Source organism: Neoarius graeffei, chromosome 20 (assembly GCF_027579695.1).
Source record: "Neoarius graeffei isolate fNeoGra1 chromosome 20, fNeoGra1.pri, whole genome shotgun sequence".
Classification (NCBI taxonomy): domain Eukaryota; kingdom Metazoa; phylum Chordata; class Actinopteri; order Siluriformes; family Ariidae; genus Neoarius; species Neoarius graeffei.
In genome coordinates, this window is record NC_083588.1 from 65569004 (window position 1) to 65641092 (window position 72089).

Below are 72089 nucleotides of genomic sequence, written 5' to 3' on the forward strand. Positions count from 1 at the left end.
CTCCTGGGAGGTCCAACGATGCAACATTTTTTGTTTGTTTGCTGCAACACAAGCCCAGGCTGCTTGACTTGAGGTGATTCTCTCCAATCGTCAGTCAGTAGTTAGTGTTCTATGCTTAAGTTTAGCGCTAGTTAGCATTCTATGTTCAAATTGCCACGCTGAATGCCACAATGAAACTTCTTGTTTCACCCCAACACTTTAATGAGAAGAGCGGCACGGTGACGCAGTGGCTAGCACTCTTGCCTCACAGCAAGAAGGTTCTGGGTTTAAGCCCAGTGGCCGCCAGGGGCCTTTCTGTGTGCAGTTTGCATGTTCTCCCCGTGTCTGTGTGGGTTTCCTCCTGGTGCTCCGGTTTCCCCCACAGTCCAAAGACATGCAGTAGGTTAACTGGCTACACTAATTGTCCATGGCCAAAAGCAGTGCAGCAGAGGAGTGGCTAGCCGGCTGTACTTACTTAGCCAAGAAACCCTAGGAAAGGGACCCGACCCAGAACACACTGGAGGGGCAAAGAAGACTTTAATGAGAAGACTGTCTCCTCATTAACAAGTAGATATGTGATTCAGTCAGCAGTGTGGAATGTCATAAATAGCTCTGTTACAATCACAATATTTATTTGTATTTGTTACTTTTATTTACCCACCACAGTGACTGGCAAATTCACAGATAGCAGGTGCTAGTTTACAACACACACACAGACGAAAGACAAATGCATTGTCATGCAGATACACACACACACACACACACACACAATTTGCCATCGTTCACGCCTGGGGCGGCCCCACAACACCAGCAAAACTTGCCAGCTCTCAGAAAACTTGCACTTAGTCATTCTTAGACTTGTGGTTTTGCAATGTGCATTCACACCAATTTTTTTTTTTAGTTTTGCAGAGGTACGACGTACTGTAACGTGCTAACGCCAGATAGTTCACTGACGGCGGATGCCACAGAAATCACCTCAGACACATCGCACGCACGTCTTACCTCGCTTCAGTTCAACATCAGACTCACACTGGTGTGAAGATTTTGGTTTAATTTTATATTTTAAAAAAGAAAGAAAGTAGGAGCAGGAGTCTGGAAACAGAAATACTTTTCCATACTCTAGTTTCCTTTTTCCAAACTTATCTAGACTTGGAAATAACTAAAATCAAATTCCAGACTTTTCCATACCGTGTAGGAACCCTGATATATACATCACATATCCACACACATCTATATGGTCAGGAAAGTTGTGAGCATGATGCCGTATTATGGTCATATTACCCCGTGGTCTAGAAATACCGGGTTGGCATCCAGCAGGGGATAACCGTGTCCCATGGGTAAGAAGGGCTCTTTAGTCTTGGTTGACAATCTTTCTAGACACGGTGTCTTGAAAAAAATACTTTGGTTCCCCCAGTGTTCTGGTGGCGTGGCATTGGGAGTAGTCCACCTGCCATTGTGGAGGGGACTCCACAGGGACCATATAGCCTTATGAAAAGACGAAATGGACACAACCAACAGCTCTAGGGTTCAAGCCCCTAACTTATCCATATTAGGGCCATTGTCAAAAAATAATTAAAAAAAAAAAGGAAAGCTTCTTACATTTTCGTCTCGGGTGAGAACACTGCAATCGCACTCAGGTCCTAGAGCTTCTGGTGGCAGTGGTCATGATCCACCACCATGTGAACTCTCATGAAAAAGTGATTCAGCTCTGAATCAACTCGACTGCAGGAAGTGAATCAAATCAAATCAAATCAAACACGTTGTGTGTTTTTGCGTTGCTGTGAGTTTGTTGAAGGTTTGGACTAAAAGAGATACGATATGCAAACTTATAAATTAGTTATTGGGATAATCATCTAATGATCCTTTGTCTGCTCTCCTTGTTCTCAATGTTCTTTGTATTTGGGTGATTTCTGATTTCTACATGCACTTGAGGGGAAAAAATGAAAAGTGAAGAACCTTTTCCCATCACTCTCTCACTGACCAATGAAGAAGAGTTTTAATAAGGACGTTTTCAGCCCACCAACTCAGCACTTCAGCCAGTGCGTGTCTGCTTCATGGTTCAGTTACCGTAATTACGTTCCCTGTATTTACCAGAAGCAAACAAATCAATTTACCAAAAGAATCAATTCAAAGCTCTAATAGGTGTGAAAGTGCACTGAAGACGCCATAAAACTACGCAAACTGCAATAAAAGACTCAAACACATCCAGAACTGTGCACACAGGGAACTCGGACCGCCACAGCTCTCGCCCCGTCAGCAGGATTTTCTTGGCTGGAGGTGAATATTCAAGCGCTGTGTATCACCACTTCATCCCCATTTCCACTGGCACCGTTTCACACACTTTCATCATCTGGTTCCTCAGTGAGCGCGGCTCAGTGCTTACTGTCACAGTCAGGATTTAGTGCCTGAAGTGGAGGAGGGACAGAAAGAGGGAAAACACAGAGGAATCTCAAACCCATTACACACTCAGAGGAGGATGGAGGAGTGCAGAATTCCGTGGCTTGGTCTGATCCGGGGGGCGGCTCATAATGCCGGGGCTTTACAGGATTTTGTTTTAGACCTACAACTCCAGTCAGGATTATTGGCATCTCATGAGCAGAGGGGATAAGAGGGACTTATAAACAATGTCACAATGAAGCGCTTTACACAAAATATAAATAAAATAATATTAATTATTATAAACTGGTGTTGATAGTGACACGCCTGCATAACCATAGGGGTTTCCACACACCATACACACACTCACTGGGTCGTGTTCTCGCGCCAACACAGAATACTGCAGGTACCCAGAAAAGGTAAAAATAAAATAATTCAGGTGTCGCAAATGATGGATGAATCAGCCGCTAATAAACACAAGCTGAGAGTGAAAAAACAAATGTGTGTGTGTGTGTGTGTGTGTGTGAGAGAGTGTGTGTGTGCGTGCGTGCGTGCACATACACACAATACAGTGATAGCAGATGAAGTTACTCGTAACCAAATTTATTTTATTGGAAAAGTAGAATTAAAATGTTACTCTGGAGGATAAGGAAAAGAAATAATGAACTCAGGGGAATAAAGAATAAAGGCAAAGGAAAGGATAGAAAAAGAAAGGAAGAGGAAAACAAAAGAGGAAAGGAAACAACATAAAAAGAAAGTATGAAGAGGAATGAAACAAAATAAAGTAAAGGAAAGAATAAAGGAAATGAAAAAATGAAGGAAGAGAAGGAAACAAAAAGGAATTTAAAGGAAAGAAAAAAGGAAAACAAAAAAGGAACAAATGACAAATAAAAGGAAAGACTGAAAAGGAATGAATGAGTGACTAGAAAGGAAAAAAGAACAGGAAAGGACGAGAGGAAAAAACGAAAAAAGTAAAGGAATAAATTTAATTCCGCTTTCTATACAGCAATGTTGTTAACTTTGTATTGTTGTATTTTTTATTATATGTTTTTTAAATTTGTCTGGGATATAATTTAGTAAGAGTGGTGTGTGGTTAAAGGGGCCGGCTCACTCTTATCGGTAAGAGATCTCTCAAAAACAATCCACAACAAACTGACGACATCTGAGACCATGGATGCTGAACTGTAACATGAAATTGAAGATATCTTCTCAAAGTACTTATGTTTTGAATTCTTTCGACCGATCCATTCCGTCTTTGTTTGGTAATTTCTTTGTAATGGACCGGAACCAGCCTCAGCGGGCTCGCGTTCGGCCGCAATGGAAAGAAAAAACAAGGCATATTTTGTTCAAAGCTTCCACACATCAGATGTAGATGAGGAAAACGTTCAAGATGGTTTTCGAAGGGACCAGAACCAGTGAGCTGGCCGAGGTTTTGTTGCACAGAGAGAGAACAGGAGCAGCGGCCGCGTGCCTTCGAAACAAAACCAACAAACTGGATTCTGGGAAGAGTGAGCCCGCCCCTTTAAGGTCAGCTTGTGGTGTAATTTGCATATTTAAGAACCAGTGCATTAATAGTGCAATATATCCTGGAGCTATTGTTATTAATATTAATATTCTACAGAACAGAGAGTAGAATCTGTGCCATGATTCTGATTACTCACAGTACAGCAGTTTAAATTAATGATATTAATACATCACTGGTTAGGAAAAGCATCAGTCCAACACACACACACACACACACACACACACACTCCTCCTGCTGTCCTCGTTATGAAAAAAGCTGGCCCACTTCGCTTCATCATTAACCCTTTCCTCTCCTCTGAGAAACGAGGAAACTGGGTCAGGAAAGGAGAAGTGATGAAGAGATCAAGACCTAAAGAGATGAAGATTAAAAAAATAAATAAAATAATAATAATAATAATAAGACCCCAGATTAACATAAATCAGAAAAAGGACACAGACGAGCAAACCCAGGAGATCCCCAGAGCTACATACAGGTGGAGGAGAAAAAGAGAAAAATAGAACAGAGAGGAGGAAAGAAAGAAAATCATACACAGAAGCAGCACAACGCGAGGCGTACTGACAAAAATATAAATAAATAAGAACAATATCGAACAGGATAAAGCGGCTAGAGATAATGAGAGGAGATGAATATAATAAAGAACAATGCATTATGGATAAATAAAATTCACACAAGTTCCCCCCCCACACACCCCTACCAACCAGCAGGGGGAAGTCACGTACCGTGTATGAACGATCACTTCAGTCAGAGCTGTGTGTGGGCGTGGCTGAGCATGATGGAGGAGTCACTACACCGTCAGTGGGACACAGACATCCTGGTCGCGCAGATAAATCACCTACAACCCTGCTGGAGAAAATCACTAATACTACAGACAATCACAACATGGCAGACCACCGGCGCTGTCTCACACGTCACCGACACGTCTCTGAATTAGGACAAACAAATGAAAAGGGAGAGAAAGAACAAGACAAAGAAAGAATGAGGTAAAGAAAGATAAAGAAAGAAAACAAGATGAAAGAAAAAGACAGAAAAAAGAAAGAATGAGATAAAGAAAATAACTAGATAAAGAAAGAAAGAAAGAAAGAAAGAAAGAAAGAAAGAAAAGCAGGGTTCAACATTAACGGTAGTCCGACTGTCCGGGACGATCAAATGTTTGGTCAAATCCATATCTGCCTGTCCAACAGGACGAGTCGAATATTTGCTAAAAATCACCATTTTTATAGTAATTATTCCAGAGTTCCATCAATAAAGTTCCAACAAAACCAGTCTTATCCCCTCAGTGATCCGGCCGCGTTATTGTTTACGAGATTCCAGGGAAGCCGAGTACAGCAGGTGTGTGTGTAAAAATAACCACATCATAATCTCTAATTATAGATTATTAGACTTCAGTGAAATCAGAGAAATGGAGATTAAATACCTCAATAAAATAAATATCTGTGGTGAATCTTCATTTCATTCAGACATTCACTGTGGTTTTCTTTCGTACGGTTCACATTAACCATCACAAATGTGGTAAAATATTTCAGGGGAATTTTATGACTGTGCCAAACTCTGTTTTCATTCCCAGCGTGATTCTGTCCCCCTCATCACGTCCGACTCGTTTTCTTTAAATTAGTTTATACTTCAGGTTTTACTGGATTAATCAGGATTCAACTTTATTTCCTCCAGAAGCTTTGAATTTGGGTGAGTCTAATTCTTAAAACTGCAGATCACGTAATGGGTTAGAACACACACACAGACAATAACGGGGCTTTGGATCGTTTCTGTTTATTGTTACAGTTTAAGTTTGATAGAAAAATTATAAATCATTAAAGCAGAATGATCATAACTACAGTGGTGCTTGAAAGTTTGTGAACCCTTTAGAATGTTCTATATTTCTGCATAAATATGACCCAAAACAACATCAGATTTTCACACAAGTCCTAAAAGTAGATAAAGAGAACCCAGTTAAACAAATGAGACAAAAATATTATACTTGGTCATTTATTTATTGAGGAAAATGATCCAATATTACATATCTGTGAGTGGCAAAAGTATGTGACCCTTTGCTTTCAGTATCTGGTGTGACCCCCTTGTGCAGCAATAACTGCAACTAAACGTTTGCGGTAACTGTTGATCAGTCCTGCACACCGGCTTGGAGGAATTTTAGCCCGTTCCTCCGTACAGAACAGCTTCAACTCTGGGATGTTGGTGGGTTTCCTCACATGAACTGCTCGCTTCAGGTCCTTCCACAACATTTCCATTGGATTAAGGTCAGGACTTCGACTTGGCCATTCCAAAACATTAACTTTATTCTTCGTTAACCATTCTTTGGTAGAACGACTTGTGTGCTTAGGGTCGTTGTCTTGCTGCATGACCCACCTTCTCTTGAGATTCAGTTCATGGACAGATGTCCTGACATTTTCCTTTAGAATTCACTGGTATAATTCAGAATTCATTGTTCCATCAATGATGGCAAGCTGTCCTGGCCCAGATGCAGCAAAACAGGCCCAAAGCATGATACTACCACCACCATGTTTCACAGATGGGATAAGGTTCTTATGCTGGAATGCAGTGTTTTCCTTTCTCCAAACATAACACTTCTCATTTAAACCAAAAAGTTCTATTTTGGTCTCATCCATCCACAAAACATTTCTCCAATAGCCTTCTGGCTTGTCCACGTGATCTTTAGCAAACTGCAGACGAGCAGCAATGTTCTTTTTGGAGAGCAGTGGCTTTCTCCTTGCAGCCCTGCCATGCACACCATTGTTGTTCAGTGTTCTCCTGATGGTGGACTCATGAACATTAACATTAGCCAATGTGAGAGAGGCCTTCAGTTGCTTAGAAGTTACCCTGGGGTCCTTTGTGACCTCGCTGACTATTACACACCTTGCTCTTGGAGTGATCTTTGTTGGTCGACCACTCCTGGGGAGGGTAACAATGGTCTTGAATTTCTTCCATTTGTACACAATCTGTCTGACTGTGGATTGGTGGAGTCCAAACTCTTTAGAGATGGTTTTGTAACCTTTTCCAGTCTGATGAGCATCAACAACGCTTTTTCTGAGGTCCTCAGAAATCTCCTTTGTTTGTGCCATGATACACTTCCACAAACACATGTTGTGAAGATCAGACTTTGATAGATTCCTGTTCTTTAAATAAAACAGGGTGCCCACTCACACCTGATTGTCGTCCCATTGATTGAAAACACCTGACTCTAATTTCACCTTCAAATTAACTGCTAATCCTAGGGGTTCACATACTTTTGCCACTCACAGATATGTAATATTGGATCATTTTCCTCAATAAATAAATGACCAAGTATAATATTTTTGTCTCATTTGTTTAACTGGGTTCTCTTTATCTACTTTTAGGACTTGTGTGAAAATCTGATGATGTTTTTGGTCATATTTATGCAGAAATATAGACAATTCTAAAGGGTTCGCAAACTTTCAAGCACCACTGTATATCTGCTTTTAGATTAACAAAGTTTATTACTTTCCTTTTACTGAACGAGTAAATGCACAAGAATAAAAAGGTTCTAATGAGGACGAGTGGAATATCTCACTGCTGCGCCGACTGGACGAGTGGATTAAAGAGTTACTGTGGAGAAAAGAGAAATAGAAAAGGAAAGTAGAATTGAAGGTGAAAGAAAGAATTGAAGGTAAAGGAAAGAGAAAGAATAAAAGGAAAGAATGGAAGGAAGGTATGCAGGAAAGGAAAGGAAAGATGAAGAATAAATGGACTGTAATAAGATGAGCAGTTCCAGGGTTGGATCTTAAGGTTTTTCTGCACTAGCCAGCCGGGCTAGCGGCTTGCAAATTGCACTAGCCTGCAGAGTGTTGCACTAGCCCGCTATTTTAAGCCCAATTCCTGTGACAATTGAAAGAATTTTAAATACTAAACAATGAACAAGTTGAAACAACAGAAGCTCCCAATTCAGTGTAACAAAACCAGTACTTTATTCAATCCATTATGGTTCTCATATGTGACTTTGTGTTTCAAACCATAATTGTCACTTTGAAGTATAAAAGAGGTAGTCATTGCTTACAGTTAAGTAGACTAGTACATGTAGTAATCTCGCAAAATGGACTAGAACTGAAATCATTCAGTTGCCTTAGACTGGAAAAAAACAGCAAATTCTTATTTAGGCAAATTAGGCACTCATCATGGTACACAGTTACAACCTGTGTCAATGAACTGTGACAGTAATGTTCAGCAACAATGCATTACACCATGTACAATAAATAGAATGAGCTAAAAGATTTTGTATCAGATTTTGCGTGATTCAAGATGGCCACACCCATGTCAAGTTATTGCACTAGCCAACATGGGCTAGTAGCAGAGATTTTGCACTAGCCCGTGGCTATCTGCACTAGCCACGGGCTAGCGGGCTAGTGTTAAGATCTAACCCTGAGTTCGATGCATCTCAGACTCGGCTCTGCTGCTGCACTTCATTAAGAGTTTGTTCATTAGAAGTTGATTCAGATCTGAAGAGCAGAATTTCGGAGCGTTGCAGCTTTATGCGGTTTTAACTAAAACTTGTTCACGTCACTGTTTATTCAGCACTGAAACAATCCGGACGCTAAAAGAAACTCCACGCTGGTCTAAAGTCCTGTCCATATGCTGCTGACCAAATCTAACAACCAGCAAATCAGGAACGAGACGACCTTCTGCACTCAATTTACTGTTTCAAGTCTTTCGGTTTATTTTTGCGATAATAAAACTGTACAGAAATTATAGCCCTTCATATATTCATGAGTAAATTATATTAAAATCTTATCCCTATTTTTTAGATGGTTTTTACTGTTCAAAATTGTTTGTCATGAATTTTCACTTTTTCTAAATACACAAGAAAAAAAACTTAAATGTTCAGGTCTAAAATGTTTGTTGAATAAAAGTAAAGAGGAACTGATTGTTCGGCTGGATTTCAGCTTGACCAGTGACCGACCCATCAGTCTCAGATATCCGATTCTGCTGGTCTAATTTACACTCGCGCGCCACGCACACAGCAGCACAAATAAGGCGTTTAATTCGTCTCACAACCCGCGCAAGGAACAGCATCCACAAGTGGAAAGCCATCCTCACGAGAGAACATTTCTGCTCCACATGCACAACACTGACAACTGCACAACACTGACAACTGCACAACACTGACAACTGCACAACGCTCGCTCACGCGTCAAGCTGAATTCTGAGACTGTGGAGGCGGGGACAGTGGCTGACGTCTCCGCTGCTTTGACTAGTCACTTTGAACACTATAAGCAGAGTCACAAGGAACAGCAGGCGCGGACCTAGACTACAGAAAAAACGTCAGACGCACTGACAACATAAACGCGTCTTATTATATTTTTCTGTTTATTACCTGTTGCACCCGTTTTCATTTTTTTCAAAAGCACAAATACTTCATTTTCAGTTGGAGGTTTGTTTTAAAAGAAAAAGTTTGTCCTGTAACCGGGTGCACTTTTCTATTCGGAGACGTGAGTAAAGAAGGGTGACAAAAATGTTTGAGTATGTCGCCAATTATAGTTCTTAGAAAGAAAGAAACTGAAATCAGCCAAAATCAGAATCAACAGATCAGACTTTTAAAATAAATAAACTAGAGACGTGTGCAGGTCTGAGCTCAGCCTTTTACGTCGACGCCAGGATTCGAACCGACATTGCAAAATCTGTTCCTTTCCTGGACAGCGCTCCAGACCACGGAGTATTACATCACCAACTGAGGTCATGTAACGTGGCACTTACATAGCCAGTACCCAGTGGTGCCACACCGCGACTGTGGAATCACTACCCGAGACTGGCATGTCAATAACATTCTTAAAGCAGAAACGCAGAACCTTTGTTTTTAAATAAATCTGAGTGGATAGTATCTCCATCCTTGACTCTTGTATGCTGCATAAATGGAGATAAAAAATACATATATATTTTTGAGAGTTAAAATTGCCCGCAAAGTTGTGATTGGAGCCGCCCCGCTGAGCCAGCCAGCCCCGAGTGCGTGACATCACAGCAGGAACCGGTTTTAAGGCCGAGGCCTTTTACAGCTATAGACCAAAGTCATATAAATAAACATTTATGGTGAAAGTAAGAAATAGCGTTACCGACTCGCTCAACTAAGACTGATTTGAGTTCACTGATTGTGGGTTGACTCTCATTAAAACAGGATGGGTGTTATAACTTATGCAACAAACAGTTAGGTCCATATATATTTGGACACTGACAAATTTTGTTTTTTTACCTGTTTACTGAAACATATTCAAGTTATAGTTATATAATGGACATAAAGTCCAGACTTTCAGCTTTCATTTGAGGGGATCCACATTAAAATTGGATGAAGGGTTTAGGAGTTTCAGCTCCTTAACATGTGCCACCCTGTTTTTAAAGGGACCAAAAGTAATTGGACAATTGACTCAAAGGCTATTTCATGGGCAGGTGTGGGCAATTCCTTCGTTATGTCATTCTCAATTAAGCAGATAAAAGGCCTGGAGTTGATTTGAGGTGTGGTGCTTGCATTTGGAAGATTTTGCTGTGAAGAAAACATGCGGTCAAAGGAGCTCTCCATGCGGGTGAAACAAGCCATCCTTAAACTGCGAAAACAGAAAAAACCCATCCGAGAAGTTGCTACAATATTAGGAGTGGCAAAATCTACAGTTTGGTACATCCTGAGAAAGAAAGAAAGCACTGGTGAACTCATCAATGCAAAAAGACCTGGGCCCTGTACTACGAACGGAGGTTAACCTACCCAGCAGTAACCCAGGGTTCCCCCGCTAAACCGGGGTTGACAAAACCTGGTTATCTTGTTTGGGGTTAAACGGTACTACGACGCCAGTTATGAAGTTGATTTGTTGAACCTGGTTTAACCTAATCAGGGTTAATGCGCGTTCACGTTAAAGGGGAGGTTATCAGCGCAAATCCCCACTGTTCACAATGGCACGGTCGCCGTACTTCACGGAGGAAGAATGCGCTGTCATAATGCAAAGCTACGAGGAGTTCAAAACAACATTAAGAGCAAAATCTAACACAGCGGCTGCCAATAAGGAGCGGCAAGCATGTTGGCAACGAATTGCCGATCGGGTAAATGCGCAAGTACATTCTCCCTTCTACATGTTCCAGAACAGAAGTATAGGATGAGAGAAGCTTCATGATCAATCACAAGTCACAGAAAATGGTCCTTCGACGTGGCCCCAGTCATATATAGCTTGTTTAATGTCCGAAAAATCCTGAATAAAATTTGGTATGGTAAATTCATGGAGTAGCCTACTTAAGCTGATCTGTGCACAGAGTCACATGAATTAGGATGACTGACTGTTCAGCCCCTTTGACTAAGTTGGTGTCGGTCCTGTGAACATTTCAGAGGCAACAGCAGTGCCAAACGCACCTGGCAACAGGTGAAAATGAAATATAAAAACATCATTCATAATGGTGTGTGTGCACGTGTGTGTCGTTCTTTTTCTGTACTGTGTTTCAGATGAAAAAGCTTTTGCCCAAGGACAAGAAGTAGGCTAAACAGCATTTGCCTTTTATTTATTCAAGTTTTATCTGTTTGCCTAATAGTTCAAATTGTTTTGTATATAGTTTATAATGTAATTGTGTGATATTAATGATAATATTGTGGGAAAACTACTTTGCACGGACATTCATTTAATTTATTCTATCGTCATTTTGTTTGTTCTATTTTTGTGTATTTTATTTATTTATCTGTTTGTCTAGTTGTATCTATTTTTCTAATAATATTTTTTTGCATTAATAGTTTTTTCCTATTAAAATAATCTTGTGTTCTTGTTATAACTTTATTTATCTGACTGTTTAGTTGTATCTATTTTTGTTATAATTTCAATATTTTTAATATAAGTTTTTTTCTATTAAAATGTTCTTGTGTTATATTTATTGTAGTTGTATCTATTTTATATCTCAGACTTAAATATTTTTCTAAAACAAGTGTTTTTCTATAAAATATTCTTGCGTTCTTGGTAACTATGTTCTTGAGTGGGTTCTTTTTTTTTTTTTTTTACAGAAAAGCCGTTCTGCATGGACATTCATTGAAGCCCTCATTGTTTTTTAATGGTTATTTATGAGCGTTTAGGGGTTACAATAATGTAAGTCTAGGTTGCTTTATATAAAAGGTATGTCCAGAAATATTGATGTCACTGTCTAAGCAGAGGGATCTGGCTTCTTTAGACGCTGTCTTCTTTAAACTGAATAAATATTTAAAAAGAGCCAAATGAGCCAGTCTTTTGAACGGCTCTTTTCAAAGAACGGATCACAAAGATGCGGATCCCATCAAAGAGCCATAAATCCCATCTCTAATCTGCGCTCCGATATCGCACGGGTCATCCAGGTACGCTGGCATTGTCTCTAGAGGAAATGTCGGTGGAGAGGTGGTGTTTAAAAAGGGTGTGGTTAATCGGAAACCTCGGGTTAACCAAGAACATAACCTGAGACGAGCAGGTTTGAGATGCAGCGTAAGTTGCCATGGCAGCATACCTCGGTTTGAACATAGCCAACTTTCGTAGTATGGGTTAATCGGGAAGTTACGCTGCACGTGATCAAGATACTCTCGAAGTTACTCTGGTAACCCAGAAAACCCGCTTCGTAGTACAGGGCCCTGGACGTCCACAGAAGACAACAGTGGTGGATGATCGCGGAATAATTTCCATGGTGAAGAGAACCCCCTTCACAACAGCCAACCGAGTGAACAACACTCTCCAGGAGGTAGGCGTATCAATATCCAAATCTACCATAAAAAGAAGACTGCATGAACGTAAATACAGTGGGTTCACTGCACGGTGCAAACCACTCATAAGCCTCAAGAATAAAAAGGCTAGATTGGACTTTGCTAAAAAACATCTAAAAAAGCCAGCACAGTTCTGGAAGAACATTCTTTGGACAGATGAAACCAAGATCAACCTCCACCAGAATGATGGAAAGAAAAAAGTATGGCGAAGGCGTGGTACAGCTCATGATCCAAAGCATACCATATCATCTGTAAAACACAGCGGAGGCAGTGTGATGGCTTGGGCATGCATGGCTGCCAGTGGCACTGGGTCACTAGTGTTTACTGATGATGTGACACAGGACAGAAGCAGCCGGATGAATTCTGAGGTATTCAGAGACATACTGTGTGCTCAAATCCAGTCAAACTGATTGGTCGGCGTTTCATAATACAGATGGACAATGACCCAAAACATAAAGCCAAAGCAACCCAGGAGTTTATTAAAGCAAAGAAGTGGAATATTCTTGAATGGCCAAGTCAGTCACCTGATCTCAACCCAATTGAGCATGCATTTCACTTGTTAAAGACTAAACTTCAGACAGAAAGGCCCACAAACAAACAGCAACTGAAAACCGCTGCAGTAAAGGCCTGGCAGAGCATTAAAAAGGAGGAAACACAGCGTCTGGTGATGTCCATGAGTTCAAGACTTCAGGCAGTCATTGCCAACAAAGGGTTTTCAACCAACTATTAGAAATGAACATCTCATCTCATCTCATTATCTCTAGCCGCTTTATCCTTCTACAGGGTTGCAGGCAAGCTGGAGCCTATCCCAGCTGACTACGGGCGAAAGGCGGGGTTCACCCTGGACAAGTCGCCAGGTCATCACAGGGCTGACACATAGACACAGACAACCATTCACACTCACATTCACACCTACGCTCAATTTAGAGTCACCAGTTAACCTAACCTGCATGTCTTTGGACTGTGGGGGAAACCGGAGCACCCGGAGGAAACCCACGCGGACACGGGGAGAACATGCAAACTCCACACAGAAAGGCCCTCGCCGGCCCCGGGGCTCGAACCCAGGACCTTCTTGCTGTGAGGCGACAGCGCTAACCACTACACCACCGTGCCGCCCTAGAAATGAACATTTTATTTACAATTATTTAATTTGTCCAATTACTTTTGAGCCCCTGAAATGAAGGGATTGTGTTTAAAAAATGCTTTAGTTCCTCACATTTTTCTGCAATCATTTTGTTCAACCCACTGAATTAAAGCTGAAAGTCTGAACTTCAACTGCATCTGAATTGTTTTGTTCAAAATTAATTGTGGTAATGTACAGAACCAAAATTAGAAAAATGTTGTCTCTGTCCAAATATTTATGGACCTAACTGTACATGTACATGCATGCATTTTCACTGATAAAGTGTAAAAGGCTCATTAAATAATCAGATGAACTGAGACAATCACATTCTGAAGCAAATTAAATAATCTCATACCGCTACCTTAAACACAATACAAGTTACATGGATTAATCTAAACACAGGTAAACAAATGAGAATCGCTTCTTACCCGTCTGTGTTCTCGCTTCTTGAAGGCCGATCTTGTTGCCGATTGTTTTGAAACCATCTGGCTTTCAGTTGTTCGTTCAGTTCTCCATTCATTCACTTCTTCCACATAAGAGCAAGATATTGCTGCTGAGGCGAGCATATCCAGCGGAGAAATCAGACAACTGGTCCACTCATTCTCCATTTTCTCCATACTGAGTACTCCACCATTACTGCTCGGTTCAGGCAATTACTAAAACCTGGGACGGGACAGGATGTCACCGGTTTTAGCAACAACCGTGGGGAGGTCATGTCCTGGGTTTTAGCAACAACCCTCGGCTCATGCTCCGGGAGAACTGGTGCAACTGAACTTCTTTTCCTTTAATTGTTGGTACTGTACCCTCTTTCAGTACAGGCTTATAGCCAACGCTCCTTAACAGATCAGAGGTCTCGTACGAGTCTTCAGTAAAATGTGCAGAGCAGAGGAGAGACCACTTCATAGGTGCCCAATGTGCCCGTGAACTTCTCACAAAACGCATCCAAATCTTTGCAGTTTGAACATTCTCAGGCCATGAATGCAACGTAAATCCACCTTCTGTCGTGTTGCTGCACCGTCCAGCAACACATCTACGTGGCATGGCGATAAATTAGCTCAAAATGGAGGATCGGCGTTGCAGTCAGCTCTGTGTTTTAGTCTAGCGGAAATGGCAATGAGACCGATAGACTTCCTGCTGTGACGTCACAGATGTCAAGGTCATTCACTCAGACCGCTACCTGTATGAATCACTTTAATCATAAAAATTTCTATATTAGATTTATTGTTAACGCTTAAAACTATTCCTGTGCCATTCTTGAGGTCTCAAGGCATTTATAAACGAAAAGCGAGGCCATGGCTCTGCATGTCTCCTTTAAACACGCTTGAACTCGATTAAACACACACACACACACACACACACAGACCTCTGTAGGCTTCAGCCTAAGGCAAAAATCGGAAATTGGAATCAGTCAAGAAAATTACAAATTGGTGCATCTCTAAAAATTAGCTGAAGACTAAAATTATAGAAAATATTTTGAAACAAAAGACAGCAAACATACCAAATTTACAGAGTTTACAACTAGTGCATGATGCAGCTCATTTTGTTGGTGTAGGAAAGAAATTTTGTTTTTTAAATAATTTGGAATTTTGTGCAGAATGTTTATAAAGAGATTTTAAAGATGTGAAAGAGAAAAGTAAATGGTTAAAAAGCATGACAAGTTGTTGAGTAATAAATTTAACATTGCAAACATTGGCAAATTGCTGACGTATAAGCACAAGAACTCATAACAGACAACACCATTCTATGGATAATAACGATCTGGTCGGGAGGGTAATGGTGTACGTCTCCACGGCTTTATCGAATACTCAATTCTTATTGGTCAATCACAGTGTTAGATGGTGTTTCTGAACCACATCATTAGCAGAAGCAATAAAATCAATTTTAAAATCTCGTGTCAAATCACTGATTTCTTTAGTAAGTAAAAGGATAATGTACTTTATTATAAAATAAACCCCTTCAGGGTGATTCAAGACTCCTCCACTTCACATCGCAGAGCTCCACAGTAACTCTTTAATCCACTCGTCCAGTCGGCGCAGCAGTGAGATTCTCCACTCGTCCTCATTAGAACCTTTTTATTCTTGTGCATTTACTCGTTCAGTAAAAGGAAAGTAATAAACTTTGTGAATCTAAAAGCAGATATAATTATGATCATTCTGCTTTAATGATTTATAATTTTTCTATCAAATTTAAACTGTAACAATAAACAGAAATGATCCAAAGCCCCGTTATTGTCTGTGTGTCTGTGTGTGTGTGTGTTCTAACCCACTGCATGATCTGCAGTTTTAAGAATTAGACTCACCCAAATTCAAAGCTTCTGGAGGAAATAAAGTTGAATCCTGATTAATCCAGTAAAACCTGAACTATAAACTAATTTAAAGAAAACGAGTCAGACGTGATGAGGGGGACAGAATCACGCTGGGAATGAAAACAGAATTCGGCACAGTCATAAAATTCCCCTGAAATATTTTACCACATTTGTGATGGCTAATGCGAACTCTCATCTCATCTCTAGCCGCTTTATCCTGTTCTACAGGGTCGCAGGCGAGCTGGAGCCTATCCCAGCTGACTACGGGCGAAAGGCGGGGTTCACCCTGGACAAGTCGCCAGGTCATCACAGGGCTGACACATAGACACAGACAACCATTCACACTCACATTCACACCTACGCTCAATTTAGAGTCACCAGTTAACCTAACCTGCATGTCTTTGGACTGTGGAGGAAACCGGAGCACCCGGAGGAAACCCACGCGGACACGGGGAGAACATGCAAACTCCGCACAGAAAGGCCCTCGCCGGCCACGGGGCTCGAACCCAGAACCTTTTTGTTGTGAGGCGACAGCGCTAACCACTACACCACCGTGCCGCCCCGTTAACGTGAACTGTACAAAATAAATAAATAAATAAACAAACCCACAGTGAATGTCTGAATGAAATGAAGATTCACCACAGATATTTATTTTATTGAGGTATTTGATCTCTATTTCTCTGATTTCAATGAAGTCTAATAATCTATAATTACAGTCAAGCCAGAAAGTCTGCACACCCCTTTCACCTTCTCCATGTTTTATTACGTTACAGACTTATTCTACAATAGATCGAGTTCATTTGTCACAAAATTCTACACGAAATGGCCCATAATGACAAAGTGAAAGCAGGTTTTTAGAAAATATGCAATTTTACTTTACTGACAAAAATAGGTTATTTAGAGGTCACATATCTGTACACACCCTTAGCCTAATATTTGTTTGATGCACCTTTGGCAGCAATTACAGCTTCAAGGCGTCTTGGGAAAGAAGCTACAAGCTTGGCACACTTGTTTCTGGACATTTTTGCCCATTCCTCTTGGCATATCCTTGCAAGCTCCGTCAGGTTGGATGGGGAGCATCGGTACACAGCCATTTTCAGCTCCTTCCACAGACGTTCAATTGGATTCAGGTCTAGGCTCTGGCTGGGCCACTCAAGGACATTCACAGACTTTCTCCGAAGCCACTCCTTTGTTCTCTTGGCTGTGTGCTTCGGGTTGTCGTCATGTTGGAAGGGACTTCGCCCCAGTCTGAGGTCCAGAGTGCACTGGAACAGGTTTTCTTCAAGGATCTTTCCCTCTATCAGGACTAGTCGTCCCATTCCCGCTGCTGAAAAACATCCACGCATCATGATGCTGCCACCACCATGCTTCACTGTAATGAGCGGTGCCTGGTTTCCTCTAGATGTGACGCTTGCTATTCAAGTCAAAAAGTTCAATTTTGGTCTCATCAGACCAGAGAATCTTGTTTCTCATAGTTTGAGAGTCCTCTACGTGCCTTTCCGCAAACTCCAAGTGGGCTGTCATGTGCCTTTTACTAAGGAGTGGCTTCCATCTGGCCACTCCACCATAAAGGTCTGATTTGTGGAGTGCTGCCTGGATGGTTATCTTCTGAAAGGTTCTCCCATCTTCACAAGGATACGCTGGAGCTCTGTCAGAGTGACCCTCGGGTTCCTGCTCACCTCCCTGGCTAGGCCTGTCTTCCTCAATCGCTCAGTTTGGCCAGGCGGCCAGGTCTAGAAAGATTCTTGGTGGTTCCAAACTTCTTCCATTTATGAATGATGGTTGCCACTGTGCTCTTTGGGACCTGAAAAGCTGCAGCAATTTTTCTGTACCCTTCTCCAGATCTATGCCTTGAAACAATCCTGACTTCATGTTAAAACTGTTAATGTTATAGTCATGTTGTCGTCCAAGTGAGGATGGGTTCCCTTTTGGGTCTGGTTCCTCTTGAGGTTTCTTCCTCATGTCTTCTGGGGGGGGCGGGGCGGGGGGGTGTTCCCTTGCCACCGTCGCGCTCATTGGGGACAGATGAGGGATAAAATTGGGTCATTCAGATTCTGTAAAGCTGCTTTGAGACAATGTCCATTGTTAAAAGTGCTATGCAAACAAACTTGACAATCCTGTTTCTGAGGTCTGCACATAATTCCTTTGACCCCATGGCTTGGAGTTTGCTCAGATATGCACTGTCAACTGTGGGACCTTATATAGGCAGGTGTTGCCAATCCCCAATCATGTCCAATCAATTGAATTTACCACATGTGGACTCCAATTAAGTTGTAGAAACATCTCAAGCAGTATCAGTGGAAACAAAATGCACCTCAGCTCACTTTTGGGTGTCATATCAAAGGGTGTACACACTTGTATACATACATTTTTACATTTAGATTTTTAATAAATTAGCACAAATATCTAAAAACCTGCTTTCACCTTGTCATTATGGGCTATTTTGTTGAGAATTTTTTTTGTCACAAAATTCTACATCTATTGTAGAATAAGTCTGTAACGTAATAAAACATGAAGGCAAAAGGGGCGTGCAGACTTTCCGGTTTCACTGTAGATATTACAGCGTGGTTATTTTTACACACACACACCTGCTGTACTCAGCTTCCCCGGAACTTCGTAAACAATAACACGGCCGGATCACTGAGGGGATTAAACTGGTTTTGTTGGAACTTTGACGCAAGTCTGGAATAATTACTATAAAAATGGTGATTTTCAACAAATATTCGACTCTTCCTATTGAACAAGCAGATATGGATTTGAACTACCGTTAACGTTGAGCCCTGCATCATGGTCCTCTATCCGAACCCTGTCAGGGTTTATTGATTTCACCATAATGACCAGCTCGCTGTACATCATCCCTTACAACAGCACAGTCCAAGGCTCGCTATTCCTCAAGAAATGCTCCGAGAGTGATTTTTTAAAATCTATTTTCTCAAAAGATCTCATCTCATCATCTCTAGCCGCTTTATCCTGTTCTACAGGGTCGCAGGCGAGCTGGATCCTATCCCAGCTGACTACGGGCGAAAGGCGGGGTTCACCCTGGACAAGTCGCCAGGTCATCACAGGGCTGACACATAGACACAGACAACCATTCACACTCACATTCACACCTACGCTCAATTTAGAGTCAGATCTCTTAATATAATATCCAAAATTGTGTGGATAACTAAGAATCAGCAAAAATATAAAACACAAAAAAAAGACATCTCTTAGACTGAGCGTTTTAAAAGATTATGTGACAAACATTTTATTTATACCATTTTCATGTCTTTACAGTGGAATAGTAATTAAGACAATCTAACCTTGTTACTTACAAACTTCCTAAAAAGAAGATATTCAGTAGAGACATATAGGGCAGAGAGAGAGGAAAAAAAACAACAAAAAAAAACCAACACGTTTAAAATCATTGATGTCCTAGATATTTAGGAGGGGAAAACAAACAAACAAAAAAATACATTTTGTATACAGTACAATCGAAACATTAAGTTATATTAAAGCACCATGTGTGGAGCATATTGAAATAAATATAAATATCATATTGGCCTTTTTTTGTGCACTGAGGAAAAAAAAAAAAAAATTCTGAACACGACCACACAAACATCGGTTTCATGTCAAAATATGAAATGTGTAGAAAAATGTAACTTCACAAATATTTATGCCTTCCAGTCTCTAACACACAGGAGGTTAAATACCATACACAGCATGCAAAAGGAAGTTTAAAAAAAAATAAAAAAAAAATAAAAAGTAGTGTTGAGCGCCCTTGTTTAAAAACGGTCTGATCCCAGATCAGCGTTTTCAAAACATCCATGCAGACGTTTTCACCTTTTATGACTGTATAATCACGAGTGGTGATGTGTTATAAAGACATTTCCACGTTTCCGTCCATCTCTCACGAGGTACCATCAATATCGCAATTTAAAAAAAAAAAAATTTCAAGAATTTATCCAGCAGAAGGACTGTCCAAACTACCACTACAACAAAGGACAAAAGTATGAAGCACATTTGTTTTTGGATGGCGAGTAATTGACGAGCCTGCAGGATTTTTTTTTAGCATTTTTAAGTTTTTTTCAGAAATGAAGCGTAATACTTAACGACATGGAACACAGTTCGCAAGATGTTCCAACGTCACTAATTAAATCCCTCTTCCAAAGAAGTTTTGCCGATATACTTGTATTGTGCCAAAACCAAGAACATTTCTGGCCCAGGATTGTTTATTTTTTCCACTGAGCTTTTAGACCGGCTTGTTTGTAATTGAAATAGTTGGAGCAGGTTTTATTAATACATATATGAGCACATTTCGTTTACACTTGATTGTTTTACCCCAGTCAACCACCAGCGCAGGTTTTATATGTGATCCAACGCTTCTTGTCTACGCTCGGTGGTCACAGCAGCCCTTCAGGAGTTGAAAAACATTCAACTTTTCAGAAAAGCACCGAGTAGTGTCAAGTGTTTGTACCTCCTGACCAAAGTACTCATGAAAAAATTAGCTTTGTGGGTGAACACGCAACTACAAGGAATCATCAAAATTTACGTGATGTAACCCAAACGCTCTCGATTCTTGAAGACAAACCACCTCAACATAACCAGAGTTTTCAAATCGTTTGCATTACAAAGAAAAAGAAGAGGAAGAACAACAACAACAACTCAATTAGGTTAGTCTAGTCAGTTAGCTGACCAGTAAGAATGTTATAAAGGTTTACAGTGTGTGCTCCAGATTGGGGTGGGGTTTGACAACAAGTGTCAAAGCAGCATTGGGGGGGAGAGAGACAGCCACAGGGCTCCTTTTGTAGTAAACGTGAGCAGCTGGTGGAGATCAGGTTGCCTCAGAGTTACCATCAAGTACTGCTTATAAGCCTGGCAGGAAAATGAGAACTAAAAAAAAATTAAACAAAAACACAGCGCATGCTCCCTGTCTTGGTCCTCGATGAACAGAGCCACTCCAACATACATCTCGTGCACCGTTACCATGAAAATGTGGTTATCCTGTAGACCCTACTTCTCAGTTTAAAACACGAGTATGAAAAAATTCGATCCACAAGACAGAATAATACCTCCATCATGTGGCCAATTGGAACTATGTGAAAACTGCTACAGTTTATACATAAATACACTACACAATTAATTCATCATGGGTGACAATGAAGTAAGTTTTAAATATATGTTTTTTTAAACACAAAAAAAAGCTTATCGTAAATCATAAATGCTAAGCACAACTTTAAAAGTACGTCTTTTCTTTTTACATATAAACATATTTGCATTGTCGTTAATAAATATCGATTTAGCAACCATTAGTCTGTGTACTGAAGGTCCAGATCTACTGTACCATCAGTAACTACCAGCCGGAGTCTCTTGGGCTTGCGGTCCGTCAGGGAGGTGTTCTGCGAGTGAGATGACGGGAAGTGATGGGAAATGACCGGATGGCATCCGGACTGCCCATGCTGCTGAGAGTCCTTGCTCGTCTCCGCCAGGCCTTTAGGGCCTGCAAAGCTGCCCACAGAAGGAGAATGCGTGATGGTGGAAGGGCCGCACGGTTCTACAATAAGCCTTCCCTGGGTTCCGGAAGGCTCCATGAGGCAATGGTATGTGTAATTCGTGGGCACCGACGAAGAGTAATTCAAACATTCCCCGCCGTCGTTGTAGTTCAGGGTGACCGAGTGATCACCGGTGAAGTTCACAACGTAAGACGGGTGAGCAGACTGATTGCACACGAAGGAGGACGGCTGAGGTTTGGTCGCTGGAGCCTCCTGACCGACGGAATCTCTGTAGCTCACTTGTGGACTGCTGTGCTGGGAAACGGCAGGGGACAGCGAAGAGCTGAAGTTGACGTCTAGGGGATCACAGTGTGAGAAACAGAGCTGATTTCTGTCAAGTGGAACCGAGATTTGAGAGCTCTGACTTGGGGCTACCACGGCATGGGGTTTATCCTGTCTTATATTTTTGCTGTTGAGTATGCTGTGACTCTGAGTGGCATGAAAAAATGTAGAAGGAATGTCAGGATTGACAAGATTGCCAACCCTTGTGTTTTGAGGCTTTTCAACAGGCATGTTCTTGATGGCATTTGTTGTGGTTTTGCTGGAACTGAGAAAGTAAACTGGGTAAACCCGATCGCTTTGCGGGTGTGCTTTTGATAGTCCTTTGTTTGATGGAACAGTCTTTGTATCTTTTCTTGAGGTTTCAGAGTATCTCATATATGCGCTTTGAGAACACTCCGGGGATAAATCCTTGTGATTACGTAAACTTGACGGCCCCGGAACAGGGTCGGTAAGTTCAGACTTGCTGCCGTGGCATTTCAGAGAAAGTTTAGTCTCACCTACTGAAGAACCTTTGCAAACATTCTGACCATATCCACCTCCTTCGATTTTCACCAAACTATTGTAGTTCTGAAAAATCGCAGGCTTCTTTTCGTAGCCACGGAAAACCGTATTGCCAAGGTTGAGAGGCCCCAACTCTGAGCATGAGGTGGTTTTGCTTCCTGTATGAACAGAGTGGAAAGGTTTAACAGGGTTGCTTTGTAGTCCAGCATTGTATAAACCTGGCACAGACTGACTCAAGACGGTAGGCTGGGATTTAGTAGTCGAGCTAACAAAGTTGTGCGGCTGGTTATTTTTGTCCTTAGTTTGAATTTTACCAAAGTCCGACTGGTTCGACAAATTCCTTGAGCTGTCAAGGAAATGTATTTTATCCTGAGACTGTGAGCAAGCCGCAGGGGGAATGGTCTGCTTAGCATTTGAGGATGTGTTAAATATTATTAAGTCCCTCTGGTTGCCTAATGTTTTATCTGCCACACAAATCAGTGGTGTTGCAGAATCTTCCTTGGACTGAAAAATCACATTTCGCTTTGTTGATGTACCCTCAGAAAAGAATGCATTCCTCTCCGAATCTCTGACAGCAGCTGAACCCATTGCTGCTGGACAAAATGTTTTATCTTTGGAAGAGAACTCACTGTTCAATGATGGCGTGTCGTATCGTGCAAGCCCAAGATCAGGAAAACTCAGGTCTTCTGGAGTACTAAAGTTACTCCCCGGACTTGGGGAACCAAGGTAAGGGGTCTCTGGGTTCCATCCGTCTGCTGGGCTTTGAGAAAAGGGGCTACTAAAAGATCCATTGTTATGTGGTTCACCAGAGCAGTAGTCAGTCAGTGTATTTTGGAGGCTGCTTTGTGCTTGTGTTTGATCATAGCCGTCAAGATTCAAGCAGTGAAAATCTAAAATGTCTTCTGAATAGTTTGAAAAGGTGCATTCAGTGGTGAAAGGAGAGGTGGGAGGAGACAAAGGTTTTGACTGAATCTGACAGGAGGTAGTTGCACAGATGTTAGCAGGTGCACATGATGGCTGCTGTTGGCTCATGGCTTGAAGTTTAGAGAGGCTTTTGTTGATCTGAAGCAAGTTGTGACTTAAGCAAACTTCTCCCAATTCTGTGCTCTCGAGATTCTCGACTCTTTCTGGTGCTAGTGTTTCTTTAACTTTTGTGAGATGGGATATTTCCGTTAGTCCTTCATGATATGGAGAGTTCAGAGACAAAGGAGAAAGGGACAAGAGGGAAGGCTCTGAAGTGACCACACCTTTAGAGAGCTCTCTAATCCTGTCACACTTGCTAGCTGCTGTCCGGTGCTGGCAAGGAGAGAAGTTTTCCTCTTTGACTTTGCTGAAAGCCATCTCTCCTATCGGCATCCTGTCAGGAAAGACGCATGGCAGAATTCGGGAGTCCCTCAGTACAGAAGTTCCCGGTCCTGGGTTTCCATCTTGTATCTGAGCTTCCTCACCATCCACCTCCCATCTGCCCTCGGCCCGGCGGCGCAACCGAAGCAGAGGTAAAGGTTTGATGTCCGTGTTATCTGCTTCAATTTTGAGATGCTTTACAAGCTGTTGTTCTAGCACCTCAGGAAAGTCCGTTTTACCTTGAACAGAGGCTTCTTGTCCATTAGCATGCTTTTCATTGTTGATGCTAGCACCAGATATCTTTTTATGCCTTTTCCTGGATTTGAAAGTACTTTCTTTTTGGCAATGTTCCAAAACGTCTTGTACAGCTTTAGTGGCTTGCTCCAGGCCAACGCTCTTGTCTGCTTCTCCGTGGCCCCGAATCCGCTCCATTTCCAAGTTTAAGATTGCGACAGAATCCAAAATAGCTTTAAAGGGGTCAATGGCATCAGCCCGTGGTTCTGAATTCTGCGATTCAATGACAGCCCTTTCCCCCTTGAATTCACTCTCCATTTCCCATTCCTTCCCCCTTTTCCTTTTGAGACGTATTCTAAAATTAAGGTTCTGCTCATCTTCACTCACCTTAGATTCCAAAGTGGACAAGGCATCGGCCTGGGATTTTGCTTCTTCCTGCGTCTGCTCTGCTAAATTTTGGGTGACCTCTCTTACATCCTCATCTCTTTCTTTCCCTGCATCGATGCACTCCACTCTGGTTCCTAGCTCAGGTTTCATTTTGCATTTTCTATTCGTATTTACTCCAATTTCAGGTGTCTTTGCTGCCGACTGGCTACCTGTACTACCTCTTTCTTTGAATATCTTATTAGGAGCTTGTGCTGGTCTAACCTGCACAGTTCGAAAACATTTTCTTTGTTGTAGCTTTTTGGCCACTAAGGATTTACACAGCCTGCCCTTTTTTGAGCCTAGCCCTTCATCCTTGAAAAACGAGCCTGATTGTAAAGTCAGGTTCTGAGCTCCACTATCAATGGTCTTGCTCCCTTGAGACGCAGGCAGCAGACTTTCTGGCTTGGTCTCCAGACTTTTACTGGGACACGGAGACTCTGCTGTAGTTGTAGTTATGCTTGCATCTTGATCTGGATCGGTTTCGAGGGATTCTCGAAAAACCCGTTTCTTTAACGGGATGCTGCTCTGGGAACTGTGATCCAGACCGCCTTTTAGAGGAGACAGAGACTCGAAGGAGGGTGGAATAATTTCTGGAACTTTTTTTTTTGCCACTTTTCCACCTTGATAGTCTTCTGAAATTTGTGCACAATGCTGGGCTGCAGGATTCTTTTCCTGTGGCTCAAAATTCAATTTTGGGGTTTTAGTAAGGGATATCAACCGTTTAACTGATTCAGACTCACCTTGTCGCAGAGAATTCCTGACTACAGCATGGTACACTTTACTGTCCAGTCCTTGATTAACCAAGTCACTGTTCAAGCTTTTTAAAATGTCAGACAGAAGGACTCTTGCCTCCTTCATGACAACAGTTTTGCTTCCAAAATGCAACAAATCTGATTTCTTTTCTACAGTATCTTCTTTATGCTCAGCTACCTCACCTTGCTTACCTTCACGCTTTTCCTCATCCTTTTCTTCAGCTGTACCTGTTTCACTCTGCTTTGTTTGACCTTTCGTCACTTGTCCTCTTTTCCTTAAATTACTCACCTCTTCATTATCCTCTACCAAAGATTTCTCAACACATACAGAATCAGACACCATACTGTTAACCTTAGCATTACTACTGGTTTCTTTCTTATCCTGTTTTTCATCGTTATTTTTCTTGCTACCCTTGGGCGTCACCTGTGCATGAGGTTGTTCTATGGTATTCCCACTACTTTCTATATCACACGTCACCTTTAAAAAGCTGTCTGCACTTGAAGTAAAATACATCTCCCTTACCCCTTTCTTAACACCAATTTTTGAGATACCTTTGCTTCGTTTGCACTTTGAGATCTGCTTCTCTACAGCTGCAGGAGGTGTCGGATCTGCATTTTCTTGGCTGTCTGCTCTTTCCTGATCTGCCTGAACAGCTGCTTGCTCTCCTGGGATCGACACTCTGACCAGACTGACTTGTATGTAGCGCGTCAACCCTGAAGGGAGAGAAGAAGATGATGATGATGACGACGATGAAGCTGTTGGAGGTGGTGGTGGTAGGTGAGCAGAGAAAAAAGGAGTCAAGGAAGTAGTAACATTGATCATGCCAGAAACAACAGAAGGGATGTGTTTTTTCTGCAGCTCCCCAGAGATCTCAGAAGCAATCGGGGAGCTCGAATCCCCTTCCTTAGCAGCACCGGAGACAGCGATGCGCTTCTCGCCATCAGCCATGGTCTTGTGAGAATTCCCAATGCTATGCTGCTTCTCCTCTGTGATCACCAGCACTGACTTGCTGTTTGTTTCTCGTCGGGTTTTGTTTAAGAGTGCCTTATGCGGACCAGCTTTTCTGACAGCGCCTCTTCGACACTGACCGTGACGTCTAGCACCTGCACCCAGCTTCGGTGTCCGGCGTATCATTTTGACAGCCTTTTTATTCAAGCGGCAGAGTTTACCTCGATCAAAGGCTCCAGAGCATCTGAATCGGGTGCGAAGCATATTCCTGGTCCGTGAAGAAATGGCCATCTGATGAACACCTCTAACGGCGGTGGTTTCCGCCTCCTGTCCTTTAGCGTTTTCAGGGTCCTTATCGCCAACCGAGGTTAACGTGAAGGGTTTTAAGTTCAATCCATCAGTGTTACTCGATACATCGTTAGAGACATTTTGTCCTTCCTCACCTCTGATCAGTTTGACACCGGTGGGAGATGGAGGCCTGAGCACATCAGAGTCTCGACTCTCAAATTTTGGTCTCACGCTCTCGATTTTTCGCAAAAGGGCTCTTTCCTTGCTAGCAGGATCCTTGCAGCTTAAAAGGAAGTCCACACTGTGACTGTACAGGCAAATGCTCAAGTTCTTTACGGTGAAATGAGACCGGGACCATACGAAATGGTTGTGTTGAGTCTTCTCAGCCTGTTTGACTCGCTCCTCCCTTTTCCACCTCTTGGTCTTTGTCGTCCTGCTGCTCACTGAAGGGGCGTTTCTCTTTGTCTGCTGGGAATTCTTCACAGAGAAAGCTAAGAGTCGGGAGACAGAGAAAGAGAATGGGAAGAGGGCGGGGATTAAAAATAAAACAATACTTAAAAGGATGACAGGAGACTGAAAAGGTTTGTTGTAGGGAAGTGTCAAAAATGCTAAGAGACCAAAAAATTTTCACTTTTAAAATCACCAGCACTGTGCAAAAATCATACAAGTTGGGATGAGTTACCCGGGTTAGATACTGGGAGGAACGGACTCGGAGTACTGTTCCCTTTCTCTCGGTTAAGCCGCAGGTCTGTCTCTCTGAACCTGTACTTCTGGCCGAGCGGATCGTTCGGGCCTTCCCACTCCTGTAGTGCAGCCAGCCTGTGCCGGAAGAACCCTTTTCCTCTCCTGAAAAAGGAAGAGATCAAAGGATTTAATCTCCCAAAAAAAAAAAAAAAGACCTTCACAATCTCACTGTATATATATATACTGAACCGTCAGAATAAATAAATCCAAGCACACAGACGGCTCTTGAATCGACGCCCATCTGGGACTCCCTCACCTCTCACAGGTGCAACATTCACACATCTCATTGTCTTCCCCAAAAAAGCTGTCGCCATAGTAACACGTGATCTCCTCCCCAGGTGAGATGGGACGGACAACCTTCACACACGCACCGTTCTTATCCCCAGGTACAAACTGGCACAGAAACAGAAGGTATTTACTGTTAGGTTTAACTGGACTGCGATATTTAAATATTATAAAGAAAAAAAAACTAAGCTATATTATAATAACAATTAAAAAAAAAAAATCAATAGTGTCATCCCCAGGCACAAACTAGGATGAGAAACGGGGCCAGGCAAAAATCAAACAATGTGTTTATTTTGTCCAAATGCATCCAAAATAAATAAAATGAATGAATATTAATAGTACAATTATTTTTCTACAGCAAATGCAAGCTCAAAGACTTAACCAGGCACACAAAGGAATCATCTTTTGGTCTCTTACCTTACAATTCGGCCTGCAGTCTACAAGCAAGAGATGGAGAATTAAGACACATTAACACACAATTTACATTATAATTTATATTAATAAGAAGCAGCTCATTTTAAAAGCTGTGTTTCGTTTCTTTGGTAACAGCTCATTCACAGGGATTTGTACACTGGCCGCTCCACATAATAAACAAACCAAACTCTCTGATATGGTGGAGTTTTCTTTAAGGACAATAAATGCGTATAGTTGCTCACCGTGGTTAATGAAGGCAGCCGGGCCGAGCCAGAGCTGAGCACACTGCTTACGCGTCGAGTACATCACACTGAAATCGTTCACACCGGTCCTGAGCACAGCGCTGTCAGCGGGACTCAGCTCAGCAATACAGCCCTGCAGCACCTCCACCCGCTCTCCCACCAACCTATACACACACACACACGGATCAGTAAACATTCCTTGTGAGTCAGCGTGTGTGTTTGTTTTTATTACTGAGTCTCTCACCAGTTTCTGGTTGCTGTGATTTTGGCTCCATTGATCTCTGAAGAATATCGGTCACATGACTCGATCTGGACTCCACTGTCCAATAGGAAGGCAGTGAGATAGCGGTACATCTAAAGAGGACGGAGACATTAAATATATATATCAATTTGAAAAGAATCCAACATCTCATCACCACTGGGTGCCAATAATTTTGAATAACTGCTTTTTATTTTGGATAATTCAGAAGGCTTACGTCACGTTGTGACAAAAAACTTAAAATATATATTAAAAATTAAAAAGCAAACAACTTTGTGAATGCAAGCTGATAATTTTTTTTTCTTTTCATTTTTAATTTTTCCAGTCGAAAAACTAAGTGTCGTATTTAACTGAACGTTTTTAGAGGCATAAATTTCATTGCATCGCCCTGGGAAAAAATTTAATTAATTAACCTCCACAAAAATAAAATATTTAACATTTGGGAAAAAAAAAAAAAAACATTTTATATTATGAAGTAGATTTTTTTTTGCAATTTTGTATTAACGATGATGGTTTACCACATTCTGCATTTTATGCTTTTGAAAAAATGTATTTTCTCAACCATTAAAAATAATAAATGTATATATTATTGATAAATTTAGCAACTGATAAACAAAAGTGCTACACTTTGACGAAATAAAACTGATTTGATGTGTTTGCTTAATATCCAGAAATGTAAAAATTAGAAAAAAAAATATTTTACACTGAAAAGGAGGAAAACTGTAGAGACAGTAATAATACCCACGAGATAACGCAGCACTGAGGTGTGCAGCATGACTCACACTGCTCAGAATTCCCCACAGCCTCGTCGACACAGACATCGCTTTTATTTAGTCAACAACAATTTAAAAAACACCCTGGATGACAATTCACGGACAAAAGCCGCAAATCTTAAGCCATCACCACTGAGTCAACAAACCAAAACAAACAAGGCACAGGAACAGGGTTTTATACTCACATGTTGCCTCAGCAACTCCTGCCGGTGCGAGCCGAGGTCTCGGAAGTACTCGCTCGTCCATTCGCCTTCCAGCAGGGCATCGAACGTGGCCTGGAAGTCCCGAGTGCGCTTAAAACGCAGCAGCGTCTCCCTCAGGTAGCTCCACCGCCGGATCTCTGGAAGAGGACTAATATACACACAAAAAACCATCACTGTTCAGCTCAACACCAAGAAAAATATCTGTATCTATAATCGGATTTAGACCCTCTGTGGGCATGGCCTAAACGGACCTTTTTTTTTTTTTGGTAAACTATGCCCCCCCCCCACCAATTTTAACACCCCAGAAAAGAAATTAACTGACAAAATACAAACAAATTAGTACGCTAGAGATGACTAGGCAAATCGAAATGTGTTTAATTAAAAAAAAAAAGACTTGATACAAGATACTCATTATATAGTCACTATGTAAAAAATTTTAATACTGGTGTTAGAGCTGTGCAATACGTCAATGTAATATCAATACCGTGATAAATTGTTACAATACACATTTCTAAGGTATTGTGATGTCTTTTTTAATCATAAAATATTTTACCATTATCTTTTGCCTGATTTTTACTTACAATTTTCCCTATTTTTGGTGGGTTTTTTTCCCTTTTTAAACATAACAAATAAACATTAAATTATTTTTGAATAACATTTTAAAAAATATGTTATATAAACCTTTTTTTTTATATAACTTTGATATATCATACATTGTAGAAATGTCTAAGAATCATGAGATATTTTTGTCATAATACCCCACCCCGACTCACTGCATGGCGCAGCACAAAGAATCAAGTTTTTGGTTAAGTTTTTAGTATTTAAATTAACATCTCACTCGATAATAGGGTATCTGCACATTTTTCAAGTACAAATTTAAAGACTTTTAAGACCTTTTCAAGACCTTTAAATGGAAAAATTAAGACTGTACCATGACAAAGAAAATGATAAATACAACAACTTTAAACTTTTCTGCAATAGTTTTTTTTACTAACTTTAAGAAGAATGCACACAATTGATGAACAACAGGGTGCATCAACGGCAACTGTTAGACATGCAAACAGCTGAAGCAAAGTCATGTGTTTTGGGCCTGCAGAACTACTGTAGCAGCAAGGAGAAGACTGGGGTTTACTGGAGAAAACACCATGAATCATTTCAAAAATGAAAACAAATGGCAAGTAGAACCAGCTGAACAACCTTCACCGGCATTATTTCAATCCCCAAAGATTATCTTTGATGTGTGATTTTGTGTCCGACAGCAAAATCAGTGTGAGTGTGGTACAGTATACAGCTGGCTGAGGAAGTTCTCGAGCATCTTCTGCATTGTAGCAGGGAACAACATAAACCTCTTTATGCAGTCATACAATCATCAGAGCGTTACATTAAACACAGAAAAACAACTGTCACCTTTCATAACCATTATCAATATTAATCAATCAATGTGTTGTAATAAACTAATTATCATCAGTGCAATTGTTATATCAATTCCATCATTCAGTATTCAAGGTATTCCTCAATTAACTTGTTTTTGATCATCATACATCCTTATTTTATTTTTTCCTTTCTTACTTTTTGAATAAAAACCCTTTTTGTATCACTACCCTTCTAATGCACAACATGGGTCAAAAACAATCTGCATTCATTTTCCAGGTTATTTCATGTATGGCTGAGTGTTTCTATGATATACTTTTGAAATAAATTCATTTTGTCATTTACTTTTCCAAATATGCAGTAAATATCTTGTTTTTGTTTAGCGCAAATCATCATTTTTATTTTTCCTTTCTTAAGTTATGAACAAGCACAGCTTTTGTAATTCTACATCACGTTTACACACATGGGTCAGAACCGACCCGCATGCATTTACTCCAGCGTTTGGTGGGAACTGTGAATTGTGCTTGTGTCAGACATTTCACAGCTCAGCACGGCGCCCTTTGCCCATCTAATACATGCAAGTAATGTTTTTCAATTGTTCTAACATTACCTTAGGAAAAAATTGATGTTTAGGTTCCCTTGAGAGTGAGGAGATTACTTGTCAGAAAGTTACAGTAATTACTATTAGCTACCGAGCTGTCGACATATTCTACTTTAGTTAGCTAATTTTATTGTAGTTGGCTTAGCTAACGACATAGTTAATAAATAAATAAATAAATAAATAACTGGCCCCATTCACTGCTAAAGTAATTACTTGAAACAAATTATTATTATAGTATTAAGACATTTAATTTTAAATCACACTTGGATGACCCATGTGTAGTAATATAAAAAGTATTTTTGTTCATAAAGTAGGAAAGGAAAAATTAAATTAATGATTTGTGGTAATTAAAAACAAGATATTTAAAGAATACTTGGAATATTCAATCATAAAATAAATTGATTTTAAAAGATAGAGCAAAGAAAAACTCAGTCAGCATGAAATAACCTGGAAAATGAATGCGGGTCATTTTTGACCCATGTTGTGCATTAGAAGGGGTGTGCATATGTTTTGCTTAATAATGAATAGCGTAGCAATTATTATAATTCAGTATTATTACTACTTAATAAGCAGTGATTATCAAAATTTAATTTAATAATAAGTAGTAATTATCATCAACTACTAAATTATACTAATAAATAAGTAGTGATTATGAAAATGCTATAAAATTGAGTTAAGATTAGTTAAAATTACTATTAAAAAAAGTAGTTATTATTGTTAGTAGTAGTAGTGATACAAACAATTATTCATGGATTATAGATAATTTATTTTTAATAGTGAATATTGATAACTGAACTGATAACATTAACAACAATTATTACTAGTAGTATTATTGTTTATTAGTAGTAGTAGTAGTAGTATAGTTATTTTATATCAATGTCCACTATTTAAAAAAAAAATTATCTATAATCCATGAGTATTTGTTTGTATTCTACCAATTACTACTTTTTAATAATTCATCTCATTATCTGTAGCCGCTTTATCCTGTTCTACAGGGTCGCAGGCGAGCTGGAGCCTATCCCAGCTGACTACGGGTGAAAGGCGGGGTTCACCCTGGACAAGTCGCCAGGTCATCACAGGGCTGACACATAGACACAGACAACCATTCACACTCACATTCACACCTACGCTCAATTTAGAGTCACCAGTTAACCTAACCTGCATGTCTTTGGACTGTGGGGGAAACCGGAGCACCCGGAGGAAACCCACGCGGACACGGGGAGAACATGCAAACTCCACACAGAAAGGCCCTCGCCGGCCACGGGGCTCGAACCCGGACCTTCTTGCTGTGAGGCGACAGCGCTAACCACTACACCACCGTGCCGCCCTCCTTTTTAATAATTATTTGTAATAATTTTTAATAACTTAATTTTATAACATTTAATAATCCCTAGTACTTATTACTCACTAATTCATAAATAGTAATGATTAATAATCAATAATTACTATTACTACTAATTATTAGTGGTTGTTAATATTATTCTTATATTAAAAACACTGTTGTAGACGATAAGTAATAACTAAAAAACTTTTTGTGCAAATAATTTATATTGTACTATATTTAGAATTATTGTATTTTCTGGAGTTCTTTTTAATTGAGTTTTGAAATAAAGGTTGTTTATATATTTATATTAAACTTAGTACAATAAACAATGTTAATTATGTAAAAAAATGATGCTAATAATTTATTAGTAGTAGTAGTAGTATTTCCTATAAGTCCCATTTTCCACCTGACTCTTGTGCGCATGCGCGAACCCCCCTGCGTTTCACTCCGGAGTGCTTGACCTCTAACACACACGCACGCCTCGTGTCCGTGAAAAGCCAGTTTCCCAGTCCGTTGTGTCCCCAGCGCTGCGGTACCGTCTTTACACACATTTGTGCGATCCAGCGCTTTTTATCGCAAACGATTCTTCTCCTTATTTTGGGGGTATTTGTCATCCCCCAACCACTTGTCGTTAAACAGACATCTTCCCATAATTATCAACACTTTCTAGCGCCCACGTAAGCTACCCGCGCATCTCTCACTCTTCACAACCACCGCACCACACTGAACCACACCACACTTCCTCCAGTACCCTCCTAACATTAGTTCTTGATCTACGGAATGCACAGAAGACGCACAGAGCCAATGCTGCCCCCAAAAGGTCCGCTGGTCACTTTTAAAATTACGGTTAAAAAAAAAAAAATACCCATACCGGATGGAGACATTTCACTCGTTCGGTCCAATATTAAATTTAATACCTCCCTTTCGAAAATTCCAGTCATTCCAAACAATTTAAGACATTTTTAGGCCTTGAAAACCGAAAGTTGTATTTAAGACTTTTTAAGGACCCGCGGGAACCCTGGATAACCTGCACACATCTGGGCTCACGTGATGTTACAACCATAATGCTGATTTAGACAGACAGACAGATAGATCAAGGAAGCACGCACACAGTACTTTTTAAAATATCTGTTTTCTAGACAGGCAGTCTGTCTCGTTAAAGCTAATCTGGCAGACAAATTAACGAGTTCAAATGTCATGTCTATATTTATTTTGCCTGTATGTGAAGATATGTTTAAAAACAAGCTGGTTATGTATGTAACACACACACACACAAATAAATAAAAAAAATTAAGTTTATTTAAAAATAAAAACAGCCCCAGAAGCTCAACACAAAGGAATTTTTTTCCCAGACCTATAAAAACACAGTTCACCGTGTGAGTTTAAAATGGTGGAAATACCCAAGAGTCCTTAAACAAAGCTCTTAAACTGTGAAGCATTCTCAAGGCCGTGACCCCCGACTCATTACTCTGAACACCTCGTTAAACACAGGTGAACTCAGAGAATAACTCAGGGACACACACAGCCATCTACTTTACCTTTAGTAAACATTTTATATAAGGGGTGCCAATAATTCTGACATTTTTCTCACATTTTTGAATTATTGGAGTGTTTTTTTTTTTATTTAGGCTGATTACGTGTCACAAAGGGTGCCAATACTTCTGGAACTGACTAGAGAAAAGGCCTGTAACATCATGATTAATTAAAGAGCAAGACAAATACATGGCATGTCTAACTGTCTAATTGGAGTAAATACAAACCAAATAATTAAATTACTTTAATTAAATCACATTTTAAAATTTAATTTATAATAATTTCAAGGCGATTCAAATGACCATGAAATGTCAGAAAAGATTCGTAAAAAATAAATAAATCAATAAAAAGGTGTTAAAACCTTAACTGGCACAATGGAATATAGAACTGAAAGCAACATTTTATAATAAAAAAAAAAAACATTAAATATTTTAAAAATTAATATTTAACATTAATTTTCAGAAACAGGCAAAACATTACTTTATTATTGTGATAAATTATGCCATGATATTTTTTTGCAGCATAACATCGATATCAGTTTTACAAAACCAACTAACAGCATAGATATCGCTCGTTGTTTAAAAGGTTTAAATTCGATTCATTTTTATTTTTCCATCTCAGCATCATGATTATTTTGTATAACATGCCCTTTTTCCACCATTTTACGAATTCCTAATCGTAGCCCAGTTAAACAGTGTGTGTGTTTTGCGAATCCTACCTTATGTTCATCTTATGGGTGCTGAACCCGAGTAACGGGTCCAGCACCAGACTCGTAGCCAAATCATCCGTCTCGCACAGCTCCCTCACACTCATTCTATACGATCCTTCCATGTTCGCCCACCATCCACATGCTGAAGGGAGAAGAACAAGAAGGGGGGAAAAAAAGCAGGAAAATTAGAACAATACACAGTGAGTGAAAACATGGGTTCCCAAATCGCGTGATGAACAATGTCCTCTGTACTAGCGTAGGAGATAAAGCGAATAAAAACAAACAGATGACCCTCCATCTCCGTCTGGTAGTCTCTCAACATCAGGTGACTTCAGTGTTAGGGCTGCGCGATAGGATGATATAATATCATTACCATGATAATCACAATATGCTTTACTGAAATAGAGAATACTGTTGTATTTTTTATATTTATGAGAAATTGTATTTTTCTTTGCTTAATTATTATAAAACTTAAGCATATTTGCAAAGCGTACTGCTGAAACGTCTTCGAAAATGGGGATATATTTTTGTCATGCATATCGCCCAGCCCGACTCTGTAGAACAACAGAAGTCAAGAAAATGAAGATAAAAACATGGAAAAACTTTTAATGATTGTGGATCAACAAGCCGAGACAAAGAGAAACCAAAAGTTTGGTCAGTTTCACTGCCAGTCAGTGTGTTTTATTCCACAGCAATTTACCAACGAGTGTGATGTTTGATTTATTAACAAATGACATCACAAATTTTAACAGTTTATAGTCAGATTTAATGTCATGGGTGGTCCGAGAGGGTTACTTCCTGTTCTCATTTTCTTTATCGCTGCAATAAATCGTCCTTCTTTCATCAGTCTCTCTCTCACACAAAAAAATGCAGCTTATAAATTTACCAAGAAACCCAAAAGTGTAAACTCCTCCGTGTTGAAGAATTTAAATTTAATTAAGCAGAATTTAATTTATTTTTGATAACACGTTTTCTGAGGTTTATTAATCTCTCTTAGATGACATTCACCGTATGTGTCCTGGTACGTACCGTATTTGAATGATAACAGAAACCTGTCTTTCTGACCAATCAGATTCGAGCATTCGCACACTGCAGGACGGATTATTTTCCAATAAGAACACAATTTATGATGATTTGTTCCTGACACATCGTTCGGAGCTCAGGTGCAGAAATGACACAAACCTCCTGTATTTTTTTTTTTAAAGCTGCTTCAAGAAGAAGTGTTTAGATTTTTGTCCACTGTGTTGCTCATCTTTTGCCGACATCCTAAATTATACATTTGAAGAAAAAAAAAGCCTTTTTTTTTTTAAATAAAGTGTTCGGTGGTCAAGGGTCGGGTTGCAAAAAATGCCTGAAGACTCTTGTAAACCTCTCTCTCTCTCTCTCACACACACACACACACGTCCTTCTTCAAACCAACTCTGAGACATGAAGCGCCTTGGGGGAGAAAAAAAAAAACTTTCCTTTTTAAATTTTTTTTCTGCATTTTGAACAGAATAGGAAGGTAAACGTGTTAAACTGCACATCAGTAAAATTGTAAACTGCTAAGTGGAGAAGTTTTACAAGCTTCTGGTTAATAATTATTAATAATAATCTTGAGCATATTATAAACTAATAATTTCAGGAAATGTACCAATTTTTGTTGAAGTAAATAATTTTCCAAATATACAAAAGATTTACATTTATATAAATCTCATTACTGATTAATGTAAATGTCCAAATAAAACCACATCGATTGGACTTTCCAGATTGTTCCCGTCAGTTCTGGTTAATTAGCTTCTCTTCTCTTCTTTTCTCTTTTAACATTCCCTCCATTCTGAGGCAAATAATTCTCGGAGATAAACAGTTAGCCGCTCAGCTAGTAGCTGGTGCAATTATGCTGCTTCACTGAAGCTAAATAAAAAAGCTAGCAGGTTTTGGTGCAGATCCTGCAGCCTGTAAACGACAAACACAAATAGCATGAATTTTACACATCCTTACATTTTAAACATTTTATTCGCCATAACATTTGTACAAATTAAAAGCTTTTGTTTAAAAAAAAAAAAAGTTGTTTTACCTGACGGGCTTTTCGTCCAAATTCCTAATCGGCTCGTCCGTAGTGAATTATTAGCGCGCTAGCAAAGCTAACACTAGCTTATGCTAAGCTAAACTAAGCTATGCTAGCCGACTAGCAATTGTTTCTCTCCAAAATCTCCATATTGCACACTTAGTTCCTCCTTAGATGACCCTACGACAACAAAACATCGCAAAATTAAACAAGATTCACCAACAATCTTCATAAATCATTCATAACAACTAATATTTATCCTGAAAAAAATCAGTTATATGTATATATTTTTTTCCGAACCTGGAAGTTGGATAGTGTTTGAGCAGATATGGCTTAAGAACCAAGGAATTGCCTTAACCAATCCCCGCCATTCGTCTCTTCGCTGTGATTCGTCAATCTCCTTGATGGACAGGCGACTGTACCAATCGTGTCCTTCCATGAACCGTTACTTAACATTCATAAAAGATTCTATTGGTCAAACGTGTCCGCGAGCTCAAATTTGGTCAACCCTGCTAGCTAATAGTCAAGCTTGTATGACCTACAAGGACACAACAGGAGGGGGGGAAAACGGTCGAGTTGCAAATTGGAAGGTGTTGGAAATGTAGGCGCACTTGGTAGCTCGTGTCAGACATTGTGTCACAGGCTGTGAAGGGCACGCGGGAACAGAAAGGCGTTTAGGACACAGCCGAAATGGAGCCGCTATCCTAACTGTACAGGAGGCGCCTACAGTTATGCAAGAAACGCTAGTTGCTGTTTTTGAATCAGGAATTTTTCTTTTTTGTCATTCTGCAGAAATGACTCGCAGTTATTTTCCAACAGAAAAGGATTCCTGCTTTTTAACTGCAAATAATGAATATAAAATTCGCATTATTGTGTAAAAACCTAAAAACAAAATTTACACAAACAGCTCAGGCGGGGCGTTGCCTTCCAAGCGTCACAGAAAACACAATAAAATAAGAACAAAATCAAACAAATCATTTCTTTAGACACAACATATAGCCTAAATATTACTATAAATATAATATATTGATTTTACTGTACGCTTCTTGATCAGAATTTATAATATATAACAATATTTATTTATTATAAATACAATATTATGCTAATTATTGTTGTAATTAATTATAATAAATAACAATAATCGTTATTATAGTCCATATCATAGGTTCTTGTTTCATGTAGTAGGCATGTAGCAGGGTGCATTTTAGTTTTTTCTCTAAAATATATACATTTTTAATGTTTCTAAGCAAGATATCTCATTTTGTAAACATATAACGCCACTATTTATACAGTACTGTGCAAAAGTATTAGCCCCCCTTTTCATACAAACTTTGTTATAGATTTCTATTTTATGACTTCTACATTATTGAGTCAAAACATTACAAAATTATTTTACATTTCCAAGCGTATGTTTTTCCCAGCACAAAATTAAATGTTACAGGGAAAAAAAGTTTGTATCTGAGCAGCGTATTCCGTAAGAGACACTTTTCAGATGAAAAAAGAAAGCATAATGAAGGCTGCTGGGTTTTGGTGTAAAATGAAGAAGCGAGTGTGAAGAACTGTGGCTGGTTCTGTAAGATGCTCAGTAAAACCTACAGATAATTTCCACATAAAACTGACCTCACTGGACCTGAGACTATAATTGATTTATTTTTTAAGAAAAGGGTCGTCTCACACCAAATACTGACTTTGTTTCATTTATTATGGCTCACTGATTACTGTTTGTAGTATTTTTTTTAATGTTGAAACATTTCATTTCATTATTTTTAAGCCATTTTTGGTCAACAGCATTTGTTTACATGTGTCTAAGACTTTTGCACAGAACTGTAAATATCTGTCTACGCTTCATTCAGTAGGTATATATAATTACACTTTTTGAAGTTCATTTTTAAATTTGTGGAAATGGAAAAGAAAATAAATAAGTATTAAATATGCTCCTTACATTTATAAACTTGTTTCTAATTGTCACGATTAAAAATGTCACCTCATTTTGCTTTATCGATACTTATCCTACTTATAGAGTATACAGTTATTTATAATGTATAGCATGCTAGAACACAAATAGCTAAAAAAAAATTAAAATCTAAATTTACCAATCTTATTAAACATAAACTTACCCAAGAGCTACATATCCAGGAAAATCAGGTTTTATCAGGTAGGAAATGGTGCAAAGGGAAAATCTGTTAAACACTGACTGGGCATAAGTGTGTGTGGCCATTTTGTTATGGCATCAGGTTTGTGTGTAAGGGGGATTTTGCCCGAGTTTCTGACTTCTGAGTTGAATGACTTCCCTGTTGCACTTTTCTGTGTCAGAGGTCAGGATTTTTTCTGAGTTCCAAGTACAACAGATTGCAGCACCAAAGTAGAGCGTAAACATTCCAGGGAGCATTTAATTGGACGAGCACAATACTATACAGGATGAGAAAACATCAGTCAGAATAAATGTGTTATTTTAGCATATTTATGGCTTTGCTCTAATTTGTGTCACACTATAATACACACTGATCAGCCATAACAATAAACCCACTGACAGGTGAGAAAGTGAATAACACTGATTACCTCATTACAGTGGCACCTGTCGAGGGGTGGAGTTTATTCGGTAGCAAGAAAGAGAACAGTCAGTTCTTGAGGTTGATGTGTTGGAAGCAGGAAAAATGGGCGAGTGTAAGGATCTGAGCGACTTTGACAAATTGTGATGGTGAGATGACTGGGTCTGAGCATCTCCAAAATGGCCCATCTTATGGGGTGTTCCCGGTATGCAGTGGTTAGTACCGAACAAAAGTGGTCCAAGGATCCAAAGGACAACCGGTGAACTGGTGACAGGGTCATGGGTGTCAAAGTCTCATTGATTCGCATGTGGTGAGTGAAGACAAAGGCTAGCCCATATGGTTCAATTCCACAGAAGATCTCCTGTAGCACAAACTGCTGTAAAAGTGAATGCTGGCTCTGATAGAAAGGAGTCCGAACACACAGTGTATCACAGCTTTCTATGTCTGGAGCTGCAGATCCATCAGAGTGACCATACTGACCCCCTGCACACCACTGAAATACCTACAGTGGGTGTGTACACAAGCATCAGAAGAAGAAGGAAGAGATGGAGGAGGCCTGGTCTGATGAATCATGTTTTCTTTTCCATCATGTGAACAGCCAGGTGTGTGTGTGTGAGTCTCTTACCTGGGGAAGACATGGCACCAGGATGCACTATGTGAAGAAGGCAAGCAGGTGGAGTCAGTGTGACGTGATGCTCTGGACAATGTTCTTCTGGGAAACCTTGGGTTCTGGTGTCCATCTGGATGTCACTTTGACACACATCACCTACCTAAACATTGTTGCAGACCAAGTTCACCTCTTCATGGCCTCAGTATTCCCTCTTTCAGCAGGATGATGTTCCCTGACACACTGCAGAAACTGTTCAGGAACATGATGAAGAGTTGAAGGTGGTGACTCGGCCTTCAGATCCGATCGAGTATCTGTGGGATGAGCTGGATAAACAAGTCCAGTCCGTGGAGGCTCCAACTTGGATCTTACAGAACTTAAAGGATCCACTGCGAACATCTTGCTGCCAGAGACCACAGAACACCTTCAGAGGTCTTGTAGAGTCCAGGCCTCGACGTGTCAGAGCTGTTTTAGAGGCGCGAGTGGACCTACACAGGATTAGGCAGGAGGTTTTAATGTTATTTCTGATTGAGGGAAACACAGCATAGGGAAAAGAAATGGGTCAGTCCATATCTAATCAACCAAATGTAGAATACTGGTCAATAATACCTGGTGGCATGGTGGTGTAGTGGTTAGCACTGCCGCCTCACAGCAAAAAGGTTCCGGGTTCGCGGCCGGCGAGGGCCTTTCTGTGTGGAGTTTGCATGTTCTCCCCGTGTCTGTGTGGGTTTCCTCCGGGTGCTCCGGTTTCCCCCACAGTCCAAAAACATGCAGTTAGGTTGACGTGGGGCGGCCTTGGGCTGAGGTGCCCTTGAGCGAGGTACTGAACCCCTGACTGCTCCCCGGGCGCTCTGGTGTGGCTGCCCACTGCTCTGGGTGTGTGTGCGTGTGTTCACTGCTTCAGATGGGTTAAATGCAGAGGATGAATTTCACTGTGCTTGAAGTGTGCATGTGATGAATAAAGGTTTCTTCTTCTTCTAATTCAATTTTGCTTCTCATTTTGGAGTTTTGAAAATGACGCTAAGGATCCACATTCCTTATTTTGGTTTTGTGGAAAGATGTCATTTGAAAAATTTTATCTTTCAGTAATTGCCGAAAATTTCTGGAAAAAGAGTTTTACAAGTTGCCAGTGAATGTATTTTTTTACTCTTACAGTTTCAATTCTAAAAGTATAAAATATAAAGGATTTAATTTGCGCTAGCACCAGGAGCGCAAATTGTTACTCTCACTCAGGATCTTTCTACTTTCTTCTTCTTAATAATAATATCCATCCATTATCTGGCTGTGTCATCGGTGAACTTCTGAATGTGACACAGCTCCGAGTTGTAGCAGAAGTCCGCGGTGTACAGGGTGAAGAGAAGAGGGGCCAGCACCGTGCCCTGGGGTGCTCCAGTGCTGCTAATCACAGTGTCAGATGTGATGTCCTTCAGCCTGATGTACTGCGGCCTGTCGGTAAGGTAGCTGGAGATCCAGGTGACCAGGCAGGGCTCCACTTGCATCCTGTTCAGTTTGTCCTGAAGCATAAGGGGCTGGATGGTATTGAAGGCACCTTGGTATTGCACATTGGTCCTTGGTGCTGATTGAATCATTGATCTGGAACGATCCATGAAAAATGGGCTTTTTCCCCAATTGCTTATAACTCTGTCAATTTTCATGATTTTTTTCAATCAGTTTTTCTATTTAGTTCAACAAAATGACTTTCACCTTGACCTTCAATTGACAATGAAGTGCAAATTATTGTGACTTTAGTCACAGTCTCTATCTAGTTTTGTTTGATAGGATTGAACATGTCTTGGTCTCCAGGCTTTTACCTCTTCCTCATGATTACACTCCCAAAATAAACCAACTACCCAAACAGTTCCAGGATTAAACTGTTAAATTTATTTTCCAGAGAGGAAAATCCAAATGTAGGGCACAAGGTGTAAATCTGGTTTTCTGCATCCTGGAAGACCAGAGCGTCAGCGATGCAGTAGCTCACACGGCCATACCATGAGAAACCAGACTCAATTATAAATAGCTAAGTTGCTCTTCATGAGAACAATTAGAATAATTAGATCTTCCAAACAAAACAATCAGAATCAAAATCCAGTGAAAACTCAGTGAGGAGGAGTGATTTTTGTGAATTGTGGACAGATGGACAACAGACGCCACGTGATGGCAATCGCTCATCGCCTACGGCCAGTGAGCTGCTAAAAAATAAATAAATAAATAAATAAATCTCATTATCTCATCATCTGTAGCCACTTTATCCTGTTCTACAGGGTCGCAGGCAAGCTGGAGCCTATCCCAGCTGACTACGGGTGAAAGGCGGGGTTCACCCTGGACAAGTCGCCAGGTCATCACAGGGCTGACACATAGACACAGACAACCATTCACACTCACATTCACACCTACGCTCAATTTAGAGTCACCAGTTAACCTAACCTGCATGTCTTTGGACTGTGGGGGAAACCGGAGCACCCGGAGGAAACCCACGCGGACACGGGGAGAACATGCAAACTCCGCACAGAAAGGCCCTCGCCGGCCCCGGGGCTCGAACCCAGGACCTTCTTGCTGTGAGGCGACAGCGCTAACCACTACACCACCGTGCCGCCCAATAAATAAATAAATAAATAAGCAAGCAAGCAATTAATCAATAGCTATGGTCGGTGAGCTAGTAAAAAGATTATGTAGATTAATTAATATGAAAATTGGAAATGTATCTTTTTCCCCCACAAAAAAAAGAATACAACAAAATGTATTTTTCATGGGTAAAAACTGCATCATGTTTGTGGCTGTTTTGCAAAAAGCTGTAAGAAGGATTAATTGTTCAAAATGTCACTTTATTCCGTTTTCACTAAATGTACAACAGTTTTGAAGACAGATTTATTCATCAGCTTTTTAAAACTATTAACCTGAATCTTTTAACAAAAAACTGGTATTGTGTTTCAGAACATTGTCAGAAATGCACATTTGCAAAAATCTGAAACATGTCACTGATCTTCTCAATGTCCTTTTCGTTAAAAGTGTCTGTCGGCCAGTTAATCTGACCACAGGGAGGAAAGAAAACACAGCCTGTGATCATCAGGGACCCTGCACTCATCTCCCCGTCTCGGCCCGAGTCTGAACTCTGATCACTCGAAACTCTTCAGCGATTTCTGTGTTGTATCACTGCGCAGGGGAATCAGAGCTGCATCATAAAAGGTGGTTTGAGGGATTTATTGCTGATATCCGATATCTGATCTTGCACAAGGAGTTTCATTGCTTCACAAACCCACAGCACTGCAAAAAATGGCCTTTCAAAAATAAGAAATAAAAGATTAAAACAAAGCATATTTGCTTGAATCAGGTGAAAAAAATCTGCCAATGGAACAAATTTGACTCGGTAAGATTTCTTAAAGTAAGATGAAAAATCTAACCTGTTTTTAGATGAAATAATTCCAAAATAAGATTGGGGAACTTATTATGCGAGATCTGATTAACTCAAAATAATCCTTATAACAAGTTCATACTTCTTACATTCAGCCATTCTTTTTCAGGCCTTTTCTACCTTTATTGGATAGGACAGTGTAGAGACAGGAAATGAGCAGGAGGTAAACAGGGAGAGATTGGGAAATGACCTCAGGTCGGAATCGAACCCAGGTCCCCGGATTTATGGTATGGCGCCTTATCCACCTGAGCCACAACAATGTGTTTTGGGGGCACTAGATTCAAAGGTTTCAGTAAAGTTCATTTATTCCCAAAACAAGCATATGGTACTTCGTTTTTTTTTCTTGAAACAAGATGAACCGCATTTGACAAATGTCCAAAATGTACTTACTTGTTCTAAAAAAAACTTGTTTTATTTTCAAAGGTGCTCCAAATAAGACTTTTTCAAGACATTTTGTCTATACAAGATTTTCAAGCTGGACTGTCTAAAAACTAGCCTTTCTAGCTAAATGAGGTTTTGCTTGTTGGGCAATTATGTCTTATAATAAGGATGGCTAGATGTTTTGACTTGAAAATAGACAAATAAACTTCCTAAGATTTTTATTTTTTGCAGTGAGGATTGAGCTGCTGGTGGCTCTAAAGAGCTCAGTCTCAGGATGTCATGTACAACAGAGCTTTCGTCTTTTTAGTTTACAACCCCGATTCCAAAAAAGTTGGGACAAAGTACAAATTGTAAATAAAAACAGAATGCAATGATGTGGAAGTTTCAAAATTGCATATTTTGTTCAGAATAGGACATAGATGACATATCAAATGTTTAAACTGAGAAAATGTATCATTTAAAGAGAAAAATTAGGTGATTTTAAATTTCATGACAACAACACATCTCAAAAAAAGTTGGGACAAGGCCATGTTTCCCACTGTGAGACATCCCCTTTTCTCTTTACAACAGTCTGTAAACGTCTGGGGACTGAGGAGACAAGTTGCTCAAGTTTAGGGATAGGAATGTTAACCCATTCTTGTCTAATGTAGGATTCTAGTTGCTCAACTGTCTTAGGTCTTTTTTGTCGTATCTTCCGTTTTATGATGCGCCAAATGTTTTCTATGGGTGAAAGATCTGGACTGCAGGCTGGCCAGTTCAGTACCCGGACCCTTCTTCTACGCAGCCATGATGCTGTAATTGATGCAGTGTGTGGTTTGGCATTGTCATGTTGGAAAATGCAAGATCTTCCCTGAAAGAGACATCGTCTGGATGGGAGCATATGTTGCTCTAGAACCTGGATATACCTTTCAGCATTGATGGTGTCTTTCCAGATGTGTAAGCTGCCCATGCCACACGCACTAATGCAACCCCATACCATCAGAGATGCAGGCTTCTGAACTGAGCGCTGATAACGACTCGGGTCGTCCTTCTCCTCTTTAGTCCGAATGACACGGCGTCCCTGATTTCCATAAAGAACTTCACATTTTGATTCGTCTGACCACAGAACAGTTTTCCACTTTGCCACAGTCCATTTTAAATGAGCCTTGGCCCAGAGAAGACGTCTGCGCTTCTGGATCATGTTTAGATACGGCTTCTTCTTTGAACTATAGAGTTTTAGCTGGCAACGGCGGATGGCACGGTGAATTGTGTTCACAGATAATGTTCTCTAGAAATATTCCTGAGCCCATTTTGTGATTTCCAATACAGAAGCATGCCTGTATGTGATGCAGTGCCGTCTAAGGGCCCGAAGATCACGGGCACCCAGTATGGTTTTCCGGCCTTGACCCTTACGCACAGAGATTCTTCCAGATTCTCTGAATCTTTTGATGATATTATGCACTGTAGATGATGATATGTTCAAACTCTTTGCAATTTTACACTGTCGAACTCCTTTCTGATATTGCTCCACTATTTGTCGGCGCAGAATTAGGGGGATTGGTGATCCTCTTCCCATCTTTACTTCTGAAAGCCGCTGCCACTCCAAAATGCTCTTTTTATACCCAGTCATGTTAATGACCTATTGCCAATTGACCTAATAAGTTGCAATTTGGTCCTCCAGCTGTTCCTTTTTTGTACCTTTAACTTTTCCAGCCTCTTATTGCCCCTGTCCCAACTTTTTTGAGATGTGTTGCTGTCATGAAATTTCAAATGAGCCAATATTTGGCATGAAATTTCAAAATGTCTCACTTTCGACATTTGATATGTTGTCTATGTTCTATTGTGAATACAATATCAGTTTTTGAGATTTGTAAATTATTGCATTCCGTTTTTATTTACAATTTGTACTTTGTCCCAACTTTTTTGGAATTGGGGCTGTATCTCGAGTGTCGTCAGTCGGCCACTTTTTCAGTGTATTGATCTTTAAAAGTGGATTAATTAAATCTCATCTCATTATCTCTAGCCGCTTTATCCTTCTACAGGGTCGCAGGCAAGCTGGAGCCTATCCCAGCTGACTACGGGCGAAAGGCGGGGTACACCCTGGACAAGTCGCCAGGTCATCGCAGGGCTGACACATAGACACAGACAACCATTCACACTCACATTCACACCTACGGTCAATTTAGAGTCACCAGTTAACCTAACCTGCATGTCTTTGGACTGTGGGGGAAACCGGAGCACCCGGAGGAAACCCACGCGGACACGGGGAGAACATGCAAACTCCACACAGAAAGGCCCTCGCCGGCCACGGGGCTCGAACCCAGGACCTTCTTGCTGTGAGGCGACAGCGCTAACCACTACACCACCGTGCCGCCCGGATTAATTAAATATAATAAATAAACCAAAGGAAAAAATATAAGTTTACACTGCAAAAAGTGATATCTTGTTAAAAGAAAATATCTTTACAATGGGTGAATTTATCTAATATTTCTTATTAGAAGATTATTAGAACTCAAATATACCATAAGATTATTTATCTTACTTTTAGACGCTTTTACCCATTTCAAGCTTTAAATTTTCTTATTCTATTGGCAGATGATAATTTTGCTTCTTTGTAGAATTAACTGCATAAAATTAACAAAATTATCTGCCAATAGAAGAAGAAAATTTAAAGGTTGAAATGAGGAAAAGCGTCTAAAAGTCAGATAAATAATCTTATATTTGAGTTCTAATAATCTTCTAATAAGAACTAATTGATAAATTCATCCACATTAAAGATATTTTCTCCACAATTTTTTCTTCCAGGACACAGAAAACCAGATTTATGCCATGTGTCCTACATTTGGATTTTCCTCTGAAAAAATGCTAAATTTACAGTTTTTTTCAACTGCTTACACACATTTTCAAAGCTCTGTGTCTTTTTCTCAAAACTTTATACACAAATCCAACTATTGCTCACACGAAATGCAAAAAGCGCCCTGTCTCCTGCGAAATGAAACACAGTATTCAGAATATTCTAAACACACCTCAAAAGCAAGCATTTGTCTCACATCATAAACACATTTCCCACAGTATCACATACGTGTGTATATCATTTACACACTGTTGCTCTAAATCTAAAGCTCTTTTGTTTTTATTTTTTTATATATTGCCATACAAGAATGAAAATACAGTATTATGCAAATAGAAGTCAACACAAGCAATATTGGAACCAAAAATATTTAATTTTCTGAATAAATCAGTTGCTGTTGTGAATGCAGTATTGTACAGCATATAAGAAAAAAAGAAAGCAAAGTACACCAACCACCACATATGGTGATACAGCAACCAAAAAATAGACGTATGAAAAAGTGTGTGTGTTTGTGTGTTTGTTGATGGTGAGAGCAAGTTGGGTGTGTATTTAGGATCAATCTCTCCTCCGGGCTGGGTCTGGCCGCAATATTTCATCAACATCGCATGCTATATTTTCTCTTGCTAAAAATCGAGGAAAGAATCGTCTTGTGTGGCGTATCCAACCTTGGATAGAAGCAGCATCAATGTCACCACATGCTTCCTCCATTGCCTGGAGAAGCGTAAAGCGGGCATAGGGACGATGATCATACACTTTCCAACGCCATGTTGAGAAGAATTCTTTGATCAGGTTAAGAAATGGTGAATATGGAGGCAGGTTGACAACAGAAAAATGGGGATGGTTGACAAACCAATTTTGGACCAGCTGGGAGTGATGAAAACTGACATTATCCCATATAACCACAAATCTTGCCTGTTCTGGATTCTCTTCCTTTGGAGCAAGAATACCATGAATATTGTCCAGAAATGTTAGGATATGACCAGTGTTATAGGGGCCAAGTGTTGCATGGTGGTGCAGGACACCATTCTGCATTAAGGCAGCACACATGGTGACATTTCCTCCACGTTGGCCTGGGACATTGACAATTGCCCTCTGTCCAATGATGTTTCTCCCCCTCCATCTTGACTTTGTGAGGTTGAATCCCACCTCATCCACATAAATGTATTCATGGAGGATGGGGTGGGCATCCATCTCCAAAATTCTCTGTATTGGACAAAAGAATAGATTAGGATATGCACAATACAATAGTCTGTCTCAGCAGGTGAAAGTCTGATGTACTGGCAGTGCTATGTACATACCTCCACATAGTCACGCCGCAGGTTCTTGACTGTCACAGTTCCTTTCAAATGGGACCCTGTACAGCTGCTTCATCCGTAGCTGATTCCTCTGGAGGACCCGATGTATCGTAGATAGACTAACAGCATCAATATTGTTGAATATGGTGATGTCTTCCAAAATATGATTTTGAACCTCACAGATTCTAATGGCATTATTTGCCAAAACCATATTCACAATTGCGGTCTCCTGCTCTTGTGAAAATATACAACCTCGTCCTCCATGATGCTGTTGTCTTTCCACTCTAGAAAATTCAGAAATACAGTAGTACTGTAAGAGTGCTGTATAAAGTCAAGGTTGTGCTGCCCTGTGACCATTCATACAGTGTAGTGCAGTAAAATGGATGCTTGGAGCTACAATAGTATACATGTTTTACAGCTATGCAGGAATGGCTATTACATGTACATTACAGTACTGTTGATTGTTGCATACCTGTTCTCAATCGACTCAAGTTGGGCTGGACTCTGAGTCCAGCCTCTCTCATGGTCAACCCATGATTGATCACGTGATCAATCAGAGTAGCCCTAATCTCATCAGAGACTATTCTTCTTGGTTCTTCATCCCTTCCTCCTTCAACTCGTCCTCGTCCTCTTCCTCTTCCTGCTCCCCTTCCAAAGTGTCCTGCACGAACCCGAACTCCTCGTCGTCCTCTGTGCCTTCCTCTGACTCCCCTGGCTCTCTCTGCATTGTTATCCATTGTTTAAGACTGATAACTTGACCTTTACCCTGTTTATAGGCCTATGACAGGCAGTGATTGGTTGGTGTTCATTAAAGCAATTATTGTTTGCACATATGAGGACGGGCGTCACGGTGGTGTAGAGGTTAGCGCTGTCGCCTCACAGCAAGAAGGTCCTGGGTTCGAGCCCCGTGGCCGGCGAGGGCCTTTCTGTGTGGAGTTTGCATGTTCTCCCTGTGTCCGCGTGGGTTTCCTCCGGGTGCTCTGGTTTCCCCCACAGTCCAAAGACATGCAGGTTAGGTTAACTGGTGACTCTAAATTGAGCGTAGGTGTGAGTGTGAATGGTTGTCTGTGTCTATGTGTCAGCCCTGTGATGACCTGGCGACTTGTCCAGGGTGAACCCCGCCTTTCGCCCGTAGTCAGCTGGGATAGGCACCAGCTTGCCTGCGACCCTGTAGAACAGGATAAAGCGGCTAGAGATAATGAGATGAGACATATGAGGACATAGTCTGAGGCACTGATGAATAAGTGTGGCATTTTGATTGGTTGTGTTTGAAATAGGAAATGAAGTTACTTCCTGTTATATTTTCGTGTGTTAGGTAGAGAATTGTGTGTATTGATTTGCAGAAAGTGAATAGCTAAATTGAAAACTGTGTCAAGGCTGAGAATTAGTTTATGGTTTTGCTGATTTGAGGTGGAGTTGTGAAGTTTGCGTGACAGAGTTTAGAAACAGTGTAATATATAAAGGTTTTGTGTGTAAGCAATTGAAAAAAAAACTGTAACAATTTAATCATGGAGCCATTTTGGTAGACGGTTTATATTGGGACTGTAATCATAAGGAAGAGGTAAAAGGCTGGAGACCCAAATATGTTCAATCCTAAACTCAGAAAATAAAGTACATTATCGTCCCTTTGGCAGCATGGTGGTGTAGTGATTAGCATGGTCACCTCACAGCAAGAAGGTTCTGGGTTTGAGCCCAGTGGCCAACAAGGGCCTTTCACTGCAAAAAATGGCCTTTCAAAAATAAAAGATTAAAACAAAGCATATTTGCTTGAATCGGGTGAAAAAAATCTGCCAATGGAACTAGTCAAATTTGACTTGGTAAGATTTCTTAAAGTAAGATGAAAAATCTAACCTGTTTTTAGATTAAATAATTCCAAAATAAGATTGGGGAACTTATTATGCGAGATCTGATTAACTCAAAATAATCAAAATAGTTCTTATAACAAGATCGTGCTTCTTACATTTAGCCATTCAAGTCATTTTTATTTATTTCATTTTAAGGGTATTTCACTTAAATTCATGACAAAGTCTTAGCAGTAAAAACTGAATTTAAGATAAATATACTAATATTGGGATTGTTAAATTCTACAACTAAGCATTGCTAGCTTAAAAGATTCTTCTTTTGTGACCTGTAATTAGTAAAATACTCTAGATATGAGACCAGAGACTATCTTGAATCAAGTTGACGACACGTGTAGCATTGCAACAAGTTTATTTTTTTTCCCATTTCAACATTCAAACATCTCTTAAGATTCCACTTCCCCAGGACCTCAGGCACCAAAATAAATAAATAAATAAAAGTCTACGCATTTTGACTTACAGTGCTTACACAACGCCAAAGCAACAGTGCATTTTGGGGGCACTGACTATTCATGTGTACGAGGGGTTTACAAGATCAGGCACAAAAAAAACAAACAAACAAAAAAAAAACCACTGAACTTAACTCACAGCATTCCAAAAAGCCCTCACTAAAACGCCCTCCACTCACTCATAGCCTTTTTGAAGGCACTTGTCTGGTCTAGAGTCTGTACAGCATGTAGAAGGAGCTCACTCTGAATGACTGAGAAAACAGTCACAGTAAACTTAGGATATGTAAGGTGGAGTTGAATTGTAATGAAAGAGTCAAAGACGGGCGTCACGGTGGTGTAGTGGTTATCACTGTCGCCTCACAGCAAGAAGGTCCGGGTTCGAGCCCCGTGGCCAGCAAGGGCCTTTCTGTGTGGAGTTTGCATGTTCTCCCCGTGTCCACGTGGGTTCCCTCTGGGTGCTCCGGTTTCCCCCACAGTCCAAAGACATGCAGGTTAGGTTAACTGGTGACTCTAAATTGACCGTAGGTGTGAATGTGAGTGAGTGCGTTTACATGCACATAGAGAAAATCGAATTTCTGCCGTTGCTCAACTGAAATCGAAGTTCTAAATGGCATGGAAACACCTTAGCTCGGCTGAAATTGAACCAAACTTGATTTCTCATAATCGAGCTACACGACCTAGATTATGCGATTTTTGCCGAGCTACTTAGTGCATGTAAACCCTATCGAGCTACGGAGTCGAGCTACTTACTTCAGCACTGCCCCTTCCGGAAGTGACGAGTGACGAGACCACAAGCGGGAAACACGACAGCCTCGGTTGGTATGACAACAGTAGTAGCGAGCAGCAGAAGAGGTCAGGAGGAACAAACGAAGAAGAGAAAATGGCGAGCAGAAACGTGCACTTCTGGAGCAATGAGGAGACAGAGTTCATGCTCATTCAGCTTAAGGAGTTGAATATATTAAAATTCATGGACGGGAGAAAAACGCGCAATGGAGAACACGGAACTGATAACTTTGTTTACACTCTTGAATAGCTCTTCTTCATGACGACAACCAGAAGTGTACCAACACGATGGGGCGTGTAGCGCCACCTGTGGCTTGGGTGCACAATGTACCTCACACAATAGCTCGATTTCCTTGTGTGCATGTAGGATTGGATTTCTCTGGCACCCCTGCTGGGACCCTTTGCTCGATTACCGACAGCAGCTCGATTTGGATGTGCATGTAAATGTACTGACTGGATCAGTTCCCTCTAAGGTACTTATTTGTACCCTTTATATACTGATTGGGAACATATATGTACCTTTTTGACCCTAAAAAGGTGCACATGGTTACCTTGAGGTCCAATAATGAGCCCTAGGGGGTACATTATTGTAGATTGTACCTTGGGGGACAGAAATGGACTCCTACTGTACCCCTGTCTCTGACAGTATAAGTAGAATATACTTTGCTTTTGTTCCTTCATTTTTTAGGTGATTGCCGTTGGTATACACAACACTTAAAGGTACGGACAGTGACCGGTTTCTGAAGTGCACCAACGGGTCTTTCAACAAAACCAAAATAAGGGATGTGGGCACTCAGGAAGTGTCATGTTCAAAGCCCCAAACTTGCTTCAAAATGAAAACTCAAACTCAGTAAATCAAGCTGTAAAAGTTTTAATATTTTGGCCTTTTTCATCATTTGTGTGAAAATTTGACGAGTTAAAAAAATGATCAAAATTAAACATTTTTGGCAGGAAGCCTTGGTTGAGTCGACCTAAAACGATCCATATAACATATACATTTTTGCACTGCGTAAAAGCGGCAGCTCCTGATGAGTGTAAAATGCATTAGTAAATAATCCCTTGTTATTTTTAAAAAGCAAATAAAAAATAAGTGCTGGAAAAAACCCATCCATCTTCTGGAAATCCATAAAGATATAGATTTCGTTGTCCAGTGGTGAAGTGTTCATGAGATACGTTGCCTTGTGCTTATGATCAGGTTCCCTGTGGGTCACTAAAGCCGTCAAACATCAGTTCCGTCCTTCACCATATTCTCTTCAGGGCCGAGCTCGCCTATAAAATTCTTTAGAAAACTGACATTTGTGTCTTTAAATCCATTACTGTGGTTTTGTAAAGCTCAAATTTTATCACAATATAAGAATTATCATTAGTTTATTACAATTTCATTACCATACACTGATTTTATTGTATAATTTTCATATTGTGTGTGTGTGTGTGTGGGGGGCCTATTTGTACATCCTGTAGTTTATATTTCTGCTAGAAAAGAAAAAAAATACAAAAAATAATTGTTTAGTCAAAAATGAGTTGAATGTGTAAATTTTCATTTCTGCCCTCAATTAGCTACAAGGCTAATGCTACTTTAAATCAAATCAGTGTTCTAGAGTTTTGTGTACGAGTCTTTTAGCACTGTAGACTTGAATAATAAAAATAAAAAGTTATGAATGTGTTTTGTTGATATTTATTTTGATTTGACAGTTTATCATTTCCAAGAAAAGAGTTAAATATTTTTTGAGGACTCATCCTGTACTCGTGTAATCTGCTTCCAATCAAATTCTCTTTAGAAGATATTTGTACCACCCTGTGAGCAAAGTGGGTGTGGCAAAACGCTTTACATTAACAGCAAGTTAGCAAACATCAAACAGGAGTCGTTTATGTCGTCGTTGGTTGGTGCAGCTTGTTGTATGTTATTCTCCTTTCAAATAATCCACTGTATATGTGTGTGTGGGGGGGGGAAGGGGGAGGGGTGTCACTCCTTCTCCAGAATCATCTCCGTTGTGGTGTTTGAAGTCTAAACATGACGAAGAGCTCTGTTTAAACCTGTGCCCTTTTATTTAGAGGTGTGCTGAATCTTTATGACCTGCTGTCAGTGTTGCCAGATTGGGCGGTTTCAATTGCATTTGGCTGGTTTTGAACATATTTTGGGCTGGAAAACATCAGCAGTATCTGGCAACACTGCCTGCTGTAGAAATCAGTCAAGCTCTTCAACATGCTCGCTCTCAGACTTCCTGTTTCAAAAGGAAATACATCAACATACAGAATTAAATTGAGTCGTCTTACAGCCGCTTTAAATGTAAAGTCTCCAGTTTAGCGTAAAAATGTCAAAATAACACACCAAAATTATTTCAATCAAGCTGATCTGTTTGTGATGAAAAACAAATAAATTTGAATCAAATGCTTCACAAAACAAGTCGACTCACTGAAAAGAGTCGACTCAGTTGCCTTTTTTATATTAATATATAGATTTAGGCACTGCCTAAAAGCGAAGCTTCCATCTGTTTCTGGGTTGTAAAATTTTCTTATATCATAGCCAGCCTCTTTTGTTTGTTTTATTTCTTACCGGCTAACACTGACCACTAGGCGATGTGATACACGAGTTGCCGAGATGAGATGAACTTTAACCTTTTCAACATGGCGGCGAGCGGTACAAGACACTTGAATGTTAAGCATTGTACGCTACTAAAGTTTTTTTTTTTTTTTTACTAGTACTAGTGGGTAGTTTGTGTCTATGCAATGTTGCGTCATTAACAAGTGTAATATACGTTAGAAATCCGTTTCCTTTAAAAATGTGTTATGGTTTCTTTTTACCTATCCAGAGCAGACGCTATTGCTAACGATAGCTAACTAACTATTGCTAACTTGAATCTGGTCCACCATCTTTAATTTGTCAACAACAACGAAAGCATGTGAACACAACACACTGGTAAATACCACTTCCCAACTGGAAAATATCATCTTCCCATAGCACATGAACGCAGCATAACACTGGCCACTAGGCGGTGTGTATGACTGGTAATTACTAACACTGGCCACTAGGCGGTGTGTATGACTGGTAATTACTAACACTGGCCACTAGGCGGTGTGTATGACTGGTAATTACTAACACTGGCTACTAGGCAGTGTGTATGACTGGTAATTACTAACACTGGCCACTAGGCGGTGTGTATGACTGGTAATTACTAACACTGGCCACTAGGCGGTGTGTATGTAATTACTAACACTGGCCACTAGGCGGTGTGTGTGACTGGTAATGACGGAGGCAGGAACGCACAGGACCGAAACCATCAGAAAGCCCGACACTCCGGGGCTCCGCTCGCAGCAGCTCCGCTGTTAATGAATCTTCTCAACGAAGTCAACTCCTGATAGCAAATCGAACGCTGATGCAGGGATTCCTACACGTGTGGTCTTTTAATCATTGTCAATTATTTAAACAGATTTCATAAAATGTCATTTTAAACTTGTTAGAGAGGTTTTAGAGTTTGGAACTGATTAAATTATTACATTTCAGGTGTTATTAATCCAAAAAGAACAACCACCACTTGTAAATATCGTAAACAACTTCTTCTGGCTGCTCCCGATTAGGGGTCGCCGCAGCAGATCTTTGGTCTCCATTGCTCCCTGTCTTCAGCATCCTTCTCTACCACACCTGCCACTTTCATGTCCTCTCTCACCACATCCATGTATCTCCTCTTTGGCCTTCCTCGTTTCCGTGTGCCTGGCAGCTCCATCCTCAACATTCTCCTTCCCACATGCTCTGCATCTCTTCTCAGGATGTGCCCATACCATCTCAGCCTCATCTCTCTTAGCTTCATTCCCAAGCTCTCCACATGTGCTGTCCCTCTGATGTGCTGTCCCCCGTAAACAATTTATTAAAAAATGCAAAGGATCCATTCAGGAGCCTAAAGAGTCGACTCTTCCTGGCGAATCGACTCAAATGACATGACTCACTGACAAGAGCTGGAATTCCCAGTCAATGATTTGGAAAATCACTACACAGCAGACAGCAGGGGGCGGTGTGGTCTGGAAACTTGACCTCTTGCAGGTAACAAAGAGGACAAATCACATCCGAATACTGTAAACAAATAACTTGTGATTTAAAATGAACTGACTCATTTCTGTTGTTCCACCTGGACAGGGTTTTACACCCTTTTTTTTTTTTTGCAGAAACATTACACACCAGAGTGGATTTTTTTTAAATAAACAGTTCTCTTTATTGATAATTGATTCTCAAAAAAGAGACTACAAAAAAAGAACAAAGAACACAAAGTAAGCGTGAAAATAAACGTTCAAAGCTTTTCTTCATGATTCTACAAATAACAGAAATAAGGAAAGGGAAAAAACCAGAAAGAAAGAGATTTAAAAAAACAAAACAGAACAGTTAACATGATTGTTTCTAGAATGCATCTGAAATGTAGATGGAAATTCTGCACCTGTGTTGAGTTCTCTCTCTCTCTCACGCTGCACATCCGCATCACCCGCTCCCTGTGCGTCAGAATATTAATCATCATCAGCTATTCTCCCAGAGTCGGGGGCTCCGTGTGTGTGTGTGTGTGTGTGTTTTACAGTTTATAATCAGACTGGCTCTGAAACAGGAAGTGCAGCGACAGCAGCGATGTGATCAGCATTCAGGAAAAAAAAAAAAAAACACCCAGTACGAAGCCAGGGCCTGGAAACATCTCTCCAGAGAGAAGGAAAGACCAAAAAAAAAAGTGGAATAAAATCTCACGCTTACTCACAAACACACTGCATCAATGAGGAACGAAAAAATGAGTGAGTGAGAGAGAGAGAGAGAGAGAGAGAGAGAAGAACCCTGGGTACTCTGTGTGTTTGGTGAGAGAGAGGGAAGCAGCAGGGAGGTAGGTAGAGAGAGAGTGGGGTATTTCTGAGGTGGAGGGAGGGAGGAAGTGGGGGTCCGACATAGCGAGTGCTATTTCTTGGCTTTTCCCCCCTTGGCTGAGTTGCGAGGCGGAGTGACTGGACGCCCTGAGCCCACACCGCCTCCTCCTCCGTACGAGTACAGCTTCTTATCAGCCGGTTTCAGGATCTGAAAGAGAGCGTAAGAGGAAGGAAGGAAGTGAGCGAGAGAGTGTGAGAGAGAAAAAAAAAACAAGGGGGGGGAGTGACACTAATCATAAACAGAGAAGAGTGAGATCTGTCTGTCTGTCTGTCTCCACCGTCCACAGACACCTGATTGTGTTTGCTGTTAGAGATAATGATCACAACACGGTTTACATGTCTGTCTCTCTTCCTGTGTCCACGTGTCTGTCCCTCTTTATAGATACATGTACTTGTGTGCATGCATGTCTCTCCCTCTCAGTCTTCTCCTCTTTCCTCATATCTGTGTCTCTATCCATCTAATCCATCTCTCTCTCTGTTCACACCGAACTGAATCATTTTCCTAATTGTGTATATAATGACTCTGAATCATTTACTCAGACTCTCCGAGCGATGGCTGACCTCTCTCTCTCTCACACAGCACATCAGCCCAGGCTTTATCTGTGTTAGTCAGCTATTAACTAATAAATGAAACTGGGTGGAACACAGTGCGTGCGTACGCACACACACACACACAGAGAGAACACACTCCAGTTTCTGAAACAAAAAGAACTTTTAGTTGGGTTGCTCTGTTTTAGAACCAAACTCAAACTGTACTGAATTGTGCTGAGAGGAGCCGAGCGCTCCACAGCCCTCACAATGACGCTCATGTTCATTTTTAATATTTTTATGACTCCAGAAAGATTAAAAAGTGTGTGTGTGTGTGTGTGTGTGTGTGTGTGTGTCCGTCCCCTCACCTGGAAGGAGCACATGAGTGTCTCGTCCACACTCATCATGGCCCCGGCATTGTCGAACTCTCCGCAGTAGTTGGGAGCAGAGAACAGCGTGACCAACTGCCTCTTAGCAAAGAACTCGTATCCGTCCTCCACCACCTGCCCCATACGGAGAGAAAAACAAAGAAAATACAAAAGATCGAGAAAGAGTAATAGGGTGAGAAATAAGAATAAAAGGACAGTAGGTGTACTCGAACACACCTGATGTGCCCTGCAGATGAGGTCCATGTCATGTTTGTGCAGGAATTTGGCCACCACGTCTGCGCCGAAGGTGAAGGAGACGCCACGGTCGTTCTCTCCCCATCCCAGCACGTCTTTATCTGGGTCGGCCCATAGCAGGTCACACAGCAGGCCCTGATCCGGAACGTCTGTGGGACGCATCACACGCCGAACCTGCTCCATGGACTGCAGGTCTGGAGAGAGGCCTGAGGGGAGGGCAGACATCTCAGGACACATGATAATATAATATCGATATACATCATAATACATCTGATCACAATACATTTTTCCAGAGATAGCATGGAGTATCATGGTTTATCAATCATCATACCCCACGTCATCTCTGGAAAAAATGTATTGTGATCAGATGTATTATGATGTAAATGTTTTTTTAAAAATAACAATTCCAAACTCTGAAAGCAGCTGATGTAAATGTTTTCTACCGTTATGAATCTTTAAAATATATTTTTACAGATTTATCTGCTTTTCAGTTTTATTTGTAATAAATAAAATATATCTAATGGCTGTCCACATGCCCAAACACAGCAAGGGGTGCCAATACTTTAATCTGTACTCAAAACAAAAACTTGGGTTAAGACAAAAATAAAATCCATAATTTTTAAGGCATTTCTATAATGCAGGATGTGGTAATAATTTGCTGTGAAAACAGTTGGGCTGCATTTAAAACTAAACCTTTTTTAATTTATTTGATGACAACTTTAACACAATATTTAAATAAACAAAAAAATTCTCATCACGCTTAACAGAAGATAAAAGTAACTCTAAATAACTCAAACTGAAACACAAAAATTCTATGATCCTAAAACGAGGAAAATTCATAAAATGTAAAGTTAAAACGAAGTTAAAAGTAAGCCATTAAAATAAATAAATGTTGTAATTGGAGCACAAAAGATAAGCATTAAGAAAATATTAGAGTAAATAATTTTTTAAAGTTAAACTGAAAATTGTGTTAATCAGGATGATTCGGTGAGGTTGTTTGACCAATCAGTGCTCTGCACTACTTTAAGCTCCGCCCACACATCCCAGCTCAGCTCACAGTGTACGTGAGAGAGAAGGGCGGGCTGAGACACGCTCTGTGGTGGAAATGGTGAGGATTATGGGTAACGTGCAGAGCCAGACACTGAACTGTATGCTGCAGAATATTCTGTAATAAAGTCGGAGAAATGAGCTGCGACGAGACAGAAAATAAATCTGCTCTTAATCCTGAAGATATTCAACACGGAGGCGTCATAAAGACGCTAAAATAAACCGAATGGGTACTGCTGAGACCACACACACACACACACACACACACACACACACACACACACGGAGAGAGAAAACGCTCACCTCCATGGCAGCAGAAGATCTTCTCGTCTACGATGGCTGCCACGGGTAAGCAGTTGAAGCAATCTGTGAACGTCTTCCACAGTTTAATGTTATACCGTCTCTTACCTGAGGGCGCACACACGCACACACACACACACACACACACACACACACACTGTAGTGTCAGATTAGGAAATAAATCCTCCTTTATCTCCTGGCTTTATCGATTCTAATATTATTCTGGAACAATCTGGATAATAAATAAGATGGGAAAAACATCATTCCAACATCCCAAGTGATCAAACCACAGACACACCCAGGGGCGAGGCAGCACTGTGTCTGAGGAAATAAAGTGCGACAATAAAAACTGCACGCTTATATCTAACACATTTCTAATAAACTTCTCGTTTAATAAAAGATCAGGACAGAAAGGAAAGAAGAGGAATTAGTACAGAGAGCAAATCAGAACAAAGAAAAAAATGAGGAGAGGAAAAATGAAAACAAAGGAAAAAAGGAAGAAAAAGTGAGAAAGAAAAACACGGTAAAAAGAAGGAAGACAAATGAGGAAAGAGGAAAAAGAAAGAACAGATTAAAAAATCGGAAGGAAGGAAAGAAAGGAAAAATGAAAGGCAGAAAAAAAGAGAAATAAATAAATATAAAATTACAAAGAACAGAAAAGAGATAATATGAAGAGAAAGAAAGAAATATAAAAAAAGAAGGGAAATAAGAATAGGAAAGAAATAGAAAGGAAAAAATAAAGACAAGGAAAGAAGTGGGATGTAAAAAGAAAAAGAAATTGCACAATGTATTTATTTTTTAATAAACAAACAGCGGTGCGTTTTATTTTCTTAAAGTGCGTGTGTTTGTGTGTAAGCCCGTCTCTTACACTCGTCATAGAAGCCGTAGATGCGGTTGATGGAGGCACACTCGTGGTTGCCCCTCAGCAGGAAGAAGTTCTCGGGGTATTTGACCTTGTAGGCCAGCAGGAGGCAGATGGTCTCCAGAGACTGTTTCCCTCGGTCCACGTAGTCGCCCAGGAACAGGTAGTTACTCTCGGGAGGGAAACCGCCGTACTCGAAGAGCCGCAGCAGATCGTAGTACTGACCGTGAACGTCACCTGGACACACACACACAAGCAATGGAGCTTCAGAACATGGTCTCTACTAATAATTAAAAATGCAACATGGACTATAATAATGGGGCGGCACGGTGGTGTAGTGGTTAGCGCTGTCGGCTCACAGCAAGAAGGTCCGGGTTCGAGCCCCGTGGCCGGCGAGGGCCTTTCTGTGTGGAGTTTGCATGTTCTCCCCGTGTCCGCGTGGGTTTCCTCCGGGTGCTCCGGTTTCCCCCACAGTCCAAAGACATGCAGGTTAGGTTAACTGGTGACTCTAAATTGAGCGTAGGTGTGAATGTGAGTGTGAATGGTTGTCTGTGTCTATGTGTCAGCCCTGTGATGACCTGGCGACTTGTCCAGGGTGAACCCCGCCTTTCGCCCGTAGTCAGCTGGGATAGGATCCAGCTCGCCTGCGACCCTGTAGAAGGATAAAGCGGCTACAGATAATGAGATGAGACTATAATAATAACAACGTGTTCGATGTTCCTCTTTCAATATGGTCTTAAAAAAAAAAAAAAAAAACCCCGTTATTTATAAAAGTTTTTCATCCAGCACATCACGTCATCGCTCCATTCTTCCACTCGTGGTTTGAAATTTACCCTGTACAAAAATTCGTCTAAAAACATTACGGTATTTAAGAACTTTTTATCCATGTAATCTTTTACACTACCAGTGATTATTGTTATAAGCTGACTTCATTAAAAGTGAGGGCTCCACCTCCCTGTCAATCACAGTGACACTAGCCAATCATGTGCGTCTGTGAGCTCATGTATGCAGAAGGCGGTTGACAGCGCTTCCCATGGACTGTGTTACACAAAGCCCTGTGAGGCGGCAGTTTGAAAATATATCGCTGGCTGCTTCACTTTCCTGGTTGGATGCTGTTGTAGGATAGTGCGGCGCTGACTGGTGGGCGTGGCTGAGTAAGGAAGAAAAACTGGGTATTTATTTATTAAAAAAAAAAAAAGCAGCAGCTCGTGTCTACTTTTGTCAAGGTGAACGTATAAGGCTGGATGAAGTTATGACTTACCATAAAAGCATCTCGCTCCACCTGTGAAACTTTGCCCCAAACAATTAACTGACTCAAATTCCTTTCACCACCTGAGGGTGGAATAATGACGTCTTTAAAAGACTCGACTCTTAATCCGACTGTAGATTTAATTACACGCTGAACATCAACATCATGGAAACTGTATTTCTGCCTCAAGGCAAGGCAAGGCAAGTTTATTTCTATAGCACATTTCATACACAGTGGCAGTTCAATGTGCTTTACAGAAGTAAAAACAGAACAGTGAACAATAGAAAATAAAATTACATAAAATAATTGAGGAAGAAAAATAATAAGAATTAAACAATAGTAGAAATAAAATAAAATGAAATAAAAGTTCAAAAAAGGAATCAGCCTCGAGATTAATTATTATTATGGGTTTAACTCAAAGCTTCCTCAAGCTTTAGTTACAGCTTAAGAAGAAAAAAGTAAAAGAAAATAAAAGAATGAAACTTGAAGCTGTTTCACAAGCGGATTCCTGACCCGTGGAGTAATCCGAGAGCGTCGGAACACACACACAGGCGGAGATTAAACAGCTGTGTGTATTTCTCCACAGATCTATAAACCCCTCGGCGTGATCCAGGTCCTGATCTATTGCGTGTTTATAACCAGGCGGCAACATCATGGGCGTGACAGAGCACACACTCCACGCTGCAGGGTTTATTTACAACTTTATGACGGTGTTAGTAATCTGCTAATCAGGGCGAGCTGTAAAAGCGCGGTGCGTTTACTCGACTGATAAACCGCAGTGCTGTTCTTGGTTTCACTCACCGCAGATCTTCAGCGGCGCCTCGAGCTCCAGCAGGATGGGCTGGCTGAGGAAGATTTCGCGGGATTTGAGGCAGAGGCCGCGGATCTCGTTCTCCGTCAGCTGAACGTTCTTGCCAGGCCGCGAGCCCTTAACTGTGTACGCACACACAGAGAAAGAAAAATTATTCAGATACATTATTAGGAAGTATAAATTCATCACACTCTCCCCAGAACACTGTTCAATCCTAAATTTGTTCTATTTTATCGTTTCCATAGCAACACCTCGTTCACTTTATAAACAAATTAAAAGCATGACAAGTCTTTATCATCAATTTTATTATCTACATACTTTTAGTTTTTGGTCTTTTTATTTGTTCATCTGTTATTTGTGTCCCCGTGCATGTGAGCATATTTGAATGGAATATGCATGTTATAAATATTATTATTTTCTTTGAACATTTATGGAAGGAGTCTCCAGTGTCAGCGCTTCATAAGTCAGAGGTTTCTTGCTTTCTTTTTGCCTTAATAACTTTAAAGAGCGGATGGCAAGGGAACGACTGTTTACAGCTGCTATAACGCAGGTGAGAACAGGAACCAACTCGTTTCACAGAACATTAAATGCAACTAAACTGGGGGAAAAGAAAAACAAACTAACAAAAAAAAAAAACCACACCACAACTCCTCATACTTATAAATAAATGAGAGATACAGCAGCTCCTTCCTCCCGACTGCTGTGAGACTGTACAACCGGCACCTCACCAAGCACAGCACCAGACTCTCCTCACAATAAATAAATGTTATTTACCAGTTTAAAGGGATAGTTCGGGATTTTTGACATGAATCTGTATGGCATCCCCATCAATAGTGTCGTGCAAACACACTGACTTACCCCTGACAGCATCCTGTGAGTCCAGTTCTTGTCCAGTTTTGGTCCAGACGAAAGTAGTCCGGCAAGTTTGTTGGGGTCACGAAAGTAAAACGTTTTTCGTCTCAAAACAGTATGTGTTCAAAAGAGTGATATATTTACATCACAAAACCGTTGTCAAATAAAAAGTCAGACCTCGAAATCGCTTGGCACTATTTTCTCTCCCTTCTTATCACTGCGCGCTGCCGCCAGGTGACAGCGAAACGCAGACCCACTAAGCTGGTGGGAGACCAAGGCTGCACTCTATCCACGGCTTACACACGTGATGGCACGGAGGATGTGTATAGTGGCAGCACGGCTGTTTCATTCATTGTTTACTAGTGATGGGAATTTCGGCTCTTCTTACTATAAGGAGCCGGCTCTTTCGGAAGATTTTTTATAATTATTTCTCATGACTTGTACAGTCACATCGAGTACACATATCAATGCAAATTAACACGAAGGGATTTACTAGACCAATTTATATCTGGAACTATTTTCAGCCACAGCACAGGCAAAGCACCGCTGCAGGCGCAGAGACACCGCACAGCGCCTGAAAACGGGTGTGCGCAGCGCCTGAAAACCCGTTTTCAGGCGCTGCGCGGTGTCTTTGCGCCTTCCTTTTCCTACCTATTCCTTTAATTGCTGCAATTAACTAGTTAATTCTGATTCTATTTCTCCTCTCAGTTATAATCTGTCCTGCTTTTGAAAAGATCCTCTCTGGGGGGACAGATGCTGCCACTATACACATCCTCCGTGCCATCACGTGTGTAAGCCGTGGATAGAGTGCAGCCTTGGTCTCCCACCAGCTTAGTGGGTCTGCGTTTCGCTGTCACCTGGCGGCAGCGCGCAGTGATAAGAAGGGAGAGAAAATAGTGCCAAGCGATTTCGAGGTCTGACTTTTTATTTGACAACGGTTTTGTGATGCAAATGCATCACTCTTTTGAACACGTACTGTTTTGAGACGAAAAACGTTTTACTTTCGTGACCCCAACAAACTTGCCGGACTACTTTCGTCTGGACCAAAACTGGACAAGAACTGGACTCACAGGATGCTGTCAGGGGTAAGTCAGTGTGTTTGCACGACACTATTGATGGGGATGCCATACAGATTCATGTCAAAAATCCCGAACTATCCCTTTAAGGTCAGTCCGTATCGTGAAATACTGTGACTGAGGTCTTGAAAGTACTGACCGAGGCCCTCTGGGCCGAGGTCAGTATTCAAGGCCGAGGATAAAAAGTCATTTTTATCACAAGAAAGAAAAGCTTAAAGTGCCATTCCACCATTGGATGTATTCTTTGGCATAAAATGCAATACATTTTGACAACATATGAAGAGTTCAGATGCAAAACTCCCTAAATCCATTTGACCACTTTTTGAGAAAAAGGCCATTTTTTTTATCAGGCCTTCATATTTAAGTATAGAAAGCTAGTTTTATTTGAAATCACAAGGTTATTAGTTAGTGAAAAATATGTTAATCTCACAAATGTTACTTCAGCCAAATTACTATTTTTTAGCAATTATTTTTTTATTTAGCGTCAAAACCAGCTAAATCCATATGTGGTTTGTGTGCAAAAACCTCTAAATCCATTTTTTCCTTACAGACATAGGTAAGTGTTACAAAACCACCAAAGATACAATTGAAAATATTGAAAATTATGATACCACACATATGGGGTGGTTGTGATGGTGGTGTGGTTGGCTCACTCATAGCTAATTTAATATGGGACCTATGATCATGAGCAAACTGCACCATATTTTTAGGTAATACCTAATAATACCAACACCTCTCTTCATAAATGAAGGCAGAAGGCCTGTCATGTCAACATTTAAGAAATTCGAAATCCACACAGTGTAATCACAATGCCAATAGGTTTATTTTCTTCACATCAGCGGACTTTCTAAGCAGGTGATACAAAGTACTACACCCAATAAAATACACTGAAATAAAACTAAAGTGCAATATAAAAATCTTATGTAAACATGAAAATCTATACACAAAATATACAGCAGCAAGCAACGTTCTGCCAAGAAGGGTAAGTTTATGTCAGTACATTAACACAGTAACAGCAATAAAAACACAGCAGTGCAAAGAACTTAGATGGGTATAAATAAGTTAATGATGAAGATGAAATTGAGGTACAAGCCATCAGATTTATAGTATGAACAAAAGATTATTTAAGATGACAAAACTATTTTAGGGTTTTTTTAAGATTATGAAACCAGTATGATAAGTTACATATTAAAAAAAACACAATTATGTTAAAAGTTCACATCAATGCTCATGAAAGACGCCTGGCAGACAGGAACCCTTGTTTTATCTTCCTTCAGAACGGAGTATTTGATGGTCACGTCTCTCTGCCGTCTCGTCTTCATCATCAACTTGTTCCCTCCTCCGTTGAACCGGCATAATCTCCAAGTGGGACAGAAGTATAGTGTCCTGTTCAACTTTATCTTTACATGTGTGTAGCTGATTTTTAAAGTATGCCAGGTCGTTCTGAGTTAAGCTTGCCGCAGCGCACATCAACCTGTTGTGATTGCAGGCTATTCCATTTTCAGTATTTTTGCCACTATATCGGTTCATTTTTGCTTTATAGCAAACATGATTTTCAACAACGCGACGTTTTCTCCGCCCATTCACTGTCTGGAGGACAGGTTCATCCATGCCATTGTAATCCATGTTGGTATTATCTGCCATTTCGCGAAATCTCCCTCTGAATACAGTCGCAGCTTCCTTGATGAGACTTTGTTTACTAGCGTTAAAGCGCGCGAGTCCAAGTGATGTTCTGATTGGTTGTTGAATATAGAGGCTTTTGTTGCTAAATCGAAGTGGCGTTTAGAGGGGTTTGATATTAAATCAATTTTTTAGACAAGACGGGGAGTGGTTTTTATTTTTTTACAAAAATATTTCATTTACATATACTAGATGTAACCAGGATTCACACAACATCCTTAACTCATTTTTCACGGAGATGGCGTTTAGAGGGTTTTGCATCTGAACTCTTCATATATAAATGGTATCACTAGATAGAGAAATCTTTTAGCTTCAAAATGATATATCAAACATAATTTTTTGACGACAAGTATATTAATTTTGCGACCAAAGTCACCTACCCTTTTAATTTCCGCGCATGATGTCATCGGCAGGTTCCCCTTCTTGTGTACCACGTGATGTGTGACGTGGCACACATTATCAGCAATGGCGGATAGAACGTGATAAAAATAATACCAATAAATCTAGCTAATACCAATAAATCTAGCTAACTGAAAGATTAACTCAATTTTTCGCAATTTTTTTGGCCCCCATATACGAGGAGAAATGACTCTCTCACTTCGGGGGTTTCCTGGTCTAAAAATAGACTGACACGTGGTACACAAGAAGGGGAACCTGCCGATGACATCACGTTTCACTACCGCGCGGAAATTAAAAGGGTAGGTGACTTTGGATGCAAAATTAATATACTTGTTGTCAAAAAATTGTTTGATATATCATTTTGAAGCTAAAAGATTTCTCTGTCTAGTCATGTTGTCATAAAATATACTGTATTTTATGCCAAAGAATACATCCAATGGTGGAATGGCACTTTAATATACCATTTGTAAGATTTTTACACAATTTAATACACTGAGAATACACAAAAATTGCAATAACTCAAATCTCACTCACACACCAACAACCCTTGTGCAGATATAATGGTTTAAAAAAAAAAAGTGTTTAAAGTGAGACCGCACCCCAAGAATGAGATGTGTACACACACACACCCTTGTCTAGTCTGTGAGGATTTGGATACACGTACAATGATCTCATCTCCTGTAGCCGCTTTATCCTGTTCTACAGGGTCGCAGGCGAGCTGGATCCTATCCCAGCTGACTGCGGGCGAAAGGCGGGGTTCACCCTGGACAAGTCGCCAGGTCATCACAGGGCTGACACATAGACACAGACAACCATTCACACTCACATTCACACCTACGCTCAATTTAGAGTCACCAGTTAACCTAACCTGCATGTCTTTGGACTGTGGGGGAAACCGGAGCACCCGGAGGAAACCCATGCGGACACGGGGAGAACATGCAAACTCCACACAGAAAGGCCCTCGCCGGCCACGGGGCTCGAACCCGGACCTTCTTGCTGTGAGGCGACAGCGCTAACCACTACACCACCGTGCCGCCCCATTTTGAAATATTACACCTTATAAAAGTATCAACTGTTTATGGTTTTAAAGCAGCTCTACTTTATCAGTGTGCGAGTAAACCTTGAGTACAGTACATCCTGAATCAGTGATCGATATTGTGATATTGTGTTATACCTGATATTTTTTTTACACCAGGTTATCACACCGTGACATTTCCACACTGCAAACTGCGTGTCAGATTCTCCTTTCACACCTGATGTTCAGACGTCACCGATGTGGCTGTGAGAACTGAAAACAGAGCTGTGTACTCTGCCGTGCATGTGTTCACGAACACATTGCTGCTTGCCGCACTAACCGCAACAAAGAGATGCTCGGATATCACCAGAGCAGTTAAACACTGACACTGCAAACTCCACAGCAGGAGAAATGCTCATCAGCTCCTGATGCTCAGAGTTTACGTTTCATGCCCTTCCTTTATCTTTATCCTATAATAAGCGCATTAGCTCATCATACACGACACACAAACGCTCACGCACGTCTCATGTTTGGGTCATGAAATCTAACAGCATTAAATCAACACCCTCTGACCAATCAGAGTCCAGAATTCAGAAGTTCTGTGGGAGAATTACTGTAATCGAGATGCGTAGTCGAATAAAGACTTAGACTTCCTTTGAATAAAACATGGCCATATCATACTTTAATAAAAGATTAGGTCATTATGCTGATCTTAATATTTAATACACGTACATGCACAGGAAGTCCATCACTCACACACACCTGAGCTCTTTATACAAATCAATTCACGATGGCACAATTAAACAAGGTCAAGCAACTAAATGAGTTCTGCGTTTACTTTGCAAAGACACACACACACACACACAGGAAGTTTGTCCAAACAGAGCGTCAGTTCAAACACAATGCAGATCTCCAGCTCGGGTTCAAGGTGGCTGTTCAGGAGAGTTTCCCAGGGCGATGCGGCAAAACAGTGTCTGATGCCTTCGCAGGAGAAACATCAGAACCCGAGAATAGAACCATGTGTGTGTCAGCTCCAGGTTAACCCAGCCAGCTGCCTACTCCACTCATCCTCCTGTGATGTACACAGTGAGCTGCGGTGAATCAGAGTCGAGCGCTTTGGGGTTTAAACACAAATCCTCACGTGGCAAGAATAGAAGCTGTAACGTGACTCAGAGTTCCGTGCTGTTACGAAAACTGCAGCTTAGAGGAAGGCTAGAACATTGAACATGCTGTGTATGTGTGTGAATGTACTCTAGAACTGGGTATTTATTTTACACAAAAACGCAACAGCTGCACTATTTTTGATCTATTCCTCTTAGACCACACCCACTTATCATCATCATCACGTTATCATCGTTCCTGTTAACATTGGGGAACGTCAAGCTGTTACTATAGAAACAATAACGTATTAAAAGGAGCGGCGCATTAATATAAACCTGTGGTTCATGTTACAGCCAGAGCTACTCTCCGAGTCGTGTTGTTTTACACACACACACAAAAAAAAGTGCTGTAACCTGCTGACCAATCAGAGTCAAGCGTTTCACCACACTGTCCTGGTGAACTCAACTGCACTGAAGGTGGGAACAGAAAAAAAAAAATTACCATTCTAGTCATTTCACGCATGTCAAAGTTCTCACGCCAGCTCCCAAACCCAATCAAGACCTTTCACCGTGTCAGAAATAACCACTTTACGCAATCTGGCTAGTTATTTTTACGGACTGCACTGGAATCAGTCTCTCGTGTAACCACTTCCTGTCTGTTGCCTCGCTCGACTCCTTGCTGTTAATTTTAGCGTCAGTGTTTAAGCACCACATCGTACCCCGAGCTCAAAGACCTTGACTCATCAGCTTTAACCAAACCTACATCGAGCTCCACCCACCACACAAACCCCACCCCCGTTTTCCTCTCCTGAACCACATTTCATCCCAGTCATGTCTCTAACCCCTGGATTTTCCACCCATTTTATTTTAAGAACTAGGAAGTGAATATATTTATATGTTAATGAGGGTATAAACAGTACACAGTGTTGAGGAAGCAGCTGTTCCTGAATTTCATCCCGTCCACATCGGAGTCTGGACCGTAAAAAAAAAAAAAAAAAATCTACTTTTAAAAGCTGAAGATGAAATGAATCGTAATGGAGTCTGAGAAAACTAATTTTTTGTAATTCATTGCTATATAGTGTGTTAAAGGACTTTTGATTTACAGTGAAAAGGAAATTAAATGTAAACGAATTGTTTAAAAGTTTAATTGTATTTTTTTGTATTTCTGTTACACATCAAAATCTAAAAGTTTTTCATTTTTTAAAATCTCTAAAATTACCCTTTTGAAATATTTACCAAAAGTCAGTCACCGGCGGCACGGTGGTGTAGTGGTTAGCGCTGTCGCCTCACAGCAAGAAGGTCCGGGTTCGAGCCCCGTGGCCGGCGAGGGCCTTTCTGTGCGGAGTTTGCATGTTCTCCCCGTGTCCGCGTGGGTTTCCTCCGGGTGCTCCGGTTTCCCCCACAGTCCAAAGACATGCAGGTTAGGTTAACTGGTGACTCTAAATTGACCGTAGGTGTGAATGTGAGTGTGAATGGTTGTCTGTGTCTATGTGTCAGCCCTGTGATGACCTGGCGACTTGTCCAGGGTGAACCCCGCCTTTCGCCCGTAGTCAGCTGGGATAGGATCCAGCTCGCCTGCGACCCTGTAGAAGGATAAAGCGGCTAGAGATAATGAGATGAGAAGTCAGTCACCTACCTACCCCATTTCAGAACGAACGAACACACACACACACAATCACACAGGGTATTTAAAAAAAAAAATAAAAATGTACACACCCTGGTAAAAAGAAATGTTTTTCTGATGTAAAAAAAAAAAAAATTGACCACAATAATTAATTTCAAAACTTTTCCCACCTTTAATATGTGACCTATAACCTGTACAATTCAATTGAAAAGCAAACAAATCTGTTAGGGGGAAAACAAAAAAATTAATTAATTAATTTTAAAAAACCCGTAAAATAAGCTGGATGCATAAGTGTGCACACCCTTAAACTAATACTTTGTTGAAGCACCTTTTGAGTTAATTATAGCATTCACTCTTTTTGGGTTCACACCTGCCATCAATTAAAATGACTCTGATTAACCCCAAATACAGTTCAGATATTTACTCAGTTGCCTCCTCCAGCAAAAGCCAGGGTTCACAGAGCTTACAAAGCATCAGAGGGATCTCATTGTGAAAGGTATCAGTCAGGAGAAGGGGACAAAAACATTTCCACAGCATTAGATATACCATGGAGCACAGTGAAGACCGTCATCAAGAAGTGGAGAAAATATGGGACAACAGTGACATTACCAAGAACTGGACGTCCCTCCAAAATTGATGAAAAGACAAGATGAAAACTGGTCAGGGAGGCTGCCAAGAGGCCTACAGCAACACTGAAGGAGCTGCAGGAATTTCTGGCAAATACCGGTTGTGAACTACATGTGACAACAATCTCCCGTATTCTCCATATGTCTGGACTATGGGGTAGAGTCGCAAGACGGAAGCCTTTTCTTACAAAGAAAAACAAACATTCAGGTCCAGCTAAATACATCAACTCTCCCAAAAGCATGTGGGAAAATGTATGTTATGGTCTAATGAAACCAAGATTGAACTTTTTGGCCACAATTCCAAAAGGTATGTTTGGTGCAAAAACAAACACTGCGCATCACCAAAAGAACCCCATACCCACGGTGAAGCATGGTGGTGGCAGCAGTATGTTTTGGGGTTGTTTTTCTTCAGCTGGAACAGGGGCTTTAGTCAAGGTGGAGGGAATTACGAACAGTTCTAAATACCAGTCAATTTTGACCCAAAACCTTCAGGTGTCTGCTAGAAAGTTGAAGATGAATTTTATCTTTCAGCATGACAATGACCCCAAGTATACATCGAAATCAACAAAAGAATGGCTTCACCAGAAGAAAATTAAAGTTTTGGAATGGCCCAGCCAGAGCCCAGACCTAAATCCAGTTGAAAACCTGTGGGGTGACCTGAAGAGGGCTGTGCACAAGAGACGCCCTCGCAATCTGACAGATTTGGAGCACTTTTGCAAGGGAGAGGGGGCAAATATTGCCAAGTCTAGTTGTGACAGGCTGATAAACTCCGACCCAAAAAGACTGAATACTGTAATTAAATCAAAAGATGCATCAACAAAGTATTAGTTTAAGGGTGTACATACTTATGCAACCAGTTTATTGTACGTTTTTTACTTATGTTTTCCACCCTAACAAATTTGTTTGTTTTTCAATTGAATTATACAGGTTGGTCACATTAAAGGTGGGAAAAGTCTCGTCTCGTCTTCATCCGCTTATCTGGGGCCGGGTCGCAGAGGCAGCAGTCTGAGCAAAACCCTGATGGTGGGAAAAGTTTTGAAATTGTTTATTGTGGTCTATTTTTTTACATCAGAAAAACCGATCATTTTAAAAAGGTGTGTACACTTTTTTATATCCACGGGGTGCGTGCGTGTATGTATATATTTATATATTGAGGGGCGGAGTAAGAAGGTCCGGGTTCGAGCCCCAGGGCCGGCGAGGGCCTTTCTGTGTGGAGTTTGCATGTTCTCCCCGTGTCCGCGTGGGTTTCCTCCGGGTGCTCCGGTTTCCCCCACAGTCCAAAGACATGCAGGTTAGGTTAACTGGTGACTCTAAATTGAGCGTAGGTGTGAATGTGAGTGTGAATGGTTGTCTGTGTCTATGTGTCAGCCCTGTGATGACCTGGCGACTTGTCCAGGGTGAACCCCGCCTTTCGCCCGTAGTCAGCTGGGATAGGATCCAGCTTGCCTGCGACCCTGTAGAACAGGATAAAGCAGCTACAGATAATGAGATGAAAACTTTTATTTAAAACTTTATATATATTAATATATATATACACACACATATAAGATCTGAAATCTGAACAGGTGTGAATGAGGAATACCTCCCCACCTGAAAACAAGTGAGAGTGAGTGAGTGAGTGAGTGAGTGAGTGTGTGTGTGAGAGACACAGAGAGTAAGCAGCACCTCAGGGTCAAATTACATAAAAGGGATATAAATACTGCTGTTATCAGAGTTGTTTGTTTTCTGCTCTGCTTTTTGCAAACTATGCTTAAAGTACTGCAATAAACAGCAACACACACACAGCAATAATAACGCCGTGCGTTTTAAGCACGAATGCGGTTTGCTGTGAACTCAGAAGATGGAATTGCATCGTTTAAATATTAACAAACGTGGTTTATTTTCTGAGCTCTGATCTTCCTGCTAATGTGAACAATAAGAAAAATTTACATTTATTTACCGCATCAAACTAGTGAGCTGTAAAAGCAGGATATTACACTCAATTTACAAACTGTACTCTTACCCAACAAATAGTCAGATTACTAATGAAGTAAAAACATTACGAACGTCTTATCCAGTGAGCAAGATGAGGTGAGGGGAAGTGGGCGTGTCTCAGCGCTCAGTGCTTGCAGAAGTGAACTGCTCTCGCTGCTGTGCGCTCACTCACTACATTTACATGCACATCCAAATCGAGCTGCTGTCGGTAATCGAGCTGAAGGTCCCAGCAGGGTGCCAGAGAAATCCAATCCTACATGCACACAACTGAAATCGGGCTATTCTGTGAGGTGCATTGTGCACCCGAGCCACAGGTGGCGCAACACGCCCCATCGTGTTGGTACACTTCCGGTTGTCGTCATGAAGAAGAGCTATTCAAGAGTGTAAACAAAGTTATCAGTTCCGTGTTCTCCATTGCGCGTTTTTCTCCCGTCCATGAATTTTAAT

At 40.6% G+C, this 72089-nt stretch overlaps 2 protein-coding genes across 4 annotated transcripts in view; both read right to left on the reverse strand.

Moving 5' to 3' along the window:
• Nucleotides 1-19254: 19254 nt before the first annotated feature.
• kmt5c (lysine methyltransferase 5C) lies at nt 19255-37201 on the reverse strand. Of its 3 annotated transcripts, XM_060902260.1 has the most exons (10): nt 37125-37201; nt 36834-37004; nt 34787-34919; nt 29222-29387; nt 28249-28358; nt 28005-28168; nt 27766-27785; nt 27320-27456; nt 27002-27165; nt 19255-26810 (listed from the first exon to the last, which is right to left on the reverse strand). In XM_060902260.1, exons 3-10 carry the CDS (start codon nt 34897-34899, stop codon nt 21301-21303), a joined length of 6384 nt encoding a protein of 2127 aa, XP_060758243.1. In that variant the 5' UTR covers nt 34900-34919; nt 36834-37004; nt 37125-37201; the 3' UTR covers nt 19255-21300. The 3 variants fall into 3 exon arrangements, with proteins under 3 accessions (XP_060758243.1, XP_060758242.1, XP_060758244.1); XM_060902259.1 differs by having other exon boundaries at nt 36834-37164; XM_060902261.1 differs by having other exon boundaries at nt 34787-36712; nt 36834-37164.
• Nucleotides 37202-55166: 17965 nt separating this feature from the next.
• Nucleotides 55167-72089, reverse strand: part of ppp1caa (protein phosphatase 1, catalytic subunit, alpha isozyme a) — a 23548-nt gene continuing 6625 nt past the window's right edge. The window contains exons 2-7 of the mRNA XM_060902262.1: nt 61287-61418; nt 59243-59473; nt 58378-58482; nt 57010-57233; nt 56773-56907; nt 55167-56024 (exon numbers count right to left, since the gene is read on the reverse strand). Coding sequence (XP_060758245.1) covers nt 55908-56024; nt 56773-56907; nt 57010-57233; nt 58378-58482; nt 59243-59473; nt 61287-61418 — 944 coding nt within the window. The 3' untranslated portion in view covers nt 55167-55907. The remainder of the gene's footprint in view (nt 56025-56772; nt 56908-57009; nt 57234-58377; nt 58483-59242; nt 59474-61286; nt 61419-72089) is intronic.

What these genes read in the sequence shown, in the direction of transcription:
- kmt5c (XM_060902260.1), bottom strand. Translation starts at nt 34,899, where the DNA reads ATGGAAGGATCGTATAGAATGAGTGTGAGGGAGCTGTGCGAGACGGAT. An exon ending in ACCCATAAGATGAACATAAG is followed by an intron (nt 29,388 to 34,786) that starts GTAGGATTCGCA and finishes TGTGTATATTAG; the next exon opens with TCCTCTTCCAGAGATCCGGC. An exon ending in GGCTGCCTTCATTAACCACG is followed by an intron (nt 27,786 to 28,004) that starts GTGAGCAACTAT and finishes TCTTGCTTGTAG; the next exon opens with ACTGCAGGCCGAATTGTAAG.